This window comes from Arachis stenosperma, chromosome 4 (assembly GCF_014773155.1).
Source record: "Arachis stenosperma cultivar V10309 chromosome 4, arast.V10309.gnm1.PFL2, whole genome shotgun sequence".
In the NCBI taxonomy this organism is placed as follows: domain Eukaryota; kingdom Viridiplantae; phylum Streptophyta; class Magnoliopsida; order Fabales; family Fabaceae; genus Arachis; species Arachis stenosperma.
The window spans coordinates 34,907,101-34,979,189 of NC_080380.1; the positions used below are offsets into that span (position 1 = coordinate 34,907,101).

Below are 72,089 nucleotides of genomic sequence, written 5' to 3' on the forward strand. Positions count from 1 at the left end.
ATTGAATTGAAAGAATGTAGAGGGAACAATACTAGATCTATAACAAAATGTAAGAACAACATAAAGGAAATTACAACAAAAGAGTAGAAGAAGATGAATCTAACAACAAAGAATTGAAAGGTAGAAGTAGAAGAAAGCAAAGATTAAAACCTAGATCTAAGAACTAATCCTAATCCTAATCCTAATTCTAGAGAGAAGTGAGAGCTTCTCTCTCTAAAAACTAACTTCTAAACTAATCCACGCGTACGCGTCGCTGTGATTTTGTCCAAGTCGCGCGCACGCGTCAGCCATGCGTGCGCGTCACTGTCCGCTAGTTGTCTCCTTTATTTCTTATGCTCCTTCCCTTTTTGCAAGCTTCCTCTCCATTCTCTAAGTCATTCCTGCCCTATGAAGCCTGAAACACTTAACACACAGATCACGACATCGAATGGTATAAAGGAGAATAAAAATATACAATTAAAATATCTTTAGGAAGCAAGTTTTCAATCATAGTATAATTTTAGGAAGGAATTGTAAATACATGCAAATCATATGAATAAGTGGGTAAAGACTTGATAAAAACCACTCAATTAAACACAATATGAATCATAAAATAGTGGTTTATCAACGCGCCTCATATAACATATCACGTTTTCGTTCTCCTCCTCCTCCTCCTCCTCCTCCTCCTCCTCCTCCTCCTCCTCCTTCTTCTTCTTCAACCTAATAAAATTCGCCGTTCTCCTTTATTCACGTTTTTCTTCTCTGCTCGCATTTTCATTATTGATCTGCATTGAATTCAACGTGATAAGCTCCGTCATTCTTTTTCTTCTTCGTTTTCTTCTTCGATCTATACTTCTGAATGGAAACAATGAATGATTCAACTTCAAATTAGTTGAATGAGGTTATTACATTGAGACAGCTAGGGAATGATTGCTGCATGCTATCACAATAATTTTAAACATTGAACAAAGTAAAAAGAGGCTACCGAACCGAACAACATTCATTTGGTGAACCAAAATCTCAAAGGCCACTGAACCGAACAATGTACATGTGGTGAATAAATGGTGATCAACTTTCAATCAACAAGAATGGTATTTCTCCTCATCTTCCTCCTCCTTCTCCTTCTTCCTTCCTTCTTCTTCTTCTTCTTCTTCTTCTTCTTCTTCTTCTTCTTCTTCAACCTAATAAAATTCGTCGTTTTTCTCTGTTCGCATTTTTCTTCTCTACTCGCATTCTTCATTATTGATCTGTATTGAATTCAACATAATAAGCTCCATCGTACTTCTTCTTCTTCGTTTTATTCTTCGATCTACACTTTTGAATGGAAACAATGAATGATTCAACTTCAAATCAGTTGAATGAGGTTATTATGTTGAGACAGCTAGGAAATGATTGCTGCATGCTATCACAATAACCCTAAACCCTAAACATAGTAAAAAGAGTCCACCGAACCGAACAACATTCATTTAGTGAACCAAAATCACAAAGGCCACCGAACCGAATAATGTACATGTGGCGAATAAATGGTGATCAACTTTCAATCAACAAGAATAGTATTTCTCCATGTAAAATGAGGCCACTAAACCGAACAACATTCATTTGGTGAACCGAAATCACAAAGGCCACTGAACCGAACAATGTACACATGATGAATAAATGGCGATCAACTTTCAATCAACAAGAATAGTATTTCTCCTCCTCTTCCTCCTCCTCCTCCTTCTTCTTTCAAATTTACGCTCGTAGGTTCTTCTTCTTCTTCAGTTCAGTGGATAGTGTAACTAGGCTTTGAAATTGGTTGTTACTCTGTTCAATACTTCTTTTGCATGGAGAAATACTATTCTTATTGATTGAAAGTTGATCACCATTTATTCACCACATGTACATTGTTCGGTTCGGTGGCTTTTGTGATTTCGGAAGAATAATCAAAATTGCACTCATTCAACTGATTTTGAAGTTGATTCATTCATTGTTTCAATTTAAAAGTCCAGATCGAAGAAGAAAACGAAGAAGAAGAACCACAAAATTAACTACGTTGAAGTCAATGCAGATCCATAACGAAGAACGCGAGTAGAGAAGAAGAAGAAGAACAAGAAAGAAAACGCGAGCAGAGGAGAACGGTGAAGCCTATAATGTGAGCAGAAAAGAAGAAAAAGAAGAAGAAGTAAAGTTTTTTCATAATGAGCGGGTGCGTGTTTTCACTCTCATTAAGGCGCGTGATTCTATTTGGGATTGGGCCAACTTGGTTACATAGTTACATGGATGTGTAGCGCGCTCGTATTTTATAAGGAGAAAATCTAGAGAGCCAATACTTTTATTAAAATTTGATCAGTATTTAATCAGTAAAAAAAAGTGAGTAATCTCACACCATTAGATGTAATCTCATACCATTAAAAATACTAATAATGACTATAAATTACAAAATCTGCTAACTCCCTAACACTCTCTTGGCAAAGAATTCGATGGTCTCAGGACATTTGGATTATTAAATGGTCCAATAATAAAACATATTTTTTAAGTTTTTTAATAACTATTAAATAGTCCTTATCTAATTTTAATTACAAATTAATCTTTTATATTTTATTTAATTATAAAATATATTTTTTATTTTATAAATTATTATTTTATCATTCATCTATCATAATCAAAAACAAAAACAATAACGAATTAGATTTTTCATTAATTGTAATAATTTTTTGGCAATCCTAATCGATTAAAATTTTATCTTTGATCCGTTACATTCGTATAGGGTTGTGAAATCATGTTTCTTATAAAATCAATCGATTGGATTAATAAAACGATCGATTGAATTTCAAATTTTTCATAATTCAATCGATTGGAATTCAGGTTTTCACAAAACAATCGATTGAATATTGGACGATAGTATAGTTTTCTAAAAAATAAATCGATTGTAACTTTTACACAATCGATTAAACGATGATTAAAATGTGGATTTTTTCTAATTCAATCGATTGTTCATGTTAATTTCAATCGATTGGTTATGTTACCCAATAAATTTAAGTTTTCAAAGCAATATGGATTTTCACAATTCAATCGATTGGTTGTGTTATCCAATCGATTGAATTATGCACTACGTTATATGTTACGTCGTTCTCAATTTTTCTACTCGTGTTTATAAATTATTATTTTATTATCCATTTATCTTATCTTTAAAATTCTATCTTCAATTTTAAGTTTTTATTTTGATTTAGATACTCTAATTTTATCTTTTCTTTAATATTAAAGTTATAAATTGGTGAATGCAGAACTTTCACCTTCAACCCTAGCTCTTTTTGCGTTTTTAGTTCTGGCCATTTTGAGGATATTGGTTCGGTGAATTTTTTAGGGATTTGGATGAGAATTAATAATATGGATGTAGTTTGGAGTGGATATTAATGAGATTGGAGAAGAAGAAAAGAGAAGAGAGATTATGCAGAAATGGAATTGTAAAATTTAAAAAGGGGAGAGAGGCTAGACACGGATGGTTATCAGGCTTAATATATAGCGCATATCAAAGTTCAATCGATTGTATTATCATACTAATCGATTGAATGCAAGAAAAACCTTATTCACGTCACATTTAAATTGATTGAATGCTCATACCAATTGATTAAACTGAAAAACACCATTAATCGCGTACACACTTCAATTGATCGTATTATCATACCAATCGATTAAACTTTCATATATCATTTTAGTAGCGTAAGTCAATCGATTGATTTATTGAATTAACTAAACTCAAATTGTTTTGATGATTTCAATCGATTGGGTAATATGATCAATTGATTGAATAAGAAAAATCCCACGTGCCTTGCAAAATTCAATCAATTGTGTATCAATTCCAATCGATTGAGTTTCTAACAAACATAATTTTAATTTCCCAATCCAATACGTATGTAATGGGTCAATGATAAAATTATGATCGATTAAGATTGCAAAATATTTATTACAATTAATAAAAGATCTAATTTGTTATTGTTTTAGTTTTTTATTATTAATAAATATGATAGACGAATGATAAAATAATGATTTATAAAATAAAAAATAAATTTTATAATTAAATAATATATAAGAGATTAATTTATAATTAAAATTAGATAAAAACTATTTAGTGGTTATTAAAAAACTTAAAAAAAAAAAACATATTTTGTTATGAAACTATTTAATGATCCAAATATTCTAGGATCATCAAATCATGTGCCCACTCTCTTTTATAAATTACCCAATTAGTAGCACATATTATAACATAATATTTTTTATTTCTATTCACTTTAACTTTGAATATTTAAGTAAACTTCACTTGAATTTATTTGAACTTTACATCTAATAACGTATGTAAACTCATTACTCCAAAAATAATATTAGAATCATAATTTTTGTTATAAAATAAAACATTTGGTATTATATACTTCAACTTTAGACTTAATAGGGTGTTCAAAAAATGACATAATAAAATTGAAACTTTGTCTTCTATTTTTTTTTATCAATTAAACAGTTATTAGCACATATTATAACATAAAACTTTTGATGAATTTACTCACTCCAACTTTATATTTAATAGGGTGTGTAAAACATTAAAAAATGACACAAAAACTTTTAGTCTTATTATTTTATCACTTACACAATTATTAGCATAGATACATAACACTTTTGGATGTGTCTATTTTATCAGTTATATAACTATTTATATCATTATTGAATTTAAGAATAAAAAAATTAATATAAAAACTTTCAGTTACTACTACTAATATTATAAACCACTGAAATTAAATTAGATTTTTTTTGTCCTATTATTTTATTAATAAGAGCCACTCAAATAAAAACGTCTAAAACATTTTTTTAAAGATATTTTTTAATAATTAAAATTTAACACATATAATCGATTAAATCATATTATTTTTGTCAAAATTAGACCAGACAAATTAATTTGACCAAAAAAATAGTAAATCAAATCTTGAACTGGTCTAAATTAATATTATTTTTTTATAAAAAATAATTACAATATCTTTATTATAGAAAATGACTAAAATACTCCTATTATATATATTAATTTTGAGAACCTAAATTTTAATCTTTTACTTCTCTGCTATCATAGGATTAAAATTTAGAGTTTTTAAAATTAATATATATATATATAATAAAAATATTTTAGTCATTTTTTATAATAAGTATATTGTAGTTATTTTCTATAAAAAATAATATTAATTTAGACCGATTTAGAATTTGATTTACTATTTTTTCAGTTAAATTAATTTTTTTGACTTAATTTTGACAAAAAAAAAAAATAACACAGTTTAATCAATTATATATTAAATTATAATTAATAAAAAATATCTTTTAAAAAAATATATTTTAAATGTCTTTATTTAACCGATCCTTTATTAATTGCACAAGTATTAAAACGCATTATAATAACTTAAAACTTTTGGCTTTACTACTAATAATTTAAAATGAAAATAATTATATATGGCGTATATATTAATTTATGAGTCTAATTAGATGAATGCATTGAGAATCTGAGTCCATTGAAGTAGAAATCAAGTTGTTATGGAACTTTGCCCAAAGGCAAAGGTAAAAGGTCATAGTCACACATAGACGACAAATTAGGAAGGTAGCGTTTCCAACACTTCAAACTAAAAAAATCAAGGCCACTGTAATGTGAGTCAACACTCAACACTACTAATCTCTAGTGTTTAAAGTCTTTATTGATCACCGTGTTTAAACTCAATAGCTAGACTTGTGTATTGTTCGAGTCAAATAACGAATGACATGTGCCACTGTTTCTCAACCTAGGATTTTGATACTTCAAAATAGTTTTGATATGAATTTTAAGGTCGTATATGATCTAAAAATTAAATTTATTTTTAGATTAATCAAAAATATAATTTGATTAATTAATTAAATTAGTTTTATATGATAAAACTAGTTATTAACCGATTAGAAAATTTAAAAATCGATTTTCAATTAATAATAAAAATAAAAACTAATTTTTAAAAAAATCAATTTTTAAAAAAAAAAAACCAATTTTTACATTAAAAAAATTAGATTTTTCAAAAACAAAAAATTTAAAAACCGGTTTTAACTGGTTAAAACCGATTTTTACAAAAAAAAATCGATTAATTAATTTAAACACAAGATTTGTATAAAATTTAGTTTTAATTTTGGTTAATCAATTAAAAATCGATTTTTAAAATTTGATTTTGGTTAACTATTTTTTAATAATATGGATATAATTTTTAAAATTATTTTATTAAATTGGTTAACCAAAATATGGTTACGATTTTTTAACCAATTAACCATAATTTGATTATTTTATGTTCCCTTAGATATGATATTATAACATTAATTAATTAAGTCAAGTGGTGAACTCGCTAAACATTGTTAGAAGTTTAAATTTCGTATTATACATGTAGCAATTTATTGATGAATAACAAATTTTTAAATAAAATCTAGACCCAACCGATTAATTCTTTATTTTTTTGAAATTACTATCGAAAATAAAATAAAACTAATTAAGTATATGCAATTATACACTGCCCAATGATAGTTACTATTTTTTAATAGAAGAAATGGTTAACTTCTGAACAAGTTATCTTGATTAATTAACTCTAGTATTTTTGTTAAGTTCATTGGGCAAGTTTTTAGTTAGAAGAATCTAAAATGAAAGGAAATATTTTAATTTCTTAGAGACAATAACTGGTATTACTGTTATGTCTGATGTATGGTGAAGATAAATAGATAATATATTTTTCTCTAACTATTGCTTTAGTCTTAAACTCCAATTATATTTTATTTTCAATTTGCAATAGTTTGAATAGTACCATTTTAGTTCTCAAATATGAACTAAAAACAATACAATTATGATATATATAATTAAAAACTTTACAGACTAGGATGATTATCACGTATAAAATCAAATAACAATAATGATTTTCTTGTATAAATTAAAATTAAAAAACAGTTTAGCCAATAAGAAGACTTGTTAACATGTTTATTTTTAAAAGTTTTTACTAAGAAAGCAAATAATTTGACGTTTTCAATACTTGACTCTAGCATTTACTTACTATTAATTTTCATGGTATAATTTCTGGCAAAAATGGTAAATTTCTTCTTTGACTGTTGACTGATTCAATGGTTACCACCTTTCATCAATCAGCAATCATCATCAACATCATAGAAATTGAAATATTGACAAGGACCAAACTAGTCACTGACCCAATTCTCACGGTTGGGTTAGAGTTTAGAAACTTTAGAAAACTTTGGTACTTGAAAATGAAAAGGAATATTTATTAGGTGAGAATTTTGGTCACTACACTATAGTATGTAGAAATTTCTCATCACAAAAACAAACCCTCTTATAAGTACCCTTTTGTTGTATCTAACTACACCAAACATCTTAGATACTTATCCAGCTTAGCAATAATTCAAACCCCAATTCAATATTATATATATATATATATACACTATATAGTTGATTCAAATTCAAGCAAAGTCTAAACTATGGGAGGGTGTTTTTCTTCAAGATCATGCTCAAAACTGAGCAGTGTCCGTTTGGTTCATCTAAGTGGATATGTTGAAGATTTTGAGGAACCAATTTCAGTGAGCCAAGTCATTGGTAACCCTCCAAAGCATTTTGTATGCACTTCAATTCAGCTTCTTTCATCTTCCTCGAAGCCATTGAAGGGTGACACACAGCTCCAACCTGGCCATGTCTACTTCATTCTTCCATACTCAATTCTCCAATCTGAGGCTTCCCCTGTTGACTTGGCTTCTCTTGCAAAGAGGCTCAATTCAATAGCAAAAACAAGGTGTGAACAGAAGAAGAATTATAATAAGAAGAACAAGAACAAGAAGATGAAAAATAACACTCTCAATGGAAAAACTAGTACTACTAATAGTACTAGTGAATTTTCGAGCAGCGATGGCGAATTTAGTAGTGTTTGGAGTATGTCTTCGCCTTGTCGGAGCCCTGCAAGAATTGGTGTGGCTGAGCAAGTTGCTATGGCCATGGCATATGGAGGGAGGAGTCCTTGTAGATGGAAACCAATCTTGGACACTATCAGAGAGAAGTCATTTAATCGGCGAAGCGAATCGGAGTTATTGAATGAAGCTAAAGCTGATGATTGATAAGGCCTTTTGTGTTGGGTTTTGTGGTATGATCAAGATGTGTTTTGTTTGTGAAATATTGTTTTATTTTTTCTGATCTTTTTGGTGTATCAGGGGAATGGACAGAACAGAACCATCATAATAGTCAAGAAATTTTATGTGTCTGATTTTCTCCCATGATGTATCTATCAGTTGATAAAGACATAGTCCAAATGAAAAGCATTGAATTTTTATCTCAACTTTTGGTTTCTTAGTAAAATTAATGGATCAAACATATCAAGATCAATTCATGCTGCTGCAATCTGCAAGTTTCTTTTGATATGATTTGTTGGATATTTTGATCCCAAGATAGATGACAAAGTACAATTTACAATTGTTTTTTTAGCAACTAATATAATATTATTGTAGATCAAATGAATGAAAATAACAATTGAATTCAATATTTTGTTCTAGCAGCCATAGTTGTGTCTCAAACATAAACATAAGTGTTTCTTGCTGAGCAACAACTACATAGACATTGTTGCTCTTAGTCACAAGTAGAAGAAGATTGGTCTAACCAATGATGATGATTTTGACAATATTTTGTAAAATAAGTACTAGTAATGTGTACCAATGCAGAACTTCTAGTATAGCAAATTAAGTTGTATTATTTGTAATATAAAATATGAAACACCGCGCTAACTCATTCTTGGATAGGATATAGACCCAATTTAAATGAATCGACACAGTATTTCACACCTTATATGTATACATAACATTTTTTTCGTAAAAGAAAATTCCTAGGAGACTATAGGGGAGGGTGGGACCAATTTTTGAACAGGAAAACAGTCCCAGTCCCCTTCTTTGGTGTGAGACAAAGAAAAATGTTTAGGGACCCAAGTTTCCCCTTTTGAGGCTCTCTCTCTTAAGATCTCCCTTTGCCTTTCCTCCACAAATTTCTTTGCTTTTACTGCTTTCTCCCACTCTTTGTTCATGATGGCTTGGTTTACTTGGCCCCAAACAATAGCTGATTCAGTTGGCCACACACTCTGATCAAAGTATATGAGAATCACAGGTTAGAAGAGAAATATGCACAATCAGTTTCATATCTTATTTGTTATGGAACATAATAAAAGCTCCTAAATGCTTGACACTAGAAACTGCAAGTGAACAATGGATTTTATCAGGCTTATTAAACTTTATTTAGGTTTAGCAAATTGACTGAGAATAATAAGAGTGACTTTTATGTCACAAACAGAATATGTGATTTGCTAACTTTTACATGAAAAGAGTGGAAGTTAGCAATCTCATATAGTAAATAGATAATTACTATTACTACCTTTGAATCCTTAACAATTGGAGTCTGGAGCCCTGAAATGACTTCTCTTGCATCAAGTATCACTCTTTCTTCTCCATTAATTGTATTCTTCACTGCTACAGTGCTGCAGCATGTTAAGGTATTAGAAATTGCAACATCAAATTTTTACAAATGAACAATTGGTGGTCGTTGCTTTGAAGTTTGAAGTTTGAAGTTTGAAGTTCTAGTATAGAATAGTATTCCCTCCACTCCATATTGATTAAATTTTTCTAGTACTTTCATAAATCAATGCATATTGACTAATTGATACTTCATAGTTCATACCTATCCCAATGACCATTAATTTCACATAGTATCTTCCTTGAAGATGAATCAATGATCTTGCCCTTAACTGCTCTTCGATTTCCCCGAAATCCAAGGAAAGATTGCGTTGTGAAGCTTAACTCTGCAACAAGTCCTGTTTCAAGGCATTTGATATTGACATTGCCAACCCAATTGTTCCCAGGGACTGGAAGAAATCTGATTGAGAAGTCAGGAGAATTCATTTCATATGTCTCTCCATGATTGTGGAGCTTCAACCTCCTTTTTCCATGTATATGACCTTCCACTGTGGCACCTGCATATTTGGTTGTGATTGTTACAAATCAGCCACAGAAAACACTAACCAATATCACAATTCGAAATCAATAAACAAAGCAAGCAAAAATAAACAGAAAATCAATGCCAAAGCCACACAGAACTTTCATCAAACAACTGAAGTTCACCATTCATTGCAACACAAAACAAATAAAGCTAGTATACAATTACATACATTTTCCAACTCAACAGTTAGGGCTAATATATATATATATATTTCATGCTAAATCATTTACCATAGAACTTTGCAATATGATACTGGCAACATATGATTTCAATGTTTTCCTTCTCATCAGTTGCATGGAGGGCAGTCACTGGAGGGTGGTGAGAAACCTGCAAACATGTCAACACATGAATGCATCAATCCTTGAAACAATGTTATCCATGAAAGATCAATGTCATAAAAGTTGTATGTAAATATAATAATTTATTATCTTCTCTCCACTTCATTATCCTGTAATGTAATGACTTTGGGGTTGTTTTTTATTTTGAAAACAAGACATGACAGGATATTAAGAATAAGACATAATAATAAAACAAAAAAAATTTAATATAAATAATAAAAAATATAAGATAGAATAAATAATAAAAGATTTAATTTATTTTTATTTTTTTATACAAAATTTAGAAAAAAATAAATTAATAAAAGAATATAATTATAAAAAATTAATAGTGATAATAAAAAGAAAAAATAAAGTGTATTTTCGTATAATATCTGTTTTTTTAGGTATAAAAAATACAAAATACACTAATTTAATACTCAAAATATAATATTTATATTTATGTCTCGTCTCTCGAACATAATTTTATTTCTCTTTATTCATTTTTCGTGTTATACTTATAAACAAACATAACTAAAACAACTATTACTATAAAAACTAACTATTATAATAAAGGAATTCAAAATCTTACAAGACTCTATTTTAGTGTTGAGTCTTGAACATGCATGAGAATTTTTTCAGGTACACTATATAGAAGAGTATAGCCATTAACTTTGTGAGCATAATAATTAATAACACAAGTGTACCTGCTCTAACAAGACATTAAGATTTCCTTTAGAAACATGGTGTGTTTCTCCAAGGATGGGGTTGTAGGGAACAACTCCAAAGATTGTAGGGCGTTTGGTAGATATATACCATGCCACAACAGAAGTGAGTCTATCAACAGGACTCTTCCCTTTGTTGCACATGCTTAGCAAATCTATGCTTGTGGAGTACACTTGTTCACCATAGATTTGGAGTGTTGACTTTGGCAAGTTAAATAGAGCTGGCAGCTGCATCCATGCATAGGACAAACTCAAAAAATCTTAGTCCCGGTTTCATTTTAGAATTTACCTTCATTTTCTAGGTTTTAACATAATCATTAATATTTTTTGATAGATTTTTTAAAGTAGGATACAGTGATTTTTTTTTTTTTTTATCATAAGTCATTTGTTTAAGGGCAGATGACTTATGTATTTAGAGTGAAGTTAAACTTCAAAATGATTCATGAAATTAGTCACATGCATTAAAATAATGTTCAAAATTCTGATTATATTAATTATATTTTTAAGATTGACAAAAATATCCCACTTTAGTCAATAATAATGTGATGAATTACTTAAACAAAAAAAGACTAATACAATTTTATGTAATGAATGTAATTAAAATTTCAAAACTTATTTTAGTGCATATAATTAATTTTAAATTATTTTAGGACTTAATTCTTTAAAAGTGAGATCCAAACTCTCCAAATGATTTATAAGATGAAAAAATTATAGAAGATTAGATTTTTTTTTTTTGTGTTGGAAAACTGATTTTGTGTTTTCTCAATTTATCTTCACTTTGTTTCAAGAAAAATACCATTGGACCAGACCCATCAAAATGCATAATTAATCTAAATTTGAATTTTATTTCTCTTAAATAGTAAAGATGAAAGAAAACTTGCCTGAAAGTGAGTAAGATCAGATCCTGGCCGCACATTCTTAAATAAACTTAGTATTCGTTTCATAAGATTGGGAGCTTTATAAACTGTCTCAGCATCTGATTCTTGTGCCAGTACTGAGAATGGCTTAGTCAGCACAATATTATTTGACGTGTCCTGCATCATAATACCCAAATAATAATAAAGAATAAATTTTTTTTGGACAGAATAATAAAGAATAATGTAACTTAGTTAAAATATTTTGTATGAGATCACCTCGTATAACTTTCTACCTATACTAAACATATTTTTGTTTGTTCAATTTGTAATTTTTTCTTAATTTTGAAACAACTGTTGTAAAATTAACGAGGTTCTAAAAAATGGTTCACAAATAGAACAAATCAAACTAAAGAATAAAAGAGATTTATTAGTCCAACCGAGTTAATTAAATTATAATAAATCATAAAAAAATCTAAATCTGATGCCTCAACTCTGATATATCTCTAGAATATAAAAATGAATTTCAATCAACTTATTTTCATCCACTGTTATATAAAAACATATCAAATTAGATGAAACTTGTATGAATATTCTTTATTAAGCACTCATATTATCCATATAAAACCAATAAGCACGAAAATGAAATTAAAATTAGAGACTTGGTTGAACTTTTTTAAGCTGCGGAAATCTAATTAGAAAAATTTGAACTAAAAAATTAAAAATCTGAGTAAAATTATAGAGATGTATAGAATTATTAAACCATTTTAAATATATATTACTAGCTATAAGTAATAAAAAGTCACAACAAAAACGTTAAACAATTTAAGTACATGATAATGAATTTCTATATATTAATGTACCGATGTCTATATATTTTATTGCAATAACAATTGTTTTTTTTTTGTTACCTTAATGTACTAATGCTTTCTTCGACATATAATGATACATTTTTTATTAGTTTTATTTTAATATAAGCTTTAAATAGATATGGAATAGATTAATAAATACGTTTAGAATTTAGTATTAGAATTTAAAATTTAATTATTTAATATATTCATCATATATTATTAATTAAAGAATTAAAATGTGTCATATAACCTTTTTTATTATAATTAAAATATTTTTTTTTTAAATTAAAAAATTGCCTTACTTCCTCTATTCTTTTCTCTCTCTCTCCTGCTCTACTATTCCTTCTCTACTTTGTGATCTGTTATAAATTAGAAATTAAGAAGAACTAATATTTCTTTATATAATAATACAAAAATGTAGAATTGAGAATGTAAGTGGGGTAGGCGGGTAGGACTTAGGAGTGTGGGGGACAAACACACATAAAATGTTGACTGACTAGCCATTAAAGAGGCTCACCGACATACAAACAAACCCTATCGACCCATGGACCAAAAGACCCCACTTGGCACTTGCAAGTTGCAACAACTCACTGCCACTAATTGCAACTGCGCCACGAATCACGAAAAGCCGACCTCTTCGCTTGGACTCCCGCCGACATGTCCGGTATCAATCTTTCTATAATATCTCATAAGCTGGCAATTAACTTATCAATCCGACATATACCATAGAAAAAGTGCAACCTCGGCTTGAAAAAGAAACAAGCATCATTAGAGGAAACCAAAAAGCTTATTGATGCCAATTTCATTCGAGAAATCAGGTTCACAACATGGTTTGCTAATATTGTCATGGTAAAGAAACCTAATGATAAATGGCGCATGTGCGTCGACTTCACTGATTTAAACAAAGCATGTCGTAAAGATTCATATCCTTTACCATCCATTGATGCCTTAGTTGATAATTCATTTGACTTTGGCACTTTAAATTTTATAGATGCATATTTTGGTTATAACCAGATCCTGATGCATCCATTAGACTAAGATAAAGCTGCTTTCATATCTGAATATGATAATTTTTGCTATAACGTTATGCCTTTTGGCCTTAAGAATGCATGGGCTACTTACCAACGACTTATGACTAAAATGTTCGCCAAGTAAATTGGTGGAAGTCTATGTTAATAACATGGTCGCAAAAACCAAAATCGGCAATTCTCACGTAGACGACCTTGTGGAGAACGCACAAGTCAGAAAATACAACATGAGATTAAACCTTGAGAAATGCGCCTTTGGTATCCAAGGAGGTAAATTCCTTGGCTTTTTGCTTAGGAGCCGATGTATAGAGGCAAATCCTAAAAATGCCGAGCTGTTCTGGAAATGCAAAGTCCTCAAACAGTAAAAGTCCAACGATTAACAGGGAGACTTACTAGTTTATCAAAATTTTTACCTTGTTTAGCTTCCAAATCTTTTTAGTTTTTTCAATTACTCAAAAAGAAAAATAACTTTAAATAGGATGATGAATGTGAAACTGCTTTTTCAAATCTAAAAACTATTCTTTTGAAACCTCTCATTTTGCAAAAACCTGAACTTGGAGAAGAGCTTTATCTTTATCTATCCATTACTGACTGAGCAATTAATTCTATTCTTGTTACAGAAAGGGACAAGATGCAAACGCTTGTTTACTTCATTAACAAATCTCTGCAAAATACCGAGCTTCGCTATCCAAAGATAAAAAAGCTTGCCCTTGCCTTAGTATTCTCAGCTAGGTGTCTCCAACAACAAGTGCTGCCAAAATCAGAATTAGATGGACGATTAATAAAATAGTCTATCAATCTATCCGAGTTTGATATCAGATATCAAGCCCGAGGATCATCAAATCACAATACCTTGCCGAGTTTACTGCTCCCTACTCTAGTGATATGCTAGTAGAATGGACACTATATCTCGACGGCGCCTCTAACTCTCAAGAGTCAGGAGCTAGAATTCTTCTTAAAGATGGTAATAGAATTGTTTTGGAACACTCTTTACACTCATCCTTCAAGGCTAACAACAATTAGGCCGAATATACAACACTAATTCCAGGTTTAAGGTTTGCCATTGAGTTAAATAATTTTGAAATAAAGGTACATTGTGACTCTTTATTAGTAGCACAATAGGTAAATCAATCTTTTCAAGTCAAAGATCCTTTCTTAACAAAATACTTAGATGTTGTCAAATTACTCATATCTTATTTTCAAAATTTAAAATTCATCATAGTCCAAGGAAACAAAATCACCAAACTGACATTCTGTTAAAGCTCGCCAGTACACAATCACACACTGCCACTCTCTTACAATCCACTCTGATTACACCAAGCATCCATTTCATTAATATTTGCAACATTAATAAAGATGATGACTGATGATGACCTTATATCCAGTATCTAAAAATTGGAAACATTTTGCCTGAAACTAATAATACGAAGAAGTTTAGGAGACAAGCTTTATTTTTTTATATTGTTAAATGATAATATATATAGGCGAGGATATGCTCGTCCCCTATTAAAATGTCTAAACAGGTCGAAGACTGATCTCACCTTAGCCGAGGCCTATGAGGGAATATGTGGTATGCATGTAGGAGCACGAAGTCTATCCTCCAAAATTCTTCGTGCCGTTCTTCTGGCTGAAGTTATAGAGAGACTATCATCAAAAGGTGAAAACCTATACAAACTATCAAAAACATGCTCCAATAATACATGTACCAGCCGAACTATTACATAACTCTAAAGTAAGTTGGCCCTTATATCAATGGGGAATTGATATCCTTGGTCCATTTTTCATTGCACCAAGTCAGATAAAATTTTTAGTTGTAGTTGTTGACTATTTTTCAAAATGGATTGAGGCACATCCATTAGTTAAAATCACATCACAACAAATGATTTCCTTTGTTTGGAAACACATTATATGCAGATTTGGTATACCTTAACACATTATCATTGACAATGGTAATTAGTTTGTCGATCATAATTTCACATTATTTTTACAGAACTTAATAATCCAGCAACACTTCTCTTCAGTGGAACATCCGTAGACTAACGGATTAGCTGAAGCCTGATGCATTCGCATATTTGCCATTTTTACTAGTTAGTTTAGTTAATTTTAGCTTAGCTTCATTCATTTTCTTTGGAATAAATAAGCAATTTTGTGAACTTTTCCTCCATGCATTCATGAACCAAGAACTAAGTGAAATTTGGCCAAATTCATGCAAATAATTCAAGAAGCTTATAAATGCATTAGTATGAATGAATCTCTTGAAATTGGGTGCATAGAATAGCAATACATTGAGGAAGTTTCTTTGGTTTATGTTAGGTGATGAAGCAAGAAGGCTTGAGAACATTTCAAGCTTGGTAAGGAAGCAGAGGACTTGCACGTTGCTAACTTGGGTTACTACTGGCGTGTTTGGCAACAACTCAAGGCAGCAAGCATGGAGCCATGAGGAAGGGTGGCACGTTGCCAACTCCAAGAACAAGGGCGTGTTCCATAACAACGCCAGGAGCACTCATAGGAAGAGGCATGCACGTTGCCAACGCCAAGTTCTATAGGCGTGTTTGAGGACAACGCAGGCAAGCAACGCAGCAAGAAAGCTTGGTTCAGGAAGGAGATAGCCCTGGATGATAGCTTGAGCACATTGCCAACATTGAGTTCCGAAGGCGTGTTCAATGACAACGCTAGGAAGCTTGACAAGGAGGATAAAGTTAGCACGTTGCTAACTTGGAGTTATAAGGGCGTGTTCATCAACAACGCCAGCAGCTAGGCAACCTTGGAATGAAGCAACCCACGTTGGCAACTTGGAAATACAAAGGAGTGTTTGGCAAAAACGCTGGTGAGCTGGACAGCCTGACCTTACCTCCTTCAATGGAGTATATCTTGAGCTACAAAGCTCCAAATGAGGTGATTCCAACGACATTTGAAAGTAGACATCCAGAGCTTTCCAACCATATATCATAGTATGGGATTGGCATTCATTTGAAGCTTCAAAAGCTGGCTTCATTTAGAGCTTCAGAATCTGAGCACGTTGGCAACGCTGGAAACAAAGGCGTTTTCACCAAAAACGTGTGCAATTTTGGCAGCCTGACCCTGTCTCCTTCAAACGAGCATAACTTGAGTTATAGAGATCCAAATTGAGTGCTTCTAGTTGCGTTGGAAAGCTGACATTCAGAGCTTTCCAACCATATATAATAGTATATAGTGAAGCATGAAATGAAAGCTCGAATCAGAGTCATCTTTAGGCCCCAAAAAAACAAGGAAATGAGGTTGAAATTCAAGGAAGCATGAATGAGCCCTTGAGGATGGCTCGAGCACGTTGCTAACTCCAGGAAGAGTTGGAGTGTTTTGTGACAACGCCAAGCAAGGAGGCTGTCTAGGAAAGGAAGCCAACATTGCCAACGCTGAAATGCATGGGATTTATCCACAACAACGCAGCAAACAAGTTTGGAGAGCAACTTTCCCTCACTCGAGCACGTTGCCAACGCCAAGCTCTAGAGGCGTGTTCCAAGGCAACGTGACAAGCAAAGTTGAAGGCTAGAAAGCAGCCCTGGAGGGGAGCACGAGCACGTTGCCAACGTGCCAACAAGGAGGCGTGTTTGAGGACAACGCCAGCCCCATGTTTCAGCCTTGGGAGGCTTGGCACGTTGCCAACTTGAGAAGAAAGGGGCGTGTTCAGCAACAACTTGGCAGCCTGACCTTACCTTCTTTGAAGAAGCATAACTTGAGCTAGAAAAATCCAATTGAGATGATTCCAAATGCATTAGAAAGAAGACACTCTAAGCTTTCCAATGTTGTATGATAGTCTATATTGAAGTAGAGGATTGATACTCAAATTCTGGGCAATATTAAGCATGAATGTAGAGTCAAGAAGAAGAAAAATAAGTTGTTAACAACAACTTGGGCTAGCAATGCCCAAGTCTCAAAGCTCACTCCCAGGAAAACACAATGCACGTTGCCAATGTGCATTAAGGCTAGCGTTATTAGCAAAAACGCCAAGCCATTGGGCCAGAAGCATTATGAATGAACTCCTCCTTCCATGTTTAGCAACACTTCTCCCATTGAGCTAAGAATTCAACAAAGAGGAAGCCCACATTGCTAGCCCAATTGAAGATCTTTGAAGGAGTTTTAGGACTAATATAAATAGAGAAGGAGTTTGTACTTTTAGGGGACTTTTGACACTTTTTCTAGACTTTTAGGGACTTTTACTTACTAGCACTTTTACTTGGAGAACTTTTTTGCATTTTCCGGGAAGATACCGGAAAGCTATTTTGGTTCTTCTTGGAACTTTTCATTTTTGAGTTTTTAAACATTTTCTTCTTCTTCTTCATCCTTCTTGACACTTAGTTTAATTTTCATTTATGGAAATTGTTGTTGAAATTGGAGCTATGATTCACTAAACCCCACTTTCATTAGGGGGAAGAGCTCTGCTTGTTTGAATGCATTGATAAATCATCTTCTCCTTCTCAATTCAAGTGGTTAATCCAAGAGGAAACTCTTGTTCTTCAAAGATTCAATCACCATCGAGAGAGGGGTTAATCTATATGAATTGTGTGGTGAATTTGAGAAATGAACCACATAGTTCAGGTTAGAGTTCATCCTTTCATAATCTCCTTAATCAATACACTTTGGTTGGTATGTGGGATGTAACCTCCCTAAGTTGAGATTCTGGAAATTGTGTGGCTTGGATTAGAAATTGAGCTTCATCTCTTCTCATGAACAATTAGATCACGAGAGTGGCAATTGGTTATGTTGAGAGAAATTGGATCACCAAGAGATTGGAATTCAATTACCCACTTGCCATGGATCTATACCCATGATTGAGAAGGAATTGATCAACATCAATTCATGAGAATTTGCATCTCTGATCCCTAATGATTCTGTCCATCATTAATTCTCATTTCTTTTGCTCTTAGTTGTTTGAACACCCATTACCCTATTTCCCTTCTACATTCTTGCAATTTATTATTCTTGTCATCTACATTCTGTCTCTTTATTTCTTGCTCTTTGCTCTTATGCTCTTTAAATTTCTGCAACCTTTAATTCCTTACAATTTATCTTTGATGTCATTTAAGTTTCTTGCATTTTAAGTTTCAGTTATTTACTTTCATTTTATTTCTATATTCCAGTTCTTTAAATTCCTTTCCATTTAAATTCCTGCAATTATGTTCAAAAATCACAATGCTCATAAAATCAAAACCATGTTTGCTTGACTAAATCCATCATTAAACTAAAGTTGCTTAATATACCAATCTCCGTGGGATCGACCTCACTCTTAGTGAGTTTTATTACTTGATACGACCCGGTATACCTGCCGGTTATACGTGAAATCAAATTTTTACGTATCAAGTTTTTGGCGCCGTTGCCGGGGATTGGAAAAGATTGACAATGATTAAGTGAATGGTAGTTTAGATTAAGCATTTTTTTTATTATTGTTTTTGTTAAGCCCACTAACTGTTTGATACTTTGTTTCACTAACTCCAATTCCACTCTAGTTCTAGAGTGTTTCACTTGTGATTTTGGTTTTGTTTGTGTATGTCAGGAGCTAATAGACTTAATATTGAGGACGAGAGAACCCTCCGAAGGGTAAGGAGAGCAGAAAGAGGAAAGGGGATAGTTGGTGAAGAGGAATCAGAGGGAGAAGACCAAGTCATAGAGGACGACATGCACAATCCTCCTGGAGGGGTCAACAACAATGATGGACCACCTAGAAGGGTGTTATCTTCTTACACCATCCCTGATCCAAAACATTGTGGGAGCAGTATTGCCACTCCAAATGTTCAGGCCAATAACTTTGAGTTAAAACCCCAACTCATCACTTTGGTACAAAACAACTGCTCCTATGGAGGGGGACCTCTTGAAGACCCAAATCAACATTTGTCTATTTTTCTGAGGATATGCAATACAGTGAAGACAAATGGAGTGCATCCAGATGTCTACAAACTGCTGCTATTCCCATTCTCTTTGAAGGACAAGGCCACTCAATGGCTAGAGTCATTCCCCAAGGAAAGCCTCGACAATTGGAATGACCTGATGGGCAGATTTCTAGCAAAGTTCTACCCACCTCAAAGAATCATCAAGTTGAAGACAGAGGTTCAAACTTTCAGGCAAATGGAAGGGGAGTCATTGTATGAAGCCTGGAAAAGATATAAGGCACTAATGAGAAGATGTCCACCTGACATGTTTAGTGATTGGGTCAAACTCCAAAACTTCTATGAAGGCTTAAACTTAGAAGCAAGGAAGGGACTAGACTACTCATCAGGAGGATCACTTAACATGATGAAAACTGCTGAAGAGGCTCAAGACCTCATTGAGATTGTGGCAAATAATCAGTACTATTACTCATCAGAGAGGCAACATAACCCGGCCCCAAAGAAAGGCGTAATGGAGCTTGAAGGTGTTGACGTTATCTTGGCACAAAATAAGTTAATGCACCAACAGATCCAACAACAAATGGAAATGATAACAAAGAGAATGGATGGTCTCCAACTAGCATCAGTGAACAACAAATCAATCATCACTTGAATGGGGTCAAAGTGAAGGGACCACTGTTGAACAGCCACAAGAACAAGTTCAGTACATGCAGAATACTTCAAATTCTCAGGAAGAATTTCATGGTGATACATACAACCCATCCTGGAAAAATCATCCCAATCTAAAGTGGGGTGAAAACCATTGGCAAAAGAACAACAACCACAACCACACCCGTAACACAAATAACCAAAATCACCATGCTACCAACACTAACCAATATAGAAAAACACAAAACACATATCAACCACCTCATAATAATTCACAAACTCACCTAAACAACTTTCCTGCACCAATATCCAACTCACAAAATTACCACACTAATCCTCCCAATAACTTCCAACAACAACAATCAACCCCCATCATATCCCCAATTGACCATCATGAGACCAGAATCTCCAATCTTGAAGCCACCTTGCAAGCACTTACTCAAACCACACAAGCACTTGTTCAAAGCACTCAAACCTTAATCAAGGGACAAAAGGAACATGATGCCACCATAAAGAATATTGAGCGACAAGTGGGACAATTAGCCAAACAAGCTGAACGGCCAACCAATGTTCTTTCAAGTGATACGATACCCAACCCAAGAGACACAGAAAAAGCCATAAAATGGGAGGAGTGTAAAGCAATCACCCTGAGAAGTGGGAAGAAAGTGGAGACAGAAGCCATTACTCAGGAAGAGCACATCAAAGAAGGCTTAAAAGAAGAGGTGAAGGAACAAAAGCAGGAGCAAGAAACCTATACACAAAGTGATAAATTAGCTAAGAAGGAGGCAGTGAAAGCATACCAACCAATGCTCCCATACCCTCAAAGGTTTAAAGAAGAGAACAAAGAGAAGCAATATTCTAAATTCTTGGAAATATTCAAGACACTACACATCAACATCCCCTTCATTAAAGCACTTGAACAGATGCCCCTATATACTAAGTTCATGAAGGAATTGTTGACAAAGAAAAGATCCTTGAAAGAGGGACAAACGGTTGTGATGACCAGGGAGTGTAGTGCCATCATCCAGAAAAAGTTGCCAAAGAAGATGAAAGACCCAGGGAGCTTTCACATCCCCTGCACAATAGGCAACATGATGATTGAGAGAGCATTTTGTGGTCTTGGTGCAAGCATAAATCTGATGCCTCTATCTTTGATGAGGAAGCTTCAGATTCATGAATTGAAACCTACAAAGATAGCCCTTCAAATGGCGGATAAATCTATTCAGCAAGCACTCGGGGTTGTAGAGAATGTTTTAGTAAAGGTGGACAAATTTTTCCTCCCAGTTGACTTTGTCATCCTAGACATAGAGGAAGATGACAACACTCCCATTATTCTAGGGAGGCCCTTTTTAGCTACTGCCAGGGCATTGATAGATGTCGAAAAAGGAGAATTAATGCTAAGGGTGCATGATGAGCATATAGTGTTCCATGTCTTCAAGAATTTGCAAGACTCCACCCAAGAGGAAGAGTGTATGAAGATTGATTCCATAGATCCAAACTTGAAAGAGGCACCTGATGAGGCACTTCCAAGCTCATGCTGGAAAGAAAATGAAGAGGTGGAGGTGCTGCAACAAGCTCAAAGAATAGAGGAGAAGTTGCAATCAAAGTCAGCATTTAAGATTCATAGCAAGGACCGTCCAAAAATTGAGACCCCAAAACCTGAACTATCGCCTGGAAAAGAAGAGAGTCCCAAGAAGAAAATGCCAAGAGGATGGAGAAACAAGAAAATCTCCACTGAAGACTTCTCACCAGGGGATAAAGTGATGCTAACTTACCAACCAATAGAGACATCTCCACACTTTTTTGGATACTACACAGTGAACAAAATCCTCTCACTTGAACATGTGGAAATCATCAAGAATGATACTGGAAGGAAGCTCACGGTGAGAGGGGAAGGATTAAGGCACTATGATCATCATCCGCCCTAAAGAGGGACAACCGTCAAGCTAATGACGATAAAAAAGCGCTTGTTGGGAGGCAACCCAACCAAAGGTAGTCTTCTTTTCTTAGTTAATTCAATAAAAGAGTTAAGTATATTTATCTGCATTGTAAGGAGCTAAGTTTGGTGTTACACACCAACAGAATTCAAAGGTGAATGTGAGGTGCTAAGTTTGGTGTTCCACCAAAAAGTTTTATTAAAGACATATTTTAACCCTTTGCATGATTAGTCACTAGCTCCAAACAATCAGAAAAACTACTTAACAATTGCTACTTTTAATTTAGATTTTATTTCCTTAATAGAAGCACTTGATGTTTCTTACATGTATTCATTCCACTGCATATAAAAGTAAGCAAGGAACTAAGTTTGGTGTCCCCACACCAACTTATGTCTAGAAGATCACAAGCATACATGCATGCTAACCATCTCTCAAGTGCTTGGGGACAAGCAACTTTCAAAGTTCATTGTAGGCGATCACTTCAATCTTGAAAAGGATCAAGCATCATCAACCAAAGAGACAAAGAGGGATATAAAGACCAACAATGATGATGATAAGGAGTAAAGCAAGTAAACTCTAAAAGGTTGTATTGTTGAGTGATTGTCTTGTATTCAAACTACTATGATTGAAAGTGATATTGTACCCCTGTTTGTCTGCTTAGTATAACTTCTTTATAGTTCAATAACTAAGATGTTTGATATATCATAACACCATACTCTTGAAATTGCTTGCATTCAATACCTATGAAAATGCAAACAGAGAACATTTCTTTGAAAAGAATGATTGAGGAGTCAAAAATCTATTTTGAGGCAAGCAAAAGATTAAGAGAAGTGGTGGTTCTAGTTGTATGATTGTGTATTGAGGTTGCATGTTTGTGAAAACTTGCATGGGAGCTCATAGGCAGGAAATAGAGTTCAAAGAAGTATTATGGAGATTCTCAAACACTTATTGATCCAAGAAGCAGCAACAAAAGAAAGCAAAAGAAACAAAAAAAAAAAAAAACAAAAGAACATGGCAAAAGACTCTGAGCATCAATTACTAGGAAGAAAAAGAAGGAAATAAGAACTCAAAGAGTTACTATCCTAGTTAAATTCTTGTGGTAGAATTGTGTCAAAGAGAGAGGCTTGAGCAAGTAAATCCTAAGGGGTGTTTCAACACCTAATACCTTAAAACCAACTGGTTTGGGAGTATTGATTGAAAGCTTATCTAAAGAGCCGCTTTGAGACATGACACTTAGAGTCAAGGCCAAGACACATAAACTATGAGCTGTTTCAAGGTGATTACCTATAGAGAGATTTCCATGATATCATTTGAATGAAAGTCCTAAGATCTAAGACTTCCAAAATGTAAGGACTGATAAGCACTGGGACCCTTGCATGAACACATAATTCAGAGTTCACCCCACTATCACTTAATCACTTCACTCACCAAGGTATTACAAGCTATTCCTCAACTCATTCCAATTAAAAGAAATCTTTGTGCATAGTTCTTTTGTTGCTTGAGGACAAGCAAGGTTTAAGTTTAGTGTTGTGATGCATTCGCATATTTGCCATTTTTACTAGTTAGTTTAGTTAATTTTAGCTTAGCTTCATTCATTTTCTTTGGAATAAATAAGCAATTTTGTGAACTTTTTTTCCATGCATTCATGAACCAAGAACTAAGTGAAATTTGGCCAAATTCATGCAAATAATTCAAGAAACTTATAAATGCATTAGTATGAATGAATCTCTTGAAATTGGGTGCATAGAATAGCAATACATTGAGGAAGTTTCTTTGGTTTATGTTAGGTGATGAAGCAAGAAGGCTTGAGAACATTTCAAGCTTGGTAAGGAAGCAGAGGACTTGCACGTTGCTAACTTGGATTACTACTGGCGTGTTTGGCAACAACTCAAGGCAGCAAGCATGGAGCCATGAGGAAGGGTGGCACGTTGCCAACTCCAAGAACAAGGGCGTGTTCCATAACAACGCCAGGAGCACTCATAGGAAGAGGCATGCACGTTGCCAACGCCAAGTTCTATAGGCATGTTTGAGGACAACGCAGGCAAGCAACGTAGCAAGAAAGCTTGGTTTAGGAAGGAGATAGCCCTGGATGATAGCTCGAGCACGTTGCCAACATTGAGTTCCGAAGGCGTGTTCAGTGACAACGCTAGGAAGCTTGACAAGGAGGATAAAGTTAGCACGTTGCTAACTTGGAGTTATAAGGGCGTGTTCATCAACAACGCCAGCAGCTAGGCAACCTTGGAATGAAGCAACCCACGTTGGCAACTTGGAAATACAAAGGAGTGTTTGCCAAAAACGCTGGTGAGCTGGACAGCCTGACCTTACCTCCTTCAATGGAGTATATCTTGAGCTACAAAGCTCCAAATGAGGTGATTCCAACGGCATTTGAAAGTAGACATCCAGAGCTTTCCAACCATATATCATAGTATGGGATTGGCATTCATTTGAAGCTTCAAAATCTGGCTTCATTTAGAGCTTCAGAATCTGAGCACGTTGGCAACGCTGGAAACAAGGGCGTTTTCACCAAAAACGTGTGCGATTTTGGCAGCCTGACCCTGTCTCCTTCAAACGAGCATAACTTGAGTTATAGAGATCCAAATTGAGTGCTTCCAGTTGCGTTGGAAAGCTGACATTCAGAGCTTTCCAACCATATATAATAGTCTATAGTAGAGCATGAAATGAAAGCTCGAATCAGAGTCATCTTTAGGCCCCAAAAAAATAAGGAAATGAGGTTGAAATTCAAGGAAGCATGAATGAGCCCTTGAGGATGGCTCGAGCACGTTGCTAACTCCAGGAAGAGTTGGAGTGTTTTGTGACAATGCCAAGCAAGGAGGCTGTCCAGGAAAGGAAGCCAACGTTGCCAACGCTGAAATGCATGGGCTTTATCCACAACAACGCAGCAAACAAGTTTGGAGAGCAACTTTCCCTCACTCGAGCACGTTGCCAACGCCAAGCTCTAGAGGCGTATTCCAAGGCAACGTGACAAGCAAAGTTGAAGGCTAGAAAGCAGCCCTGGAGGGGAGCACGAGCACGTTGCCAACGTGCCAACAAGGAGGCGTGTTTGAGGACAACGCCAGCCCCATGTTTCAGCCTTGGGAGGCTTGGCACGTTGCCAACTTGAGAAGAAAGGGGCGTGTTCAGCAACAACTTGGCAGCCTGATCTTACCTTCTTTGAGAAAGCATAACTTGAGCTAGAAAAATCCAATTGAGATGATTCCAAATGCATTAGAAAGAAGACACTCTGAGCTTTCCAATGATGTATGATAGTCTATATTGAAGCAGAGAATTGATACTCAAATTCTGGGCAACATTAAGCATGAATGTAGAGTCAAGAAGAAGAAAAACAAGTTGTTAACAACAACTTGGGCTAGCAACGCCCAAGTCTCAAAGCTCACTCCCAGGAAAACACAATGCACGTTGCCAACGTGCATTAAGGCTAGCGTTATTGGCAAAAACGCCAAGGCATTGGGCCAGAAGCATTATGAATGAACTCCTCCTTCCATGTTTAGCAACACTTCTCCCATTGAGCTAAGAATTCAACAAAGAGGAAGCCCACATTGCTAGCCCAATTGAAGATCTTTGAAGGAGTTTTAGGACTAATATAAATAGAGAAGGAGTTTGTACTTTAAGGGGATTTTTGACACTTTTTCTAGACTTTTAGGGACTTTTACTTACTAGCACTTTTACTTGGAGAACTTTTTTACATTTTCCGGGAGGATACCGGAAAGCTATTTTGGTTCTTCTTGGAACTTTTCATTTTTGAGTTTTTAAGCATTTTCTTCTTCTTCTTCATCCTTCTTAACACTTAGTTTAATTTTCATTTTATGGCATTTGTTGTAGAAATTGGAGCTATGATTCACTAAACCCCACTTTCATTAGGGGGAAGAGCTCTGCTTGTTTGAATGCATTGATAAATCATCTTCTCCTTCTCAATTCAAGTGGTTAATCCAAGAGGAAACTCTTATTCTTCAAAGATTCAATCACCATCGAGAGAGGGGTTAATCTATATGAATTGTGTGGTGAATTTGAGAAATGAACCACATAGTTCAGTTTAGAGTTCATCCTTTCATAATCTCCTTAATCAATACACTTTGGTTGGTATGTGGGATGTAACCTCCCTAAGTTGAGATTCTGGAAATTGTGTGGCTTGGATTAGAAATTGAGCTTCATCTCTTCTCATGAACAATTAGATCACGAGAGTGGCAATTGGTTATGTTGAGAGAAATTGGATCACCAAGAGATTGGGATTCAATTACCCACTTGCCATGGATCTATACCCATGATTGAGAAGGAATTGATCAACATCAATTCATGAGAATTTGCATCTCTGATCCCTAATGATTTTGTCCATCATTAATTCTCATTTCTTTTGCTCTTAGTATTTTGAACACCCATTACCCCATTTCCCTTCTACATTCTTGCAATTTATTATTCTTGTCATCTACATTCTGTCTCTTTATTTCTTGCTCTTTGCTCTTATGCTCTTTAAATTTCTGCAACCTTTAATTCCTTGCAATTTATCTTTGATGTCATTTAAGTTTCTTGCATTTTAAGTTTCAGTTATTTACTTTCATTTTATTTCTATATTCCAGTTCTTTAAATTCCTTGCCATTTAAATTCCTGCAATTATGTTCAAAAATCACAATGCTCATAAAATCAAAACCATGTTTGCTTGACTAAATCTATCATTAAACTAAAGTTGCTTAATCTACCAATCTCCGTGGGATCAACCTCACTCTTAGTGAGTTTTATTACTTGATACGACCTGGTATACTTGCCGGTTATACGTGAAATCAAATTTTTACGTATCAAAGCCGCAAATAAGGTCGTCTTACATGCTTTGCGAAAGAATATAGATATTAAGTTTTTTTCTATTAACAACCTCACCAAACTCTATTATACATTCATTTTGAGCAGTTGTCTCTTTTGGACCCAAAATATGTTGTGGCTATGAACACCAAAACAGTGAAAACTTCTCACCTAAATGCGCGTCCAAATAGAAGGAAAAATTCTCGTCGACCGACTTTACTTTCAAAAATATTTTCTAAAAATCTTTAAAGGATGACTTATAGAGTTTGAAGATAGAAAAACTTGGAGCACTATTCAAATTAACCCAAACTCCCTTCCAAACCCCTTTAGTTTGAAACAAAGGAAAAAAATAACTCAACAGAGAGCTTTATTTCCAAAAACTCCATCAAAATTTCAAAAGTTCTCAAAAGAGCTTAACCATTTGAGTGAAGTTAAGAAGGCTCACTGTTTAGTTGTTTCAACATATCACATTCAAAAACAGTAAAAAGCAGTTTTACACGAAATTTTTCAAGAACACAGCTATGCATGTAAAAGTACTAAAAAATTATTTTTTCATGAAAAATACGATCAGCCCCGGCACATGGCAGCAACTCAACCTTCACTCCAAAATCTCTTCGAACTATTTTTGAAACGTTAATCTCACCTACACTGCTCGTATCCACAAAAAGAGAACCTCAAATTGTAACATCCTCGCTAACCCACTTGTAAGAGTCATCATCATCATCTTTCAATTTTTTCTTTTCTTTTTTCTCACCTATAATTTTTTCGAAAGAAAAATAGAAAAGAAGAAAAAGAAGAAGAAATGGTAGAACAGATAAACAAATAAAGTAAACTAACCTTTTATACTCATAGTTTTATGACTTCACAAACCACTTCAAAGAAAGCAAAGTTGCTTTTATGAATCCCTTCAAAATTTCAATAATAACTCAAAATACCATATTTAATGAAACCATTCAGTTCCATAAAAAAAATTCTGACCGTTATTTCCCTTCCTCATCAACGGACCAGATTGTATTGGAAAATGCAAATGATACAATCAATGAAAGGACTACTACACTTTTTCATACACGTTAACTTCAATCATCTCCTATTTTTAAATTATTATATTTTAATAAAGTAAGTTGATTTGGGGCTCCATACCTATAACTTATATTGCCGAGTTATAACTTAAAAAGCTCAACTTGCTTTATCAAAATATCACCAGGCCAAGCTTGGGGCTAATATGTCACCGTTATAACTCGACTATAAACACTATAGTTCAGTTATGAAAATACCAAAACGTATAATAACATTCTAAAACCTTATTATTCCTCATTTAAGTGAGATTTTTGGAAATATAACCGAATACATCTCATTCCAAATATAAAAGAAAGGTAAGAAAATCATTTTAATATATTACAATTTGCAAAACTTATTATTTACTTACTAACTTGAGCGTCAGAGTGCCTTTTGAAGGTACCCATTCACTATTCTCTCATTGCCGAAGTATAACTCATCTTGATGCTAAAGCTTGCAGTTACTCATCGTTAGACGAGCTATACAGCAGCCAACCTCCACAAAAACAATAGCTAATTATTTAAATTTGTGTCATTATAAGAAGAGAGTACTATCACCGAACTATGATCGAGCACTAAAAGTTGTTATATTATTTTGTTGGAAGTTTTTCTATGTTTATTTTATTTTAATTTGTATGTTGGAGATTTGTGTGTCTATTGATTATGTTGAATTTGCCTTTGAATTGTGTTTTAATTTGATATATTTAGTTGAATTGTATTAGATTTTAATATGATTGTATTAGTTTTTCAAAAAATATTAAAATTTAATATCCATAAATGTCCGCGGGTATCTGCCTCTACCGTGAGAAAATAAATGGGGACCCATGACAAAAATGAAGTGGGAACGGAAGTCATTTTACTAAACAAAAACGGGAGGTGGGAGAGAGGTCTATGCCCCATGGAGTCTATTACCATCCGTATCCAGTCATTGTCCAATCCAATTAATATCACGTTTCTCGAGTGACCTTGATTAACTGACTGTTTACTGACCAACTAGGACTAACTGATTGAATTTCCTACCAGTCCGCCCTAACCAGGCCTATTGCTAACCTATTTATCACAAGAATCTGATGGATTACCTATGGCTGATGAAGTCAATAACCGACCAATAGATCGATTGACTTCCAACGGACTCAACTAGTCAACCTTTTGCAGACTAATCAAGTACTCACTGACCAACTTGTTTTTTCAACCTTAGTCCACTAACTGATCGCTAGCTAATTAGCTTAACTGGTCAATCAATTGTCATCCTACTTTAATTAGTTCACGAGATGACCAATATAATGTTCGACTGAGAGCAACTCCAACAACCAAAATACGAGGCCCTATTTCTGACAAAAGCATAGGCCAGCCATTGGAGAAGAAGAAAAGAGAGTCCCTGCGTACTTTTTAAGAAGAGAGAGTGCCTCTGAACAAAGACTTTCATTGTCCAATAATAACGTGTCACGTGACAAGTTATTATAAAAATAAATAATTATATAAATTTATAATTAATAAATAATTATATTAAATAATTAAATCATAATAAATTTATTAATAATTATATCTCTATTTAATCAATAATTAATATTAATTACTTATATTAATTATTTAAATCATAATTAATATAAATAATTATATTAAATTAATATTGAATATTGTTTATATTGTCATATTAAATTATAATTAATTAAATTTGTTTACATAAAAAATAAATTTAATTTTTACATATTACAAAATAATTTTTGGTTGGATTATTTTTTTTTATTTATAAAATTTAAAATGCTAACCACATTACAAAATTAGTCGTTACAATACTAGCCGTTAAATAGTCGTTACAAAATTAGCCGTTGCAAAAGTATCTGTTTGTTGCGGACACACTTACAAATATATGACCATTACTATGTTACTGTTATTATTAATAAATTAAAATTTTATTACTCTATATATGCTACTTACATATACTTCTATTCTCACAATTTCTTCTACTCTTCTTCATATTCTTTCAAATTTACGTAATCAAAGTTCTACTGATATTATTTTTCATTCAGAAAAATGGATCTAAACCAATCCAATTCTTTTTTCAATTTCTTACAAAATTTTCTCAAACTCCAAATAACCAATAATCTCAAACTTCAAACTCTCAAATTCCAAATTAAACCTTCACACTATCAAATATATTTCAAAATCCAAATCCACACAATCTTTCTACTTTCAATTTTCAAGTTTCTTATAATAATCAATTTTCTATATTCCAACCACATAATCAAAATTCACAAATACTACATTTTCTATTTCTAACTCAATTCAATGCATCGAGACATGACTCATTTAGGGTTGGTGGTTCTTCTAACCCATCCCTTTAGACTCTGATATAATCTAGTCCAAATTCGCAATATTTAGATTTTGCCAATCCTCATGGATTAGATACTAGCGACTTCAATGATGATGACATTAAAATCGTAGGCAAGACAGTATTTGATACTAGTAATGGGAAGAGGATGAGATGTTGATCAGTGCATAGTTATTGACCCTCTAGTTGGTATCGACCAAAAGGGCAAAATATTTTGGAGTCGAATTCACAGCTATTGTGTAGAATTCAGTACCGACATGAAAAGGGGGACAGTTGCATGTAAGAAACGATGGAATAAGATCAACAAAGCAGTTGCACAATTTGCTGGTTGCTACGATTAAACTAGTCAAAACATAAGGAGTGGTTTGAATGCTGATGATATAAAAGAGTTGGCTTATAAACTTTATTCCATAAATTATGGTAAAAAATTCACTTTTGAGAGGCATTGGAATATGCTTCGTTTGGAGCAAAAATAGAGAAGCCAACTACCTACACAAAGTGGAGGCTTAAAGAGAATCAAGATTAGTTTAACTGGAGTATACTCATCATCATCAAATCCAAAAATACCGTTGACTGACGAAATCGATGTGGACTCTCCTATTCGCCCACAAGGATCAAAGAAGAGTAAGAAAAAAGGTAAGAAAAAAGTACAAATATCTAAAGATCTTAAAGAGAAAAATCATCAGTTGTTAAGAAGTTATCTCTCATGGAAGATATTAAGAATGTTAGGGAAAAGAAACTAATGGATAGGAAAAAAAGGAGAAAAGGAGATGGAACATAGAGCAAAGATTATGGCAATCAAAGAAAATGAGTTACAAATTCAAGTGGCGATGAAAGAACAAGAATTACAAATTCAGAGGTATATTAAAAGAAATGGAAATAAATGCAACGGAAAGAAAAATGGAAAGGATGGCTAAGGAAAGGAAAAGAGAAATGGATATGCAAATACTTAATGGTGACACGATTACAATGAGTAAAAAACGACGAGCTCTTCATGAGATTGCATGTGAGAAAATAATCAATAAATGGTTTACTTAATAGTTTCTTGTATTCGTTCAGTTAAGTAGTATGCTTTACTTTTATTGTGTATTACCGTATGTGATGTAGTCTGTTTTATTCATTTGTGATGTAACTTCTAAAATTAGTTAATATTATTGTGCCGTTATTGTTTATGAAAGTAACCGTTGCAAAACTAGTCGTTTTAAACTTAGACAAGAAAAATTAGCCGTTAAGTAGCTGTTGCAGAACTACCCGTTGAAAAGTAGCAAAACTACCCGTTGAAAAGTAGCTAATTGTTGTAGACACACTTATAAATATCAACTATCAATGAGTCACAAACTCCAGTTTAAATCTAGTTCCTCACCTCAAAAGAATACTAAAAATACATTTCAAGATATGGTTAGAAATTTTGATGATGTGTTTAATGAGGCTTTGTATGGTAAAAAAAGACGACGAGATAACACACTCATGGATAATTGGATCAATGACTGTTTATTCAATGATTTAGAAGAAGAAGATATCGATAGAAGCTCTATCCCAACTCCGTGTAGATGGATCAACAGAGATCGAGAAGTAGGACATGATCACCTTTTTCAAGATTACTTTTCAGATGAGTCGGTGTATAATGCTAACATTTTTCGACGGAGATTTCGAATGAGAAGACATGTGTTCTTTTGGATAGTAGAAGCTCTCTCAGATGTCTATCTGTATTTTCAACAGAGGGTCGATGCAACTGGGAAAAAAGGCTTGTCACCACTCCAAAAATGCACTGTTGTAATACGGATGTTAGTATATAGCGTAGTAGCTGACGTTGTTGATGATTATGTGTGCATAGGCGAGAACACCACAATTGAATGCTTGAAAAAATTTGTTGAAGGTCTTATTTCGGTGTTCGAGGATGAATACTTGCGAAAATCAAATTCAAATGATGTATGATGCCTGCTACAAATGACATAGGGCGTGGCTTTCCTGACACATTGGGTAGCATTGACTGCATACATTGGTGATAGAAAAATTATCCAGATGCGTGAAAAGGTATGTACACAAGTATCGTGGGATTGCAACCATAGTACTTGAGGTTGTAGCTTCTTTAGGCCTTTGGATATGACATGCGTTCTTTGGAGTTTCTGATTCAAATAACGATATCAATATGTTAGATCGTTCACCAATGTTCGATAATATTCAAAATGACCGTGCTTCGGAGGTAAATTATACTATTAATGGTAATAATTATACTATAGGATACTATTTAGCATATGGTATTTATTTTGAATGGGCCACGTTTGTAAAATCAATATCAAAGTCACAAGGGGAGAAACGCAAGTTATTTGTACAATGATGCGTGAGCATCTTATCTATCTTTTTCTAGTGAATTTGCATCTAATTTGTTGAGTTTAATTAAGAATTAATTGTATTTTAGCCACTATGAATGCTATTTTGAGTTTTGTGCAATTTGATTTATTTAAGGTAGCATTCGGAGGGATTTGATGTAGTTTCTACAGAGAAAAAGAAGAAACCAAAGAGATGATCAGCGAAGACCGATGCAGACGCATGACTCACGCGACCGCGCGGAATGGAGAAATCGCAATGACGCGATCGCGAGCCTGACGCGAACGCGTGGACTAGAATCTGCACAAATGACGCGAGCACGTGGACGACGTGGACGCGTCACATGCGCGATCTGCAATAACACAGAAAACGCTGGTTATGAATTCTGGGCTGTTTTTGACCCAGTTTCCAGCCCAGAAAACACAGATTAGAAGCTGCAGAATGGACAAAGCAAGTGGTCCCCATCCATCAGCTGAAGACTTGTGAATTAATTCGAATTTAAATTCAAATCTTATCTTTTAGGAAAAGATTATTATTTTTAGTTTTAGATAATTAGATTTTAAATTTAATTAGGATTAGTTACAAATAGGAACTCTGTACATTTAGACACGAACATTGTTACGAGAACCATTATTTTTTATTCTCTGAACCATGAGCAACTAATCCTCCATTATTAAGGTGAGGAGCTCTGTCTATTTTCATGGATTGATTCGTTTGATCTTTTTAATTTAATTCATGTCTTGATTTATATTTCAATAACTGTGTTCGCTCTTTATTTTATGAACGTGGGTGGAACGGAAGTATGACCCATGTTCTAATTTAGTTCTCATAAAACTTGGAAAAACTCTTTACTTGAACAACAACTTGAAAACATATTACACTGAATTTTTAATTGTTTGTATTTAACGGGATACGTGACATATAATCCCCTTATTTGTGGATAATTAGGATTCTTTTGGCATATAAACTAGAAATTGATCATCACCCTCTAATTGGAATTAATTGACCAATGAATTGGCAATTAATGAATTTTAGAGGAGACTAGAAAGGTCTAAGGAATTAGGGTCTAGTCACATATAGTTTGCCATGAAATTAAATCTTGCATGATTAAATTAATTAGTAATAAAAGTTAATCCGGAAAATAGATAACTTTGAAACCTTAACTATCTTCTCCATATTTTATTCCCAACTCATCGCTGCTTGCTTTCTGAAATTCTTAATTTACTGTTTAATGCTCCTTGAACTTCCAACACTATTTTCTGTTTGTCTAACTAATCCTATCAAACACTATTGTTGATTGATCCATCAATTCTCGTAGGATCGACCCTTACTCACGTAAGGTATTACTTGGTACGACCCGGTGCACTTGCCGGTTAGTAGTGTGGGTTGTAAAATACGGCATCACACAATACCAAGAAGAGTAAAGAAAATACATAGAGCGAGCATTCGGAGTGTTGCAAGCATGCTTTGCAATTATATGTGGTCCAGCGTGTTTTTGGAAAAAGAAGAAGCTTGCAAACATAATGAGAACTTATATTATATTGCATAATATGATTGTTGAGGATAAAAAAGATAGTTTTGCAGAAAATTTTGCTCAAGGCTTAGAATTTGACGATGTCGAAAATGGCTTATCACAACTTCAATTGAGAGAAGAAGATTTTGCATTGTACCATCAATTTTTCTAAAGAAATGTCCAACTTTAAAATAGGCAGTAGCATTAACAGTCGAAAGAAGATTTAATTGAACACATATAACAATTTTATAGTACTTGTCGTCAACTATAGAGCTCCATTATTTTTTTCTTTATATTGTGTAATTTTACAAATTAGTTTAATTTCGAATTATATATTATGTACTATTGTTATATATAAAGTTATTAATTTTTTTAATATTAATATTTTGAATAGTAAATTATTTTTGAATTTATAAATTTTAATAATATTATTGTAAAAAAATAATAATTATATAAATTTTAATTATTTTAATTAATTAATTAAGTGGAATCATAATAAAGATTAAAGTTAATTTTTTTAATAAAAAAATTTTTTTAATTCTTATTTATTATTTATGACACAAAAATAAATATAAAATTATTTTTTATAACAAATAAATCATAAATAAAAACTAAAATAAATTTTCTATTAAAAATAGTCTAACTAACCATTAACTTTTTTCCGATAAACCAACCACTAATCTGCCAACCGCTTATCAATTTATTCTTACAGACCTTCGAACGATTATTCGTCAAATTTCCTTAATCAACCACCTACCCATCGGTTTAACCCTGTTAACAGATCTAGTCAATCCTGACATGCCCAACTGATGATTATCAAATGGCTACTAAATTATGCAAATCAACAAATATCGGTCATCCTTAAATGTCTGTCAGCTAATTGTGGAGGACCTCTTTGGTCCAAAGTTTTTTATCTTGGTTTTTTGACATGAGATTTTAGTCTTGTGACCTTTTTTTTGAAAGTGATTTCTTGATTTATAGATCTTTTTAGTATCAAACACACAGAATTGACACTTAAAAGTATGATAATACTATCTTTGTCTTTTTTCAATTTAACAAAAATTTTAATTAATTATACAAATATAAAATTATTATAAAAATAATGTAATAAATTTTATTATAAGAATGTTAAATATTATTATCTTTTGTTTCAAAATAAATATTAAATACTAACACATGTTTTATTTGAAAAAATTAGTCACAAAAAATTATTTTATAATATTATTATAGACTTAAATATTAGTTAGTTAGTTAGTAAAAGACAAAGGCTCAGCACCCACCACGTAGATGAAGCCAAAGCAGCACAGGTGTACATGACTACATGCAATGCATTAAAGCCGAGTTACGTTAATTAAAGTGTGGATAGAGACGATGCAGAAGAGACATAAAATAAAATATATATAATATATAAAAAAATACTACAAAACAAGAATTTAATATCCCTCGCCAATTGCGGTGGAAATCTCACCGGCTGGCATTAAAGTTTATCTGACAAAGTTATTTTGATAATAAGTTTAATTGAATTAATTCAATAATTTAAAAGTAATAATTAAAATTTTTAGTAAAAAAAGACATAAAAAAATTTAATTGAATTTAATCACAAAAATAATTTATTTCTCTAATATTTTTTTTAAATCTGTATCTTTTTAACCAAGTTATATTATAATAAATATTATTTTTAATAAATAATAAATATTATTTTTTTATAATAAAAAAATTACTATATATAATACTCATTATCCGATAAATTACTTATAATCTTTAATATTTAGCAAAAAAATTATTTTATTATTCTAATTATTTTATAAATTTAGTTAGATTATATTTTTAAAAATATTTTCTACTCTTATAATAATGAAATGTTTAACTTTTGCTATATTGATATATTAAAAATATAAAAATTTAATTTTAATAAATAATTTTTTAATATTTTAAAATATACCTTTAGACAAGACTTTATTTTATTTATTTATTGCACGTGTTGAATGTGATAAGTGATAACCATGCGGATACTCATCCCCCAATTAAAGAAAATATACTTTATTTTATTTATTTATTGTACCGTCATATCTCGTGTCATGACTCACAGCCACAAGGTGATTGATTTAATTATTGTATTCTCATAAAGATAATACTACACATCTAAGTTTTTTATTAATTAAATTTAAATTAATTAAATATAATAAAAATCAGTTAAATTATTATCCTTCTAAATTTTATTCAATTTAATTAAATTTAATTTATAAACAAATTTAAATATATAACCTTATTCTATTGACACAATTTATTGCTCATTTTTTCGTTTAGAAAGATTCTGTCTATTTATTACGGAAATAGATTTTTTATTTTTTTCAATTATTTAATAAAATATTATTTTATTATTTAATTTGTTAAATAATATATTTTTACTCTCATTTAAAGAATATAAAATAAAAAATCATACTTTACGAAAAAAAATTAAGAGAATTTATTTTTATATATTACATATAAAATTAAAATAAATTTAGTATATATTTTTTTAAAATATTATTTATAAAAAAGTATATTTTATTACTTTTAAAGTTAATTTATTATTTTTAATTTAAATTTAAATTATTTATTTTTGATCGACTGCAGGACTACAATGCTAAAAAAAAGAAAATTTATCATTTTTCCACCTTTATGTATGAATCAGCCTATATATATATGTACATATATGATTTCTCATTTCCTTAGGTAGCGTTTGTTTTCAGGTACTGAGATAGAGACTGAGAGACTGAGACTCAGTATTGTGTTTGTTAGTTTAGAGACTGGTACTAAAATTTCTGTTTCTGTCTTCAAAATTTCAGTATTTCAGTACCTCCAAAAAGTAGGGACACAGGAGACTGAAATTTTTAGAGATGGAGACTGAAACTTTAATAACATTTTATACCTAAAATACTTTCATTTCAATTAATTAATTCCAATTTTACCCTTTGTGCAAATTAAATTAGAGTTTCATTCTTATTTCACTTCCTGTCTCTCATTTTGCACCAAACAGAATACTGAGATTTATTTCAATCCCTGTCTCTTAGTCTCTGTCTCTCAGTCTCAGTCTTTCTGTCTCTGTCTCTCCACCAAACGCTACCTTAGAGCTTAGGATACCATAGTACCATACCATTTTGTTCTTCTATACATACAGATACTATCTAAACTTATATTAATTTATGCAAGAATTTCTTAGAAAAAAAAACACACTCATTAAATATATGAAAATGATAATAAAAAAATTATAAAAAAACTTTAAAAACTTTGCAAGCCAACATTCACAAAATAATATATACAAATTAAAATCTCGTACAAATTTCCTTAAAAAATAAAACCAACATGAGCTTGAAAAGGACCATAAAAAGAAGACAAGAATTATTACAAAGAAGGTAACAGCCATAATGATAGGCTTTATAGTGCACCTTCCTTATTTGTAGTGCGTTATTGCGGTTCACACCAAGAAGAAGAAAACAATGGCATATGATACATTGGAAAATAAAATTATAAAATTATATATGGACAATATATATAAAATTTTTATATTTTATTACAATCATTATTATCCTCATTATTATATATATATATATATATATATATATATGAAATTCTTTTTGGAAAACAACATTACACAGTAGTCAATATTTAATTAAAAAATAATTAAATTAAAAAATTCAAAATTTAATTAAAAATTTAAAATCTAAATATAATAAAAACTCGTTTTTAGTAAATTTTTAAAAATATTATTTATCCTCTAAAATTGATTACTAAAGTTAATTACTATATATTTATATATAAATATATATTATTTAATTTATTTTTAATATATATTTTATATTTTAATATATATTTTATATTAATAATTAATTTTAATCGCTCATTTTGATGTACATCTAATATAATTGATAAAGCTTATACTGATTTTATTTGACAACCTATTATAATGAATTGAAATTGGTATTTTATAGTGTTTGTTCTTTAGCATTAATCATTTATAATAGGCAAAATTATTTTATTCTACATCATCATTCAAAATAGCAGAAGAGAAAAGTTCAACCATGAAAATACTATGGTTATCCACTCAAGGATAATGTAGTTTCCATTTTTCTTGCTTACGAATTCGAATTAAGTAAGCTTGGTAGAGAACATGTATAGAAGATCCTCGGAGAACTGAAGACTTCTCTTTAGGTTGTTTATTTTGTGGATAATTTATAAATAAATAAAAAATATACAAATCTCAAGAAAGAAAAAAAGAAAAGGAAAAAAAAGATAGAGTAGCAAGGTGATATATGAACGCTGAACAAATAAAGCTATAACAGCAAAATAATTAAACAAGCAAAAGCTATTAAGCTAACACACCACATGAATAAAGAAGAAGGTGAGTCGAATTAAAAAAAATTATGTATTAAACTTGACTTGGGGAAAAAAAAAGAATGTTGGCTTTATATATGTATAGCTGGATGCACAAAATAGTGACCTAACTAATCTAGAAGAATCTAACAAAACTTACAAACTATTTAACATCTAACTTATCTACTAATTGTACACCTGGCATGATTTAGTAAGTAAATATCATCCTAATATTAACTTTTGACCATAATATTATGTGTTATTTGTTCTAGGCACCATACATGAATGAAGATATATGAAATAAAAAGGAATTCAAACTTAGAAGGCATAGAAAGAATAAGATATCAGAAGAAGGTGCGTACCATAATAAGAAAATGGGATGAGAATTATTGAAGGTGAACAATGAACAGATTATATTAATTAGTGCTCTGATCTGTTCTCTCTGAAGAGTGTTAGAATATGGAAGCTATATATGTTTGATGGGTATAATAAATTGAACTATATATTATTGAAGGGAGTCTTTGCATGAGGCTTTGGATTCGGTGGGAAAAGAAATACCTAGAGTTTGATAATGAACCTTTCTTTTTGAATGTTTGGCTGTGGTTAAATTCGTACAACATTTTCTACAAATTATCTTAAGAGAAATAATAATTTTTTTCAGTCAATTCTTTTAAAATTATTTTATTTATTTTAAATTTTAGATCTTAAATTTTTAATTTTTAATTTTAAATTTTTAATTCTGTATTCTAAATTATAAATTATAAATTTTTAAAATTATTTAGTGTTAGTTAACTAAAAATTAAATTTTTATAGTTTCTCTTATTTTAATGGCTCATATGTAGATGAAATATTTTGAGAATTGTTGAATGACTATAATCAATTTACAAATTAGCGGTGAAATAAAAAATAATATAAATTAGACTAGTGAGATACTTAAAAAACTATGGCATTTATTGTTAAAATATAATTGAGGGCAATTTAATTAAATAAGAAGCTGACGGAAAAAAAGGTCTTATACTTTGTATTATATTTAGTGTAAAAAATATTATTATTGTTATTGTTATTGATAATTATAATTATTAATACGCTAGCTTATCATTATTTTCAAACGCCTGAATAAATAAGATATTTTTTTATAACAAATTAAAAATTGACCTCTCAACTTTGTCTCAATAAAAGAATAAATAATAGATCTTAGTGATCCTCATATACTTTTTCCACAGAGAAAAACATATTATGATAATTTATTTAATAGAAAATCTTGAATCCGGCTTTGATATATAAAATGAGAATATTATTATTAAATTAAAAATGTAAAACTTTATTTTTATTGAATTAAACGTAACGATACTTAATTATATGTACGATGGAACAGAGTTACTAACTAAAAAGGTAATATCAATCTCTTACTTTGCATTATTTTATGATTTCATTTTTTTAGATTATTTTTACACAAATTTTTTTTATCTCACTAAATTTAAGAAAATAAATTATCAAAATAGTACATGAAAAATAATATAGCTAATAAAATAATCCAAAATATTAAAAAAACTTTAAAAATAGTATTAGTTTGACCAAAAAAAAAAACCCATTCAACAATCAAGTGAATCTATTTTTATTAACGAAAAACGTTATCGCCAAACATCAATATTGAGGTGGCAAACAAGGCTATGATGGGACATCAAGTAAGAACTAGTTTTTAGCCAATACTTGGTTTGATTGGCTTTCCATTTATGGCTCATTTTTTTTTTTCATATGAAAAACATGTATATTTTTGTTAGAAATGAACTTTTTCGATGTATATATCGGGGATAGACGCGGATAAATGGCAGGCTCAATACGCCATAAACGTGATGGGTCAGTATGCATATAACGTGATGGACGCGTGGCAATACATTGTAACACCCAAAATTTTTGAAAGGTAATTGTTATAGTACGATGATAAATTCATACGTACCAATATATTTAAAATATGGATAAATAGTAATAAATTATATGGCATTTTTTTTCATATCAGCATTTATTATTTTTTAAATATATATATCACCATTTTTACTAATATATTTCTTTAATTAAATAAAAATAAAAAAATATTTTTTATTTAATTTTATAAAAAGTCTTAAACATTCTTATTTTATTTAATTAGACAAAAATACACTTGTAAATTAATCAAATTTTAAAATTCAATTAATCCTAATTTTATAGTTTCAAATAATTTAAACAACAAAACAAAAACATATTAAAAAAATAAAAAATTAATCTTTCTTTGTCTTCTCCAATTCCCCTAATCATTAGTGTCCTCCTCTAAAGCAAAGCAAAACATATCAAAAATTAAAAAATCAATCTGTTCTTCATCTTCTCCTAATATTATTCGTGTCCCCTCCCCTCTGAAGTGCACCAAAACGGCAAAATTCTAGCAATAATCGACTGCATTGATCTCGGTAGCTAGTCACCCACGGAATTTAAAGAATCTAAAGGAGGAAGAAGGCTAAATCACTCAACTGGGCAAACACTACGTCTTTCTCCTCTATGGAAGTTCTTTGAATGCCCCCTTCGCCCTCCATCATCGAGCCCCGTCCAGCCGTCGTCGTCCAACGCCTTTCCCTTTCAGGCAGCCACTGCGTCTTCCTCCACTCCTCCCTGCACTCTGCCACTCTCTGTCTGCATCATCAAGAATGGAGCCTCTGACACAGGTTGGTTCTTGATTTTTTTTGGTCTGATTTTTCACTGCTTCTATTTGTTTTTCTGTTCTGTTCTTGAGTTAATTCTGATTTGTTCCTAAGTATTGTAGTACTTGTTTTTAGTTATGATTTTTAAATTTCTTGATTCTTGGTTGGCATATTTTCTACAATTCTCTAGTATTCTCTTGGTTGCTATTCTTGATTCTTGATTTTTGTTATAATTTCTTAATGCTTTTATTTTTTTCTGTTCTGTACTTGAGTTGATTCTGTTCTTTGATTTTTGATTTTTGATTTTTCACTACATCTATTATGATTCACCATAGCACGCTATTTGATGTTATTTCATATACGAGTGTTTCATTTATATCATAATTAGTAATACAACTCTAAATCTTTGAAGTTTGGCTAATTATAATTCATAGAGAATGTTACAAATCATTTTTATAAAACTCAGAAGAAAATTAAAAAGCTGCATGTCTATTGAAAGTTGAAACCAAATTAATAGTACTATTTTAATTCTTTCCTGGTAGTCAATAGCAGAAATAGGCATTTGGTTTAAATATGCATGTAATGTTACAAAGAATTTGATCCTTATTATTTATCTAGCTTAAATATGTATTGTTTTTACCTTTTTGACTAAACAGATTATTGTCTCTCTTAATGACTTTTAGTTTATCACTATAAAATTGATGAGCAAATCAGAGAGTTTAAAGGAACTAAGACAGTGATGAAAGAAGAAAATACTTACTATTTAATTCTTTGTTGATTGTCATTATCAATCTTATATTTGGTTTAATATTTTTTTAATGGCATAGAACTAATTTTATTTTTTGTGCTTTAAAATACTAGTGAAGTCACTATCATAGTACTAAATATGCTTCAGGCTATGTTTGGTTGAAAGGAAAGAAATAGAGAAGAAGAAAATAGAAAGGAAAGAAAGGAAAGGAAAGAAATTGAGTGGATTTTTATTTTCTTTAGATGTGTTTGGTTGGAAGAAAATAAGAAGGAAAGAAATGTTATAAAAAAATAATTTTACCCCTATATTATAATATATATTGAAAAAAGTGAAGGGGTAGTATTGGAAGTAGAAAGAGAAACATTAGTTTTCTCTCCATTTTCTTTCCAATGTTGGAGAGAAAAAAAATTGGTGGGCCCCACCAATTTTTTTTCCATCCATTTTCTTTCCCCTTAATTTTCGTCTTCAATCAAACAATGAAAAATAATCATTTTCCTTCCCATTTTCTTTCCTCCCTTTTCTTTCCTTCCATTTTCCACTCAAACAAACATAGCATCAGGGATTTGGTCAATTTTAAGGGCTAGGATCATGTTCTCGTCTATGTTTCACTTATTTTTTATTTTTATTTCATGACTTCATAATAATAATAATAATAATATATTTCTAAATTTTGCATTTCTTTTCACTCATGCATCTTCTTATATAGTTAATGTCTTTGTTTTTCTGTTTCTGTGTTTTCACTCACTCACTTCACTTTCACATAACTATCCTCTCTGCTGCTTCTATCACAGCTCTTTAATTTTGCTCCATGAAACCGTTGCAACACTAAGTTTGCTCTTCTTCATACAGTTACTCAAATCCTGTCTTGTGACCCTTTTTAAGTTTGATCCTCAATCTTTATTTTATTTTGTTTTCATTATCTCGGGTGTGTGTTAATTGACCAAAGTTTGTAACTTTTTTTGTGATTTTTTAAGCTGTTATATTTTTTCTGAGCAGCATTTTCTGCTGTTTGCTTTAATTTTGGAACTGAATTTTGTCAATTATTCCATGACATTGACTTGAAGTAATTAACTGGCCCTTTAAATTATTATTATTATTTTGAAAAAAAAAATTCTTTTTTTTGGGTGAGCTTGATTTATGTTGTTTGTGGTGTTTGGCTTGGAATTTTGCTTGGTGTTTAAGGTTTTATAATGGGTTGGTGTGTGAGTAGACATGTTGCAGTTCATCTTGGTCTTTTATCTTTAATGTGAAGCCTTTTAGTTGTTTTCTATAAAGTTTAGTAAGATGTGTGAAACCAGCTTCTCTTTTTGTCTTTGCTGTTTTGGTTGATTGGAACTATTGTAGAATTTCTCTGCCTTTATTTCATAGGGTTATTGTCTCGGTCTATGGCCAATAAGTCAATAACCCTATTGTAGAATTAAAAGTAGAAAGTGGAATTAAAAGTCAACAAAACAACGAGTGGATATGGATAATTGTGCTGAGTGGATATGGATAATTGTATTTTCAAATTCTATTTCTCTTTGCTATTTTAGGTGAAAGCTGAGCAAAACTGGTTTGATCGAAATGTTAACTCAGTTGAATTAGTTACTTATGGCTGGTCGCATTTTTTTTAAATAAGTAGGTTCACATAATTGATCTAGATTCTAAGATCAACAAGATTTTGTCATGTTTAGGGTGCGAGAACCTTGATCTCAATGGCTAGAAACTACGATGTTTAGGATAGGTAGTTAGAAAGATTAACACTTCTGAGATCCAGATCATGTTTAAACATTTTAAATATAATATTATGAATTTGATCTGATGGTATGTAATCATGTTGTCTACCGTATGCTATGCTTTTACTGGTCGGGTGCGGTGCTGCCAAAATATTTAAGTATTTCTCTAATATCAGTAATTAGTGGTGCCATTTCAATGGTTACAAGGTAGGCTGATTTAGGAATTAGATAAACCAGGGTCTGTCTTATGGTTATCTTGTATGGCATTGACGATATCAAAACCTTTGCTCCTGAAGGCTAATGAGTTCAAGTGTGTGAATACTTTTATTTCTCTAAGAAAGAACACATTGCAACTGTGCTTAACTACTATATAATTGTCAGTGTGACGTGTACATATGGAAGTATAATCATTGTTGTCTTAGTCAACACATGGTTCAATGATTAATAGAACAATGTATTTTATTCAATTTGCTTCCAGAGTTGGCGTGTTTGGAGAGTCTTGAGATTTCTTGCAGTAAAGTCACTAATTTTGGCATCAGCTTTCTAAAAGGTACTTTCCGTTTTCTTGTATTATTGTGGTGTTTCAGAACAATCAGAATTTTTTATTTTATAGGTTCAACCTAGCATTTTCATCTTCTTCCATGGATTTTTCTTTGTTTTCTTTTTTTATGTGAATATATGGTTATAATTCTGAATGCAGCTATCAACCAATCAGTTTGTCTTTTCCGGAAAAAAAATTTAGTTATATATCCAATCTTCCTTGTGCTTCATTTCTTTGATGTAGACTTCAGTTGTATAAATCATTCTTGAAAAAATCTCTTTGTTTTTCCTTTTGTCCTTGTAATTTCTGAAGTTGATATTGTTTATGTTAGTCAGTAGACATGTTATAGTGTGAACTATAAACAGTACCGATATACAATACTAGCATCTCAGCTTACCAGTTTAAATAGAATTCTTGAGTTTCAGTATTTCATAATTATCTATTCTTCATTAATTTTCGATGATGTCATGGTTCATTTCAGGGTTGCAAAAGTTTTCCTTACTAAACTTGGAAGGGTGCCTTGTAACAGCTGCATGCTTAGATTCTCTTGCAGGTTTAATTGCTTGATATACTTTTATGCTTATTATGTTGCTGATCTAGAAAATTGGTCGCTTTATTATATTTTCTAGAAATAATACAACTATACAACTACTAAACCTATAAACCGGCCAACATATTCAAGGATATCCTTCAGTGGTGCCATTGTGAGAATGGTTGAATTCTTGTCTTCTCTCTCTAGAAAACTTAATTTGTACAATTTGTAGAGTTGAAGTTCAACAAAAGCAAGAAAAAGTTGCCATAAACAAGAAAAGAAGAAAAAAAGAAGATACTTTTATTTGCAAAATAAATAACTTGAGTGGTTTATACACTCTGCTGTACAAATGTTATCCTCAATTATCAATACAACCTAAGATATTATCATATTGCAAGCTCAAAATTGCTTCACCAAAATTAATAATAAATGAAAGAATGATTAGAGAGAACTCAATAAAGGCAACCGCAAGCAGGAAGATCATTCTAACATTACAATGTACCCTTGAATTCTTTCAATTTGCCCTCGAACTGCAGGAAGATCAAAGAGTTCTAGCAGCAGTCCCACTGCTTCTCTCCTCTCTTTTGCATCTCTTGTTAGAGACTTCACCACTGGTAATAAAAACTCGGTTTCTGCCATCTTCTCCTGCACAATACTATTACATAAGATAACTAAGTAATTAACAACAACAAATACAGTCAATTTCACAAGAAATGTTGCCTTATTTTCAGAATTCTACCTTTGTCTCATCTTTGCCCGAAGCCATATTTTGTAATAATTGAATGATGTTAAGCTTCTCTTTTCCATAATCATATTCATAGAAAATTGGATTTTTTGGAGGAAAAAAGAAAAGAAAAGAATAATCAGTTACACAAGTAGTAAATCGTAACTGGGAAACACATGATAAAGGAATTAGCTTTATAAGAAACTAATGGGAAATTAAGAGCAAAAAAGGGAAAATCAATCACACACAGAAATTCAAGAAATTCAGAAGGAAATTGAATTGAACCTGTCGAGAAAATGCAAGGGATGACTAAGAAAACTGAGAAAACACCTATAAGTTGAGCTTAGACTTTCACATGTTAAAAGCTGAGAACTTTTTGAGAAATCCAAACCAACAAGCAAAGAATAAGATCACCTTACTTCTTAATTCTTCTTATTCTCACTATTGAAGTTGATACAGAACGTAAAACAAGGGGTTAAAATTCGAGGTATGCATTATAATAAGAACAAGTCATTGTTTGATAGGAACTACCCAATAAATGTAAGATTGTATTATATGGTTGTCTTGTTATAATCTTCATGGACCTCACACTGATGAATTAAAAATATACCAAAAACATACTCTTATGGAACTGATATAGTTCTGTTCCTTTATGTATTAGTGTAATCATAAGTTACTCTCCCATCATTCTTTGTACCCAGCAAGGTTCTTACTTCTACCTGTGTTCCTTTTGTGGGTCTTATCTTTTCATTTGGGTTGTCTAAAAATGCTTCCTTGTAATGTGATTTGATATGGGTTTTGGTGGATCCTTGTGGATGAAGCTGCCTTTTGATATCTATCATTTGCTAACATAACTATATATGTGCAAATGCTTTCAATATTGTTGCTTTGATTTGAAGATTTTTGCTTTACTTTAGCATTATTGCTCTTTGCCTACTTGAAGATTGTTGATATTCTTGCTTTATTTATATATAAAGAATGTATTTTTATTAGCTCCAGTTTATTGATTTTGATCCCTTTGTCTGTTTTGATTTTGCATCTGGAATCAGAAGTACATATTTAAATTATTAGTCTCTAAAATTTGAACTATTAGTCTCTAAAATTTGAGTTAGGTAATTTAGTATTTTTAATGATGATGTTTAGGATAAAATAAATTTTTATGATACATATGTAAAATTTTAAAGTTAAAAAATAAAAGAGTTTATTTATTATATTTATGTTTATTATGAATTTTTTATTTATAGATTATTTTATTTTAAAATATTTTATAAAATTTTAAAGAATTTAAAAAAATAAATTATTCTTCGTTATAAACATGTTTATTATAATTTTTTTAAGTTTTAAAAACTGTTTTAACATTCTTATGCACTAATAACTCAGGTTTCATAGAATTGATTGACCAATAATTTTAATAAAAAAAAAGTTTAGTTCATTTTGCCTATTCCATTCTCCTAGCATTTAGTTAGTACCTAACATGTTAAAATTTTAAGTTCAGTCATGGAGAATGATGGCAAAGAGTCGTATAAGGATGATGATCAATTTGAGGATTTAAGTGTTGAGTGTGAGTGCAGTTCCGATGAAAGTGATGATATGATGGATGTAACTGTAGATTAAGCAGAGGCAGATATAATTAATGCTGATGGTTTTGAAAAGTTGATAACTGATTTGACCATCAAAGACATATGGGGACTGGTGTTTGATACAGAATCTCAAGTTTGTGAATTTTATGCCAAATATGTCAAGTGTTATGGATTTGTGTCCCGAAAAGACTTGAAGACGGTGTATGCTAATGGCAACATTAATACAAGACAATTGGTTTGCAATAAAGCAGGAGAAAGACATTGGAAGCACCTTAAAAAGGAGCATAGGGCAATTACTCGTGTCAACTGCAGGGCGAGGATTCGGTTCATTCGTCACTATAGAACGGGTAAGTGAAAAGTCAGTATCTTTGAGAGTGAACACAATCATCCACTGTGTCCACCTAAGTACAGACATCTTATTGCCGCAAATCGTGGGCTTGATGAGGCCGATAAAATACAAGCAGACAGCTTGCGAGCATGTGGTGTTAAAACTTACCACATAATGGGTTACATGGTTTTCCAAAAAGGTGGATATGATAAAGTGGGTTTTACCAGCAAAGACTTACATAACCACATTAGTAAGACTAGGCGTGGCAAAGTAAAAGACGGTGATGCATTTGCTGCGTTGGCCTATCTATTTTCTAAGGCAGACAGTGACCCGTTATTTCTAGAAAAGTTTACCTTAAAGGATAGTAGGTTGGATAATTTAGTGTGGGCTGATGGAGAAAGCGTTGTTGATTACGAATGCTTTGGCAATGTACTGATTTTTGACACCACTTACAAGAAAAATGTCTACAACAAGTCCTTAGTCATATTTTCAGGGACCAACCACCATGGCCAGACAACTATCTTTGGATGTGTTCTGCTCTCAGATGAAAGGTCCGAAACTTTCAAGTGGGCACTGAAGGAATTTTCAGAAATCATGTCAGAAAAATATCTGGAGGTGTTGTGACAGATGGAGACCGTGTTATGAGAGAGGCTATCTTAGAAGTATTTCCTGATATACCACACGGCCTTTGTGCATGGCATCTCCATCGTAATACGGTACAGAATATAAAAAACAAGCATTTTTGGGACGATTTTAGTGTATTATTGTATGGACAGTTTACCGTACAAATAATTGAACAGAGATGGAACGAGATCATATCTAAATACGGACTTGCCGAGAATGAATGGGTCCAGGGCATTTATAATGATAGAATGTAGTGGGCTACCGCATATTTGAGGGAGAACTTCTTTGACCGCATAAGAACTATATCACAGTGTGAGGAAATTCATTCATTATTGAAGAACTATGTTGACAGTAAAACCAGTCTCCTTGAATTCATGCATAAATTTAGTGAAGTACTAAGGCATTACCGAAACAACCATCTTACTGCTGACTTTGAAACCTTTTATAAGTTTCCTGTTTTGAGTATTTAGTTACTTTATGCTTACCTATTATTTTAGTGTCTTTTGCAGAACTATTAAATAATGCTATATTTTGAGCAATTTTTAAATTTTTTTTAGTAGGTTGAAAAATGTGATGCCAATAAATAGACTCCCTCTCAGAACACAAAATCAGTAGAAAATACACCCGTGCATAATAACAATAATTTTAAAGTAAGCACTTGTCCATGTTATACCATCTATCAAATTTATTGTCATTTCAATTCAAATTTGTAACATATTATTCGCGTAGTGCTTATATTATTTCTTATTATTCTATTACAAAAAATTCAAGGATTGTGAAAGCAAGAAGTTTGTATCTAAATTGACAGAAACACCGAACATTAGAGTAAATGGCAAAAAAAAGTCGACAGAAGGTAACATTTCGCATATCTAATAATTTATATTAGATAATTCAAGAAGGAAAATTAAAGTCTTAATTTGAATTTAAATTATTTTAATCCAATACCATAAGTGCAACTGAGAGTATAAGGGTGAGTGAGCCAACACTTTGAGAAAAGTCTTACTTGACTCTAGCTTGTCTGACTAGTTTCTTTATTTATTTTTTTAAATTTTGTATCATAATTATTTAAAAATTATAATTTATGTTTAGACCAAAGAAATCACTCTAACTCAAGAGACATTAAAAGATAAGACCAACACATCAGGAATAGAAGTGACTGAAGTTCCAGATGCAGCCACAACCAAGATACCAGGATTGCCACAATATCCTATGCATCATTATCCAGTGGTCCTTCCTTATCAACCTTATGGTGGAGTCCTCTCTATTCCTTTTAATCCTGTTCCAAATGGCATGGCATACTTCAACCAATATCCTTATACTGCCGGAATTACATCATATCCTCAATTTTCTCATGTCTCGTCGTATTCTAGTGGACCCAGTGATAGCAATTCATGGGCTGGACTTTTGAATGATGTTATCAACAAAAAAAAGCCATAAAGTTATAATCTATATATTATATTTTTAATTTATGCATGTTAAAATTGCTGATTATATCTCCCTCTCAAGTGCTTGTGATATCAATTTACAAAAATTAGGGCTGGTTCATAAGACTGTATCATTACAAATGTTGTCGACGTTGTTTTTATTGTGTTATTGATGCTGATTTTGAATATATATATATATATATATATATACTGGAAGTTCGATGTTTGAGTTCTTTTTCTTAACTCAAACCATAACAAAAAATATGATAACTTTTATAGGAGGGAATAATTGGCCAAACTTATGATGGTCACGTTTATATGATCGGTCACTGGTTTATTTTTCAACAAACTTGAGGATCATGAGAGTCCATCTATTCTAAAGTTATCTTTGAGGCTTCAAGTTCTTTCACTGTGTTGTACTGGATCTAAGGCTATCAATGATCCAAAAGGTTAGTTAATATGATCTTGATATCTTGATCAGAAACTGTTGTAATTATCATTATTGTTATTGTTGTTGTTGTTATTATTATTATCATCATCAATGCTTTTTATAGGAAAACTCTAGTTACTAATGCTTTTTATATGAAAACTCTATCCCTATAGCACTTTGAATATTTGTATATTTACCAAATATTGCTCTGATATCTCTTAACAGTTGTGGGCTTTATTAAATCATAGTGATAAGACTCTCTATTTAAGTTGAATTTTTAAGACTGCTTATAGTAGTTCTTGAGTTTATTCATCTAGAGTGGACAATAACTTTAAATACTATATCTTGGATGTTGCAGAATATTTGATAATTTTAAATGCCTTACTGATTGTAGATGTAATTTTTATTATCCCACCCCTTCTCTTTCTCCCCTCCTTTCTTTTTTCTCCCACTTTTTCCTTTAATTCTCTGTACATTGATCAACTGTCATGGTTTTGATGGCAGTTTTGCTGCAAAAATCTCTGGATGCACCAGATCCTCAAGTTGTTGAAGATGCATGGAACATGCTTGTTCAGATGCGTGCACTGGAAAAGACTCCAAGGGGCCATTATGAACCTACATTTTATGGACAATTGATAGCCAGTTGTCCTTTGTCGTTTGATGCTTCTATTCTAGTTCTAAAATTTGGGAATGCTGGTATGATACGTGAGAGTCCATTGGTGGGTATAATGATGGATACACAGCCTATACCCATTCTTCATCCATTTGGAGAGGATATATTGGTAATGCCGGAGTGGATCAATATTACTATTTCTAATTGCACTGATTCTATGTTGTAATTTATATGAGCTTTATTCTAATTGAATCCTTTTGTTTTCGTCAGTTTGCAAAGCATATTGCTAGCTACTTTACTGACCGAACAATCTTAGCCGGTCGAAAGGAGATGGACTTCATGGCTAACTTCTGTGCATTTGAATTTTGGCAGCATCTTTTCAGGGTAAAATCATATTCCTCCTTCACTTTATGAGCTTCCAAATACCTTAGCATTGTTTAGTTTTTGTATGAGGATTTATTGATGAAAGGTGGAAGAAACAAATTTTCAAGATGGTAATTTTTTTAATTAAAAACTATAATATTGCTCACTAAACATCATGTTTATATTCTTACTCACTTCAAGCTAAGAGACCACAATGCAAATTCTTCTTTTCGTTGCAGGTAATTGGTTTGTCTGATAATTCATTTACGATGCTACCTAGTTCTATGATGATGAATATTATTCTACCATTATAACAGGGATGCCGAAGAGAAGAGCAGAGAATGTAAACATCTTTTAAAGTAACGATATAGATAGATACATGGATTTCACAAAGAATGGGATCCCAAACTTTTTGCTACATTGTAATTATGGGAATATTTGTGACAATATAATTCAAGTTGTGTTTGGTTATTCCAAATTAGAAATTTTTTTCTTTTTCTCCTTTCTATCCTTGATTGACACATGTTGAGTCGTATTATATGTCGAACAAGACAAGAGTGTCCAAATTCCAAACAAAATAATAATAACCAAAATATTATTATATTTGAAGTCTGGTGTTAATTATTGCATAGCAATATAGCATGATTGTTATTGTTCAAAACTTGAACGAGGTAGCTATGGACTATGGTACACAATTAATCAACTATTAATTTAATTAAATATAAATGTAAATAGATGGACACTTTGATATAATTTTCCAAAACATATAAGGTTATTACACAGGCATTCTTTTTTCTTTTTTTTTTCTTCTTTTCTCTAAAAAAAAAATTCATACTTAAATACAACACCATCTCAAATCCTAGGGATAGGAAACTAGAGATTTCAGCTCCAAAACACAGTTTCCATTGATTGCACCATGCACGCTAAAGCTATTGGGTCTTTTTTATATTTTCTTCTCGAGGCATCCATCACAGTGCTCAACTTAACGGCTGTAGCTTGCTAACTAATATAACTGAATTTGGTTGAATTAAATGTTAGCTTATTGATCCAGTTTGGTCAACTAGTGTTCCAACTTGTTCTCCACAGAAAGCCTTTGATATGTTCCCAGGCTACAATATATTGAAAACCACAACTGTGTAGGTAAATGGGGGAAAAATATTACTAAATATATTTAATGAAATGAAAGGTCCACTTTATGTTTGTTCAGTAACTATTACTCCTTCCATTCCATAAATCATTGTTATATGGAAAGAGTAACAATTAACTGAATTAAGGCACAGACAAGTATATCGCAATAGCACTGTACTGACTCTTCACAATAATGAAATTCAGGCACCAAATAATATAATAGCTATGTTAATACATATTTATTCATCACAAAATTGTAATATCCCAGCAAGTGGCAACTCAAGGAAGGTGAAGAATGGATTTATGCAAATTGCCAGTAGGAGTTATTAGTTGCTTCCCTGCCTCTAACTAGATCAAATTGTAACCAAAATTCAGAATAAACAAGAAATAAAAATACATGAATTAGGAGAAAGGTTTCAATTTTAGTAAAAACTGAAGCTTCAATAAACAAACCATGTCATAATAGCTATGCAAATAAAAAGAGCAACTAATTTCGAAAAAAAAAACATGAATATATGATTAAATGAAATAAAGTGAGGAAATAATTGAACTGAAACATGTCTAGTAAACTCCTGGGTACCAAGGAAGCTCAGTAGTTACATTCAAAGAATTAAAAGAAGGAAGAACACCTGAAGAATTCAAAATAAGATTACATAGAAATATGCTTAGTTTAGTAACTTGTTCTTGCCATTCAGGTCTCAACTACCTCAAAAGCAGTACCAAATCATACACTCCTCAAAAGCAGTCCCAAATCATTTGCAATAACAGTGAACTATGCTTCATAAACTACTCAAATTATCAAAATAAAAAACATGAATCGCACTTTTTAGAATCTACAGAGGCATACAAATATCAAGAAATGCATAATTGGCACAATTTATCAAGCATAGCAAAGCTAAGTTCTTAAAGAAAAAGAAGACACAAAATAGGCATACCCCACGTGCAACACTTAGTTTCAAAAGATTCAAGCCCGAAGACCCCATCACCTTCGCCTGTGCTTTTACTGGTTTATGGAATTGCATTTACCTTAAATTACAATTTGGCTTTCTAGTAATTTTACTATAGTTCCAATGCACATCTTCATTTGATTATGTATTTGGATATTTTTCAAAATCTTGGAAAGGAAAGCTTTTTCACTTTTATCCCAGTTGAGTTTCGTTTGATAAGCTTTACTTAACTTATTTTGAATTGAGTTTAATTTAGCATGCTATATGGTTTGTGTCATTGTTGTTCTTTTGAAAGTGTTGGACTCATAGCTTTCTTTCTATGAACGGACTAAATTCTCTATTAAACCTTTCATCTCTATGAATCTCATACTTGAATTTATTTTTAACTAATCTTTTACATTTCGTGAACATTACCATTGATCTTGGTTTTTCTTCTCTGGTGAATCTCATTCTTATATGAGTCAGTTTGATTCGTTTCAAATTAGTGCATCGTTTATTCTCTCATTATCTCTACAAGAGTTTTTAGTCAAAAGTTTATCCTTGAGAAATTACTAATGATTGGGTTGTCTTTTCCTATGACTTTTGTATTCTTTGGATCAATTGAAAGCTTGTTTGATGTCTCATGCCTAGTGGATCTTGTTTTAACTATCTTGATTTATGATCCTTTCTCGTATGACTTGACTCCTTTTCAAGTACGTCCTAATCTTCTTGAATATTGTTGTGAGATGGTGATTTCAAGTATACATTTGGAGTCTTGTTTTGAATTTTATAAAGCAGATTGAATTCTCTGTGAAGAGGTTCCAAATCAAACTTATTTTCCAGTTGTTTGGTTATAATTGAAACTATTGTTCAATTTTTGACAAAATTGTTTTGAAGTTGACATGTGCTATTTTAAATGAGGGTTTGAAAAGTTTCATTGTTTAATGGAAACCTATTCGTTTGTAACGCACCACTTGTTTCCTTACCAAATTGTAAGCAAATTTTTACCTCAGAATTTCTTTTCTAAAGAGAATTTAACTTCCTCTTTCGTCCTTGCTATAAATGTTATATACGCTTATTTGAATATGGACTTTGAGAATTTTTGAACAAGCATTTGAATTTTCTTCCGAGTCTTCTGAACTACTTTTGGTTAAGATTGTGCACCTAACTATCTTTCTGAAATAGTTGAGGAGATATTTTTGCTCTCAGCTAAATCTGTGTATAGTTATTTTCAAAACTCTACATGATCTACTTCAACATGAACTCGCATTAAAGCAAAGCCAGGATTATGCTTTTGTTACTCTCTTGAAGGATGTTGTTACTTAACCTTTCTTTCAGACTGCGAGATGATTTTTCCACAAGTTTTCGATTCTTTTATGAACAATGTATTCAGAAGTATTTCAATTATGCTCTTGAGTTCTTTGAGCTTTGCCTTGGGTTTGAGATATTCTCTCCTGTAAACCTCATACTTTTTCGTCTCAGCTTGAATTTGTTTCAAACCAATGCGCTGATTTTCTTCCTATGGATCCTATTGAATTTCTTTGATCCAAGGGTTATCTTTGAAGTTGTCAATTGAATTGTGTCTAGCAAACTTCATTGCTTGAGCATCCTTGTTTATCTGGAATTGGATACATTCTATCAAATCTATGAGTACTATCCTTGACATTTGACTCTCCTTTCTAAATCTTGTATCCGTCTGAGTAGACCCGAGAATTGTTTTGATATCACGTGTGACTAGTAGACGTAGTAACGCGATGCGCTAGTTCTTTAAGACGTGATATGTGTATACGGAAGTTGACGCGGTGGGTGTGCAATGTTATGAGTTGTTAGTGTTTTGTTCCTTGCGAACGGGTTTGCGGTTGTTAGGCTTATGATTGGCTATGAGGTTGTAAAGTGCTTGATGGTGTTGGAAGGTTGAAGCTTTGAGGTTGAGATGAGATTAGTGTGTGGATGTTGAGCATGTCGTTGTAACCTCATCCTGTTTTATAACCTTCAATGCCTTGCCTTACTATCACATGTTTGACCCATGTCACCTTTTGCATTGAGCCTACCCTGTAATGCTTGCTTTGCACTCACACTTCTACCTTTGCATCCTTATACATATGATAATCAAAGTATTTGAAAACCGTATATATATTTATATTTTGAGATATTTTTGCTTCTTCCTTAAATGTGTTCAAGAGTGAACTGTTATGAAATTTCTTTTGTTCTGTATCAATTTTCGAGGACGAAAATTTTTGTAAGGTGGGTAGAATGTAAGACCCAAAACCTTTGAAAAGTCTTATTATGATCAAGTCTCAAATCATATGGTTATTTATAGCCTTAATTTCAGAAATTATTTTATTAAAGATAATTAAGGCAAGTTTTGATTTATTGAATTTGAGATGAGTTATGATTATTATCCAATTTTATAATTATTGGATTATTTTCTATATTTAGATTATAAATTTGGCAGTTATGAAATAGTAAAGATTTTATATGGTTTGGATTAGATCAGTAATATTTTAAATATTAGTAGTGCTATTTTAGAAAAAATAGAGAAATTAATTATATTATTTCTAATTTTTAGTTCTGGGTTTTCTATTAAAAATGATTTGTAAAATTAATGAGGAAATAATATTTTTCTATATACAATTAGTGTTGGATTTAATTGAGTTTCAATTACTATATTATCCCTATTTTTAAGTGAAATTACAAAATTACTCTTGAACCCAATTTTGCCCCTAACCCTAATTCTCAAAATGAAATCCTAACCCGTGCCCCGGTTACATGCTACCCCTTTCCTCAAACCAATACACACAGCAGCTCCAGCCTCTCTTCACCCTCTTCCCTGCGCATCCCACACCCATTGATAGTGGAAGGGAAACTTGACACCGCCGAACAGAGAAGGAAGGGAGAGGGAAGAGTTGCTCACGCTGTCACCTGCTACTACTACCCGATCCGCACCGCCATGGTCGTCCTGTCCATGGAGCCATGAATCGCGCCTCTGTCACCGAGAGGAGGAGGGAGGAGACGTGATGCTGGAGGAGCCGCCCAGTAACGGTTGTTCGCGCAACCACTACGGCTCATGCCACCTTCGTGGTCGCCAGGGGAATGCCAGCGCCGCCAGTGTCGCAGTCGCGTGTGGAAGCACCACCGCGCTTAGTCGCCATCACATCCTGCCATGCTGGCACCACAGAGCCGCCGATCCGCTGTTGGAGAGAGAGAGAGAAAGAGGGAGAGACTGACGGGAGGTTGAGGCGCATGGAGGGGGTGAAGCCAACACTGTCACCGCTGCGTGTGGAGTCGCCGCCGCCGTGCCGTTAAGAAGGCTATCCAGCCACACAGAGTAAGAGGGAGAGAAAGCACGGGAGCAGAGAGAGAGGGGAGATCTGCACCAGCCACCGCCGCTCTTACCATCGCAGGTGTCGCTGCCGGAGAAGGGAGCTGCATTTCTGTGATTCTGTCCGCCGGGGATGGTTCTGTGACTTCCGGGATCACCACTGGAGCTCCGGGCTGAGCTTCTGGCTACTTCTGCCATTACCGAAAAAATTGCCGGTAAGGGTTTTATTTGAGGTTTTTGCCTTTTTGGACTTTGCGAAGGTTTTGGTGCTATACAATTTTTATAGTTGATCCACCGGAGCTTTTGGCTACTGCTGGAGCTGCTGCCGGGCCGGTTCGAAATCGCAACTGCTTCGTGTTGAAATTCCGGTAAGAGATTATGTTTTGAAAGCCCTACGTTAGTGTCTCGTACGTGTATTAAAGCCTATACGTTATTAATGTTCCTAGAGTTTAGTAACTGAGGTTGCTTGTTCTAAATTAGAGCTGATTATGCTGCTGCAAAAATGTGTGGGGCTGTGCTTTGAAGCTGCCTTTGATTTTGAGTTGAGGTGAAAAGAACTTATGAGGCGTTTGGGTTATGGAATTTGCGTTTTGAGGTAGGGGCGCTTTCCAAAACTATACTTTATGTATTGGAATTATTACATATAGATATTGATGTGAGAAAATGTGTATTTGGTGATTGTATCGGCCTTATGTATTATTTGATTGTCTCGAAAAGCTTATGAATGTTTGTTTGGCTGAATTATTGTGCGGCTTTGTAAAATGTAATATTTTGAAGTTGATTCTTTAAATATTTGAAATATGAGTTTAATCCGCTGAGTATTGGTTTGAATTGAGTCAATTATTTTGATGATGTGAAAGACAGAATACTCTTGAAATTCAGCCTGGGTTGCTTTAGTTGATTTGGTTTTGATAAAGGATTTATTACTGAACCGATTCTTTTAAACTTTGGAAATGAGTTAAATCAGTTGATATTGAGTTGATTTTGAAATGGTTCCCTTGAGATATGCCACTGAGGCGACTGTTGGTTTTAGCTTGCCTTTGAATTGATTTCTGGTTTTGAGCTGTTGAAAAGGAATGAGAAACGGTTTAGTTGGGACCCGAATCGGGTAGCAAAAGTCCAAGTTTTTAGGGGAGGTGCTGCCGAAATTTCTATAAAATCCGAGTCTTTATTGAATATTGTCTGGAAAAATGACAAGTTAAAGACTTCTACTATTTTATTTGAATTATCAAGAAAAGGATGATTCATGCCTTTGAAATGAATTATTAAAGAGGAAATTGTGATTTAGTCTTGCTTCTTAAGAAAGGCATTGTATCTCTCTCAGGAGAAAGTTACTTAGATGAAACTTATGTTTTAAAGCTGTTTTAAATGTGACAAGGGCAATGCCTTTGAATTTGACTTGAGGGTTTTAATTAGAGGAGTTTCAATGACTTTGAAAGAACTTGAATGTCTCTTGACATGTTTCCATTTGAAATGTTTTGAGAAAGGTTTTAAGTACTCTTTGAATTCTGAATTCTTGCAAGACTAAACAATTTTGAACAGTTGAAACGTTTTAGAATTTATCATAGGGGTTGAAGTTGGCTTTTGCCTAAGTAGAGGAAACGGATTTGAAAGAAGTGAATGATTACGTGACTCGGTTTAGCTTAGATCCCATTTTATTACTCAAATTGGAAAAGCCAAGGTTTTAATGATTTTATATGAATTTGGCGAAATGAGTTATGTTATTCTCCCCTAAAGACTTCGGACTCTGCCGAGAAACTTTTGTTATAAAATCCCATTGATGGATGGGTGATTTTGAATACTTTGAAATAAATCCTTAACTTGCTATGGTTTTGGAAGTTTTGGAAAGAGAATGCCGAGAGTGGCTTTGTTTTAAAAAGGGAACTCACTTTGAGTAAATTTGGCTTATGAGCCTGAGATGATTTGAGAAATGATATTTCTAAAGCTAAGGCTGAAAAGAGTTGAAACTCGATTTCAAAGTGAAACAATTTGAGAAAAAGTGATTTATGGTTTAAATGCCGATTTTTATGAATTTGATGATGTTGGATGGTGGAAGTGCTGTTTTGTTGTGAGCTGGAATGGCTGTGTAGGATTATGAATATTGGCTGGTTTTGAATTGAACAGTGAGCCGGAATGGCTGTGTATGCTATGAATATTGGCTGGTTCTGGATTGAACCGTGAGCCGGATGGATGAGAATGAATGCATGTATATGCTGAATTATTAATAATTGTGATTTGCACTTCCATTATCAGAGGCACGAGATCCCTGGGAGAAAGTAGTGGCTAGCCACCACGTGCTCCAGGTGGAGGCTCGAGACTCTGCTGACCCTATGTCGTAAGTGTGTCCGGACACTGTGAAAGTCCCGGATGAGCTCACCCCCGTAAATATTCACCAGTGAAGGTGATGGATATGGATCATGATTATGATCAAGTTTATGATGAGTATAACTCGAGTTGGGGATGCGTGACAGATGGACAATCCAATGGTTAGCTACCAGGACTTGCCGGGTTGGCTCTATAACCGACAGATGATATCATCAGCCACTAGGGACATGCATGCATCATATGAATCTATGTGACATTGTTTGGGTGTGCATATTGTACTTGGTTTGCCTATGTGATTAACTGCTGATTGTTCTACTTGCTGTAATTGTTTGTTTGTGCTTGAACTTCCTATCTGTGTTTGCAACTGGAACTCTGTTGGATTGTAGTGATTGGTTATTGGTTGGATTGTTTGGGCCTAGGGCCATGGTTGAATTGAGATGGACCGATGGTTGGTTTCGGTTTTGTGGTTATGGTTTGGAAATGTATGAAAGGCTAATTTGGTTCAGCATAGATAAACCTTTTGAAAGGCTTTTGAATATTGTTTTAAATGAACAGTTTCCTCTTTCAGAAAATATTTCAGATTCTCTTTTATTGTAAATCGTTGTTTTTGAAAAGAGGCATAAGTCAGTTATTAATCACTGGTACGGTTTATCTTCATGTATCCTATTACAGTAATTCCCAAAAACCCTCTACTGAGAACCCTTTCGAGCATGATGTTCTCACCCCCTATATTTTTCCTCTTTCAGGATATGGGCGCAGAAGTCACGAAGATTTTATTTCATTGTTGTTGAGATGCTCTGTATTGCTTTAGATTATTTGTTGTATCCTCGCCTTTTTCTTGATATATTCAATAAGAGGGGTAGGAATGATATTGTTTAATGCTTGTAATATTATTTATATATATAAATGTATATATATGGATGTACTCTTTATTAGTTTTTGTAAGTTGTATGGTATCTATGGATGTACGTTGTATAGCAAAAGTATTTTTGGGAGCGGTTTAAAGTTTAAAGTTTTTAAACAGGCTCATATTTTAGTATTAAATAGTATAAGTGTCGTCGTAATGTCTGAGCTATCAGATTTGTGCAGCCGGAAGCATGAGCTTTGGTAGTTAGGGTGTTACACAAGGGAACGACCAAAGGGATGACAAGTGGAACAGAGATAGCGCCAGCGACGATGGAACAGAGCTGCACGACGGAAAAAGGAGGCGAGCCCGGCAATGATGGAATGGAGTTGCGCGACGGTGCTTTCAAAGCTGAAACAGTAGTTGCATGATGGTGGAACAGAGCTGTACGATAATAACGGTGGCTTCGAAGCTCGTTTCGGCGACGGCGGCGGGAGATGGACGGAGGTGAGGGAGTGAGATCGATGACTGGTGCACGAAATTGTGATCATCAATGGCGCCATCAACATGGTACGCTCATTGCAATCTCAACTCTTTATCACAACTCTGCACAACTAACCAGCAAGTGCACTGGGTCGTCCAAGTAATAAACCTTACGCGAGTAAGGGTCGATCCCACGGAGATTGTTGGTATGAAGCAAGCTATGGTCACCTTGTAAATCTTAGTCAGGCAGACTCAAATGGGTATGGGTGATATATGAATAAAACATAAAGATAAAGATAGAGATACTTATGCAATTCATTGGTGAGAACTTCAGATAAGCGAATGGAGATGCTTTATCCCTTCCGTCTCTCTGCTTTCCTACTGTCTTCATCCAATCTTTCTTACTCCTTTCCATGGCAAGCTTATGCAAGGGTTTCACCGTTGTCAGTGGCTACCTCCCATCCTCTCAGTGGAAATGTTCAACGCACCCTGTCACGGCACGGCTATCCAGCTGTCGGTTCTCGATCATGTCGGAATAGAATCCAGTGATTCTTTTGCGTCTGTCACTAACGCCCCACAATCGCGAGTTTGAAGCACGTCACAGTCATTCAATCATTGAATCCTACTTAGAATACCACAGACAAGGTTAGACCTTCCGGATTCTCTTGAATGCCGCCATCAGTTCTGGCCTATACCACGAAGACTCTGATCTCACGGAATGACTGGCTCGTTTGTCAGGCGAGCGCTCGGTTGTCAGGCGATCAACCATGCATCGTGTATCAGGAATCCAAGAGATATTCACCCAATCTAAGGTAGAACGGAGGTGGTTGTCAGTCACACGTTCATAGGTGAGAATGATGATGAGTGTCACGGATCATCACATTCATCAAGTTGAAGAACAAGTGATATCTTGGAACAAGAACAAGCGGAATTGAATAAAAGAACAATAGTAATTGCATTAATACTCGAGGTACAGCAGAGCTCCACACCTTAATCTATGGTGTGTAGAAACTCCACCGTTGAAGATACATAAGAACAAAAGTGATCATTGGCTTCGGTCCCAGAGAGGGAACCAGAAGAACCAAGATGATCTAGAGATCTAAAGTGATCAAAAGATTAAAAATACAATAGTAAAAGGTCCTACTTATAGGGAACTAGTAGCTTAAGGTTTACAAATATGAGTAAATGACATAAAAATCCACTTCTGGGCCCACTTGGTGTGTGCTTGGGCTGAGCATTGAAGCATTTTCGTGTAGAGACTCTTCTTGGAGTTAAACGCCAGCTTTTGTGCCAGTTTGGGCGTTTAACTCCCACTTTGGTGCCAGCTCCGGCGTTTAACGCTGGGAATTCTGAGGGTGACTTTGAACGCCGGTTTGGGCCATCAAATCTTGGGCAAAGTATGGACTATCATATATTGCTGGAAAGCCCAGGATGTCTACTTTCCAACGCCGTTGAGAGCGCGCCAATTGGGCTTCTGTAGCTCCAGAAAATCCACTTAGAGTGCAGGGAGGTCAGAATCCAACAGCATCTGCAGTCCTTTTCAGTCTCTGAATCAGATTTTTGCTCAGGTCCCTCAATTTCGGCCAGAAAATACCTGAAATCACAGAAAAACACACAAACTCATAGTAAAGTCCAGAAAAGTGAATTTTAACTAAAAACTAATAAAAATATACTAAAAACTAACTAAATTCTACTAGAAACATACTAAAAACAATGCCAAAAAGCGTACAAATTATCCGCTCATCACAACACCAAACTTAAATTGTTGCTTGTCCCCAAGCAACTGAAAATCAAATAGGATAAAAAGAAGAGAATATACTATGGACTCCAAATTATCAATGAAACTTAGCTCCAAATTAGATGAGCGGGACTAGTAGCTTTTTGCCTCCGAACAGTTTTGGCATCTCACTTTATCCTTTGAAATTCAGAATGATTGGCCTCTTTAGGAACTTAGAATCCAGATAGTGTTATTGATTCTCCTAGTTAAGTATGATGATTCTTGAACACAGCTACTTTATGAGTCTTGGCCGTGGCCCAAAGCACTCTGTCTTCCAGTATTACCACCGGATACATACATGCCACAGACACATAATTGGGTGAACCTTTTCAGATTGTGACTTAACTTTGCTAGAGTCCCCAATTAGAGGTGTCCAGGGTTCTTAAGCACACTCTTTTTGCCTTGGATCACAATTTTTTCTTTTCTTTTTCTTTATTTTTCTCTTTCTCCTTTTTTTCGTTTTTTTTCTCTTTTTTTTTTTCGCTTCCTCTTTTTTTTTTTGTATTCACTGCTTTTTCTTGCTTCAAGAATCATTTTTATGATTTTTCAGATCCTCAGTAACATGTCTCCTTTTTCATCATTCTTTCAAGAGCCAACAATTTTAACATTCATGAACAACAAATTCAAAAGACATATGCACTGTTTAAGCATACATTCGGAAAACAAAAAGTATTGTCACCACATCAAACTAATTAAGCTAGTTTTAAAGATGAATTCGAAATCCTGTACTTCTTGTTCTTTTGTGATAAAAATAGTTTTCATTTAAGAAAGGTGATGGATTCATAGGACATTCATAACTTTAAGGCATAGACACTAAGACACTAATGATCATAAGACACAAACATAGATAAACATAAGCATAAAAATTCGAAAAACAAGAAAATAAAGAACAAGGAGATTAAAGAACGGGTCCACCTCAGTGATGGCGGCTTGTTCTTCCTCTTGAAGGTATTATGGAGTGCTTGAGTTCCTCAATGTCTCTTCCTTGTCTTTGTTGCTCCTCTCTCATGATTCTTTGATCTTCTCTAATTTCATAGAGGAGAATGGAGTGTTCTTGGTGCTCCACCCTTAGTTGTCCCATGTTGGAACTCAATTCTCCTAGAGAGGTATTTAGTTGCTCCCAATAGTTTTGTGGAGGAAAGTGCATCCCTTGAGGCATCTCAGGGATTTCATGATGAGGGGGGTCTCTTGTTTGCTCCACCCTTTTCTTAGTGATGGGCTTGTCCTCATCAATGAGGATGTCTCCTTCTATGTCAACTCCAACTGAATAACAGAGGTGACAAATAAGGTGAGGAAAGGCTAACCTCGCCAAGGTAGAAGACTTGTCTGCCACCTTATAGAGTTCTTGGGCTATAACCTCATGAACTTCTACTTCTTCTCCAATCATGATGCTATGGATCATGATGGCCCGGTCTAGAGTAACTTCAGACCGGTTGCTAGTGGGAATGATTGAGCGTTGGATAAACTCCAACCATCCTCTAGCCACGGGCTTGAGGTCATGCCTTCTTAATTGAACCGGCTTCCCTCTTGAATCTCTCTTCTATTGGGCGCCCTCTTCACAAATGTCAGTGAGGACTTGGTCCAACCTTTGATCAAAGTTGACCCTTCTTGTGTAAGGATGTTCATCTCCTTGCATCATGGGCAAGTTGAATGCCAACCTTACATTTTCCGGACTAAAATCTAAGTATTTCTCCCGAACCATTGTAAGCCAATTCTTTGGGTTCGGGTTCACACTTTGATCATGGCTCTTGGTGATCCATGCATTGGCATAGAACTCTTGAACCATTAAGATTCTGACTTGTTGAATGGGGTTGGTGAGAACTTCCCAACCTCTTCTTCGAATCTCGTGTCGGATCTCCGGATATTCACTCTTTTTGAGTTTGAAAGGGACCTCGGGGATCACCTTCTTCAAGGCCACAACTTCATAGAAGTGGTCTTGATGCACCCTTGAAATGAATCTCTCCATCTCCCATGACTCGGAGGTGGAAGCTTTTGCCTTCCCTTTCCTCTTTCTAGAGGTTTCTCCGGCCTTGGATGCCATAAGTGGTTATGAAAAAATAAAAAACAATGCTTTTACCACACCAAACTTAAAAGGTTTGCTCGTCCTCGAGCAAAAGAAGAAAGAAGAGAGTAGAAGAAGAAGAAATGGAGGAGAGGGAGATGGCTTTGTGGTTCGGCCACAAGGGGGGAAGTAGTGTTTAGGGTGTGTGAAAATGAAGGAGTGAAGAAGAAAGAGGGTGGTGGGGTTGGTGGGGATCCTGTGGGGTCCACAGATCCTGAGGTGTCAAGGAAAAGTCATCCCTGCACCAAATGGCATGCAAAAATGCGTTTTGAGCCAATTCTGGCGTTAAACGCCGGGCTGGTGCCCCATTTCTGGCGTTTAACGCCAAGTGCTTGCCCATATCTAGCGTTTAACGCCAGTCTGGTGCCCCTTTCTGGCGTTAAACGCCCAGAATGGTGCCAGACTGGGCGTTAAACGCCCATCTGCTAGCCTTACTGGCGTTTAAACGCCAGTAGGTTCTTCCTCCAGGGCGTGCTGTTTTTCTTCCTGTTTTTCATTCTGTTTTTTCTTTTTCAATTGATTTTGTGACTTCTCATGATCATCAACCTACAGAAAACATAAAATAACAAAGGAAAATAGATAAAATATAACATTGGGTTGCCTCCCAACAAACGCTTCTTTAATGTCAGTAGCTTGACAGTGGGCTCTCATGGAGCCTCACAAATGCTCAGAGCAATGTTGGAACCTCCCAACACCAAACTTAGAGTTTGAATGTGGGGGTTCAACACCAAACTTAGAGTTTGGTTGTGGCCTCCCAACACCAAACTTAGAGTTTGACTGTGGGGGCTCTGTTTGACTCTGTTTTGAGAGAAGCTTTTCATGCTTCCTCTTCATGGTGACAGAGGGATATCCTTGAGCCTTAAACACAAAGGATTCCTCATTCACTTGAATGATCAGTTCTCCTCTGTCAACATCGATCACAGCCTTTGCTGTGGCTAGGAAGGGTCTGCCAAGGATGATGGATTCATCCATGCACTTCCCAGTCTCTAGGACTATGAAATCAGCAGGGATGTAATGGTCTTCAATCTTCACCAAAACATCCTTTACAAGTCCATAAGCTTGTTTTCTTGAATTGTCTGCCATCTCTAGTGAGATTCTTGCAGCTTGTACCTCAAAGATCCCTAGCTTCTCCATTACAGAGAGAGGCATGAGGTTTACACTTGACCCTAGGTCATACAGAGCCTTCTTGAAGGTCATGGTGCCTATGGTACAAGGTATTGAAAACTTCCCAGGATCTTGTCTCTTTTGAGGTAATTTCTGCCTAGACAAGTCATCCAGTTCTTTGGTGAGCAAAGGAGGTTTGTTCTCCCAAGTCTCATTTCCAAATAACTTGTCATTTAGCTTCATGATTGCTCCAAGGTATTTAGCAACTTGCTCTTCAGTGACATACTCATCCTCTTCAGAGGAAGAATACTCATCAGAGCTCATGAATGGCAGAAGTAGATTCATTGGAATCTCTATGGTCTCATTTTGAGCCTCAGATTCCCATGGTTCCTCATTAGGGAACTCATTGGAGGTCAGTGCACGCCCATTGAGGTCTTCCTCAGTGGCGTTCACTGCCTCTTCCTCCTCTCCAAATTCGGCCATGTTGATGGCCTTGCACTCTCCTTTTGGATTTTTTTCTGTATTGCTTGGAAGAGTACTAGGAGGGAGTTCAGTAACTTTCTTGCTCAACTTTCCCACTTGTGCCTCCAAGTTCCTAATGGAGGACCTTGTTTCAGTCATGAAACTTTGAGTGGTTTTGATTAGATCAGAGACCATGGTTGCTAAGTCAGAGTGGTTCTGCTCAGAATTCTCTGTCTGTTGCTGAGAAGATGATGGAAAAGGCTTGCTATTGCTAAACCTGTTTCTTCCACCATTATTGAAACCTTGTTGAGGTTTCTGTTAATCCTTCCATGAGAGATTTGGATGATTTCTCCATGAAGAATTATAGGTATTTCCATAGGGTTCTCCCATGTAATTCACCTCTTCCATTGAAGGGTTCTCAGGATCATAAGCTTCTTCTTCAGATGAAGCATCCTTAGTACTGCCAGGTGCATTTTGCATTCCAGACAGACTTTGAGAAATCAAATTGACTTGCTGAGTCAATATCTTGTTCTGAGCTAATATGGCATTCAGAGTATCAATCTCAAGAACTCCTTTCTTCTGATTTGTCCCATTGTTCACAGGATTCCTTTCAGAAGTGTACATGAATTGGTTATTTGCAACCATTTCAATTAGCTCTTGAGCTTCTGCAGGCGTCTTCTTCAAATGAAGAGATCCTCCAGCAGAGCTATCCAAAGACATCTTGGATAGTTCAGAGAGACCATCATAGAAAATACCTATGATGCTCCATTCAGAAAGCATATCAGAGGGACACTTTCTGATCAATTGTTTGTATCTTTCCCAAGCTTCATAGAGGGATTCTCCTTCCTTCTGTCTGAAGGTTTGGACTTCCACTCTAAGCTTACTCAATTTTTGAGGTGGAAAGAACTTTGCCAAGAAGGCATTGACTAGCTTTTCCCAAGAGTTCAGGCTTTCTTTAGGTTGTGAGTCCAACCATGTCCTAGCTCTGTCTCTTACAGCAAAAGGGAATAGCATTAGTCTGTAGACCTCAGGGTCAACCCCATTGGTCTTGACAGTGTCACAGATTTGCAAGAATTCAGCTAAAAACTGATGAGGATCTTCCAATGGAAGTCTATGGAACTTGCAATTTTGTTGCATTAGAGAAACTAATTGAGCTTTAAGCTCAAAGTTGTTTGCTCCAATGGCAGGGATAGAGATGCTTCTCCCATAGAAGTCGGGAGTAGGTGCAGTAAAGTCACCCAGCACCTTCCTTGCATTGTTGGCATTGTTGTTGTTTTCGGCTGCCATGGGTTCTTCTTCTTTGAAGATTTCTGTCAGGTCCTCTATAGAGAGTTGTGCCTTAGCTTCTCTTAGCTTTCGCTTCAAGGTCCTTTCAGGTTCAGGGTCAGCTTCAACAAGAATTCCTTTGTCTTTGTTCCTGCTCATATGAAAGAGAAGAGAACAAGAAAATATGGAATCCTCTATGTCACAGTATAGAGATTCCTTGAGGTGTTAGAGAAAAAGAAAATTAGAAGGAAGAGGTGGAAGAATTCGAACTTAGTCAGATAGAGTTCGAATTGTGCATTGAGGAGGAGTGGTACTCCATAAATAGAAGGATGTGAGAAGAGAGGAAGAGTTTTTTTTTTTATTTTTTTTTTCGAAAATTAAGTGAAAGATTTTGAAAACATTTTGAAAAACTTTAATTGATTTTCGAAAACCAAGAGTGGGAAAGAAATCAAGTGATTTTTGAAAAAGATTTTGAAATTAGAAATTAAAAAGATATGATTGAAAACTATTTTGAAAAAGATGTGATTAACAAGCTATGATTGAAAAGTTATGGTTAAAAAAGATATGATTGAAAAGATATGATTTGAAAAACAATTTAAAAAGATTTGATTTTAAAAATTAATGACTTGCCTAACAAGAAAAGATATGATTCAAACATTAAACCTTCCTCAACAGAAAAGGCAACATACTTGAAATGTTGAATCAAATCATTAATTGTTAGCAAGTATCTTTAAAAAGGGAAAGAAATTGATTTTGAAAAAGATTTGATTGAAAAGATTTGATTTGAAAAAGATTTGATTTTGAAAAACTTTGAAAACTTGGAAAAAAAATTGATTTGAAAACAAAATATTCCCTCTTGTGCCATCCTGGCGTTAAACGCCCAGAATGGTGCACATTCTGGCGTTTAACGCCCAATGCACTACCCTTTTGGGCGTTAAACGCCCAGCCAGGCACCCTGGCTGGCGTTTAAACGCCAGTCTGTCCTTCTTCACTGGGCGTTTTGAACGCCCAGCTTTTTCTGTGTAATTCCTCTGCTGCATGTTCTGAATCTTCAGTTCCCTGTACTATTTGACTTGAAAATAGAACCAAGATCAAATAAACAATGCATGCAAGACACCAAACTTAAAATAAGACACTAGACTCAACAAGAAACATAAAATCTTTTTTTGGTTTTTTTTTTATTTTGAAATTTTTTTGTGCTTTTTCGAAAATTATATGAAAATAGAAAATGAAGGTTTCAGAATTCTTAATTTGAATTCCAGGAATCATTGCAATGCTAGTCTAAGACTCCGGTCCAGGAATTAGACATGGCTTCACAGCCAGCCAAGCTTTCAAAGAAAGCTTCGGTCCAAAACACTAGACATGGCCAATGGCCAGCCAAGCCTCAGCAGATCATTGCTCCAATAGCAAGTTTGATAGAAATCAACAAGCTCTTGTGATGATAAGTTGAAACCTCGGTCCAATAAGATTAGACATGGCTTCTCAGCCAGCCAGATTTTAACAGATCATCATGAAACTCTAGAATTCATTTTTAAAGAAATTCTGAAAAAAAATTACCTAATCTAAGCAACAAGATGAACCGTCAGTTGTCCATACACGAAACAATCCCCGACAACGGCGCCAAAAACTTGGTGCACGAAATTGTGATCATCAATGGTGCCATCAACATGGTACGCTCATTGCAATCTCAACTCTTTATCACAACTCCCCACAACTAACCAGCAAGTGCACTGGGTCGTCCAAGTAATAAACCTTACGCGAGTAAGGGTCGATCCCACGGAGATTGTTGGTATGAAGCAAGCTATGGTCACCTTGTAAATCTTAGTCAGGCAGACTCAAATGGGTATGGGTGATATATGAATAAAACATAAAGATAAAGATAGAGATATACTTATGCAATTCATTGGTGAGAACTTCAGATAAGCGAATGGAGATGCTTTATCCCTTCCGTCTCTCTGCTTTCCTACTGTCTTCATCCAATCCTTCTTACTCCTTTCCATGGCAAGCTTATGCAAGGGTTTCACCGTTGTCAGTGGCTACCTCCCATCCTCTCAGTGGAAATGTTCAACGCACTCTGTCACGGCACGGCTATCCAGCTGTCGGTTCTCGATCATGTCGGAATAGAATCCAGTGATTCTTTTGCGTCTGTCACTAACGCCCCACAATCGCGAGTTTGAAGCACGTCACAGTCATTCAATCATTGAATCCTACTTAGAATACCACAGACAAGGTTAGACCTTCCGGATTCTCTTGAATGCCACCATCAGTTCTGGCCTATACCACGAAGACTCTGATCTCACGGAATGGCTGGCTCGTTTGTCAGGCGAGCGCTTGGTTGTCAGGCGATCAACCATGCATCGTGTATCAGGAATCCAAGAGATATTCACCCAATCTAAGGTAGAACGGAGGTGGTTGTCAGTCACACGTTCATAGGTGAGAATGATGATGAGTGTCACGGATCATCACATTCATCAAGTTGAAGAACAAGTGATATCTTGGAACAAGAACAAGCGGAATTGAATAAAAGAACAATAGTAATTGCATTAATACTCGAGGTACAGCAGAGCTCCACACCTTAATCTATGGTGTGTAGAAACTCCACCGTTGAAGATACATAAGAACAAAAGTGATCATTGGCTTCGGTCCCAGAGAGGGAACCAGAAGAACCAAGATGATCTAGAGATCTAAAGTGATCAAAAGATTAAAAATACAATAGTAAAAGGTCCTACTTATAGGGAACTAGTAGCTTAAGGTTTACAAATATGAGTAAATGACATAAAAATCCACTTCCGGGCCCACTTGGTGTGTGCTTGGGCTGAGCATTGAAGCATTTTCGTGTAGAGACTCTTCTTGGAGTTAAACGCTAGCTTTTGTGCCACTTTGGGCCTTTAACTCCCACTTTGGTGCCAGCTCCGGCGTTTAACGCTGGGAATTCTGAGGGTGACTTTGAATGCCGGTTTAGGCCATCAAATCTTGGGCAAAGTATGGACTATCATATATTGCTGGAAAGCCCAGGATGTCTACTTTCCAACGCCGTTAAGAGCGCGCCAATTGGGCTTCTGTAGCTCCAGAAAATCCACTTAGAGTGCAAGGAGGTCAGAATCCAACAGCATCTGCAGTCCTTTTCAGTCTCTGAATCAGATTTTTGCTCAGGTCCCTCAATTTCAGCCAGAAAATACCTGAAATCACAGAAAAACACACAAACTCATAGTAAAGTCCAGAAAAGTGAATTTTAACTAAAAACTAATAAAAATATACTAAAAACTAACTAAATCCTACTAGAAACATACTAAAAACAATGCCAAAAAGCGTACAAATTATCTGCTCATCAATGACAGAGAGAGGAAGGAGGAGCTCGAGGGTGATGGGAGGGATATGTTCGTGTTTAGTCGTTGTGTGGAGCTAAGGTTGCTGGGTTGGGTAATTGGCTAGGGCATCCCAGCAAAACGATGGTGTTTTGACAAATTTAAAAAACCGGCTGGGTAACGGTTCGATTCAACCGATCGCTTATAGGCTGGTTCACCGGTTCAATTTCATTTTTCAAATTTTTCGGTTTTTCTGTTTGCCCGACTCGCTTTGCTGTGTGGTTCACGGTTCAAACGGTTCGATCGGCTGGTTCGTACTGGTTTTCAGAACCTTGCTGAAGAGTGAAGACTGAAGGCCAGGGTTCTTCGGTCGGGTCACAGTTCGGTTCGACCGACCGGTTTTCGACTGGTTAACTGGTTTGATCACAGTTTTCAAAATCTGCGGATTTGTCCATTGTCCGAACCGCTTTTCCCCTCGGTTCAGGATTTGACTGGTTCGACCAGTCGATTCGTACCATTTTCAGAACTTTGCATTTTTTCCTTATTCTAAAAAATTGGCCAAGTCACGGTTTGGTTCGACCGACCAGTTCCTGGCCGGTTCGACGGTTCAATTGCGATTTTTGAAATTGGGAGTTTTAACATTTATCCGAGTTGTTTTTTGTAGCGCTTCATGGTTCAATTGGCCGATCCGAACTGATTTTCAGAAGATAGATTATAACCATTCTCTCATGTTGTTTTTATTTTAAAATGCTTAATATATTTTAGTATCAAATTTTCAATTAAGCTTACAACACAGAAGTGGTTCAAGGAATCAAAATGCTAGAGTGAAAATTAAGCTTCACCTAAATTCAACTATAATTGAACGAAAGACAGAAACATTAATTTTCAAAAAGAGTCCATAAAAAATATAGTGCATAATAATTTTTTAAGTAAAAGAGATGAAACTAACAAGTCTTAGTAGTTAATATAAATTAAACATGACTGCATGACAATTACGATTATTTAATTTTTGTTTGACTCCTTTTGTTTATACTTATTGTAATTCCTGGTAGCAGAATCAATGACATTACGCAGCATCAAGTTGTGGGGCCTTAGAATCAAATCCAACGCAAGTCGCATCCTTGTATCATCATTAACCTGAAAATATAAATATTTTAGGTTACCAACAAAACCATACACATTAACAATTGAAGTACTATTTTTTTAGCAACCGAAAATTACATTTATTGTATAACTATACGTCTTCCTGTAGTTTGTCATCCAGGTTGCCACCCATACCCCACAATCATTACTGTGTTAAATAAGACGCGGTTAGCATTTGCAGATAAAAATTTGAAAGAGGAAAACACAAATACAGATATTCCTTACGAGCCAGGAGCTTGTTCTCCTGTTTCTAGCATATCCACAAATGCAAAATCAAGTATCCTTGGCCTGAACGGAGTGTTGTATTTATAGAACGAGTCATACTTGAGCATATCTTCCAGATATTTTGCCTATTTATATAGAAAAAAATAAATAAAGAACGATATTTCAAACCTAAAAAGATGTCATAAAAGTGAAAATGGAGAAAGTTAATTTACCAGCTTTACTATACTCGATCTCTTTTGCTCTTTATCTGTAGCAATCGGTAGGGAATCTAGCAGAATCGTTTGATGATTGCACAAATAAAAAACAACCAGATACCAATGTGTGTTGTTCTCGTTGACAGGTAAAAAAAATCTAGTACCAACTTTCACGTATTAGAATATTACTAGATACATTTTTTTAAAAAAATAAAAGGTATACATCAGTTCATAAAGATAAATGCTATTAAATAATAAAAAAATTAAAAATACAATAAATCATATACCTTTTTTAGACCTTCATCACCTTTTTTCATAAATTCTTTTTGATAATATTTCAACAGAACTTCAATTTTGGTATCAAATTGCAGTATGAATGACTGAATTTAATAGTTAGGGGTTAAGTCAGTGACACCAATTAAGTAATAAGATAAAATAAATAAAAACGGTAACAAGGTTGAAAAAGACATTGCATACCGAAAATACAGCTGCAAATACCAGTGTGTTTGACATCCTATTTTTTTCTCCTGCATGGTTAGCATAGTAGCCACCAAATCCAACACCTATGTGGTAAATAATAAATTTATTAGGAATTAAAAGTAT

General features: G+C 33.8%; 2 protein-coding genes and 1 non-coding gene across 3 annotated transcripts; 2 read left to right on the top strand and 1 right to left on the bottom strand.

Annotated features, from left to right (window-relative positions):
• Window positions 1-7,272: 7,272 nt before the first annotated feature.
• Window positions 7,273-8,321, top strand: LOC130973386 (uncharacterized). Its single transcript, XM_057897883.1, has one exon. It carries the CDS (start codon window positions 7,477-7,479, stop codon window positions 8,101-8,103), a length of 627 nt encoding a protein of 208 aa, XP_057753866.1. The 5' UTR covers window positions 7,273-7,476; the 3' UTR covers window positions 8,104-8,321.
• Window positions 8,322-8,401: 80 nt separating this feature from the next.
• Window positions 8,402-39,097, bottom strand: LOC130973385 (oxysterol-binding protein-related protein 4C-like). Its single transcript, XM_057897881.1, has 7 exons — window positions 38,992-39,097; window positions 11,942-12,094; window positions 11,043-11,288; window positions 10,252-10,348; window positions 9,704-9,995; window positions 9,401-9,503; window positions 8,402-9,110 (listed from the first exon to the last, which is right to left on the bottom strand). Exons 1-7 carry the CDS (start codon window positions 38,992-38,994, stop codon window positions 8,862-8,864), a joined length of 1,143 nt encoding a protein of 380 aa, XP_057753864.1. The 5' UTR covers window positions 38,995-39,097; the 3' UTR covers window positions 8,402-8,861.
• Window positions 39,098-66,127: 27,030 nt separating this feature from the next.
• LOC130978094 (small nucleolar RNA R71) lies at window positions 66,128-66,235 on the top strand. The gene has a single exon (XR_009085757.1). It is a non-coding gene; the product is annotated as a small nucleolar RNA R71 (small nucleolar RNA).
• Window positions 66,236-72,089: the final 5,854 nt, after the last annotated feature.

Excerpts from the sequence above, each read along its gene's own strand:
- LOC130973386 (XM_057897883.1), top strand. The coding sequence starts at position 7,477 with ATGGGAGGGTGTTTTTCTTCAAGATCATGCTCAAAACTGAGCAGTGTC.
- LOC130973385 (XM_057897881.1), bottom strand. Across the intron at positions 11,289-11,941 it reads CTGATCTTACTCACTTTCAG|CTGCCAGCTCTATTTAACTT; the intron begins GCAAGTTTTCTT and ends GCATGGATGCAG. Across the intron at positions 9,504-9,703 it reads ATTAATGGTCATTGGGATAG|CACTGTAGCAGTGAAGAATA; the intron begins GTATGAACTATG and ends AACATGCTGCAG.